The 63,636-nt window shown below is 38.5% G+C and overlaps 2 protein-coding genes across 5 annotated transcripts; one reads left to right on the top strand and one right to left on the bottom strand.

Annotated features, from left to right (window-relative positions):
* Nucleotides 1-6,853: 6,853 nt before the first annotated feature.
* s100a10a (S100 calcium binding protein A10a) lies at nt 6,854-10,201 on the bottom strand. Of its 2 annotated transcripts, XM_015607411.3 has the most exons (4): nt 10,044-10,152; nt 9,669-9,718; nt 8,157-8,315; nt 6,854-7,177 (listed from the first exon to the last, which is right to left on the bottom strand). In XM_015607411.3, the coding sequence occupies exons 3-4, from the start codon at nt 8,295-8,297 to the stop codon at nt 7,013-7,015; spliced, it is 306 nt and encodes a 101-aa protein (XP_015462897.1). In that variant the 5' UTR covers nt 8,298-8,315; nt 9,669-9,718; nt 10,044-10,152; the 3' UTR covers nt 6,854-7,012. The 2 variants fall into 2 exon arrangements, with proteins under 2 accessions (XP_015462897.1, XP_007230620.1); XM_007230558.4 differs by lacking the exon at nt 9,669-9,718 and having other exon boundaries at nt 10,044-10,201.
* A 13,805-nt stretch (nt 10,202-24,006) lies between these two features.
* Nucleotides 24,007-51,676, top strand: trim46b (tripartite motif containing 46b). Of its 3 annotated transcripts, none has more exons than XM_022683025.2 (12): nt 24,007-24,325; nt 39,460-39,706; nt 40,390-40,540; nt 40,695-40,893; nt 41,181-41,327; nt 42,201-42,296; nt 42,496-42,749; nt 43,644-43,765; nt 44,590-44,928; nt 47,155-47,384; nt 48,676-48,743; nt 48,949-51,676. In XM_022683025.2, the coding sequence occupies exons 1-12, from the start codon at nt 24,302-24,304 to the stop codon at nt 49,385-49,387; spliced, it is 2,316 nt and encodes a 771-aa protein (XP_022538746.2). In that variant the 5' UTR covers nt 24,007-24,301; the 3' UTR covers nt 49,388-51,676. The 3 variants fall into 3 exon arrangements, with proteins under 3 accessions (XP_022538746.2, XP_022538747.2, XP_007230618.3); XM_007230556.4 differs by lacking the exon at nt 24,007-24,325 and adding an exon at nt 25,572-25,788; XM_022683026.2 differs by lacking the exons at nt 48,676-48,743; nt 48,949-51,676 and having other exon boundaries at nt 46,500-47,206.
* Nucleotides 51,677-63,636: the final 11,960 nt, after the last annotated feature.

Below are 63,636 nucleotides of genomic sequence, written 5' to 3'. Positions count from 1 at the left end.
ATTATATTTTTAAAGCAACAGTCCTAAAGTTTTTTTTCTGTTATATTAAAAACAGTAGTGTTCCTGAGTGGGTAGTGACAGCATATTGTAACAAAATGGGAAATAAATGTGCTTCTCTGGCCATAACAGCTTTTATTTACAAGAGCTACTGCAAATATGAAGAATCAGAACAGCAAAATACACAGTGATACAAAGTGCACAGTGATATTTTGGTGTTAAATGTTTGGACACAACATAAATTCAATGTTTTTTTCATTATTTAAAACAATTCTGTATTCTAGAGTAATACTAAAGTCATCTAAACTATGACAAAAACATTAAATTATTTAGTAAACAAAAAAACGTTAAACAAACCAGAATATGTTTTATATTTTAGATTCTTTAAAGTATCGCATCTTGCTTGGGTGACAGCTGTGTACTGCTTGGCATAATTTTCTCAGACAGCTTTATAAGGTAGAGTCACCTGGAATGGCTTTCAGTTAACAGCTGTGCTGAACGTGTCAAGAGTTAATTACTTAATTACTTAATTTCTTGCCTCTTAATGTGTTTGAGAGCATCAGTTGTGCTGTGAAGAGATAGAGTTTGTATACAGTACCTTAAGTGAAGTTGCAAATGGCATCATAAACATCTGGCTCTCATCAGTATCACACCAGGAAAGGAAGAACAAGAGTTACCTACTCTGCACAGTATAAAGTCATTACAGTTACCAGCCTCAGAAGCCGCAAGGTAAGAGCACCTAATTGTTTCACAAAGTATTTTGATTAGTTTTAAGTTACTACATGATTTCTTATGTGTTCCTTCATAGTCTGGATGATTTCAGTATTCATTTACAATGTAGCGAAAAAAGATACTATATATGGGAGTATATGCACTGACAAAAGTCATGGGATTTCCGTGTTAGTAAATTGATCATAAACTGTTACCTCAGTGGAAAACTGCACTGCCCAGCATGCTAATAGCAAGATGATGTGTATTGTCAGAGTTCAAGTAATAAATACATCATAGAATGTATTACGACCCACAGTGGACAGCATAGTGGGTGGTAATGATTGTAATCAGTGGCATTAGGGTAGAATTATCTGTTCAAGGTTCAAACTACTTCTGCACTCTGAATTCAGGCCCCACACATATATCCTACAGGTCAGTGCTGCATTCTTTAGCTTTGGTTTAGCTTTTAATTTAAGCCAAGCAAAAGCACAAATGATCAGTTATTTAAAAATGACCAACTAATTAGAGTGGAATCAGGTGTGCTGTGAGTTTAGAACAAAAAAACTGCAGCCACACCAGCCATTTGTAGTTAAAATTGAGTGTTTATCAAAATTGTGGTTAGATTTTTATATATAAAATTAATTACAATTCTTAAGATACTTTAATGTATATTCAATGTGTAATGTGTAATATGCTAAAGCTATGTGAGAAATGTGACTATTAAATTTACTGCACACCAATATATGAGAATATGGTATTTTGAATGCCTGGCTTTACAACATGCAGGTGAGAAATTCATGCTGATATTTGCAGTTTGTGAGGCTGATCAGACATCATGAGAGTAAAGAGTTGTAATCTTAATCACCAGGTGATCCAAGTAATCTCCAAATGACTAGTTTATGTGGTATCTAAAGCTGTATGAACTCACTACTATCTATAAAAAACATACAAAATTGTACAAAGAAGTACAGATATTTGAGATTATCAACTGAACGCTCTTTTTGAAGCAAGTGTGTGATTTAATCATGTAACTTGCTCAATGTTTATTTGTAGCTATCAGCTTTGTACGCATCACAGGTTTGTAATGAACCACTTTTGGGGCAAGGGGAATTTGTGTTGGCCTCCATCATATTTGTTGATCAAATGGTTGTTTTAACACAGCAGGGGTATGGTGATCCTATTGGTTACAGACACTCCAGAATAGTTGCAGCCATTTCTGCTGTTTAATATATAGTAGCTCTTGAGTAAAACAGGTTCTTAATAGTACTGAAAATAGGTTGGTTGACGTGTAATAGGTTGACTGTATAGCTATTTGTCTTTGCTATATAGAACATGTTAAAATAGTCTATATTGAGCTATTTACAATATGCTTTTCAATAAGGCAAGAAACATAATCTATACAGGGGTCAAAACATACATGCAAATAAAAACAGCTTGGCAGACAGATTTTTCTACTTCTAGGTAACCATAAAGATCCTGCAGCTAGCATTTCAAGCATGTGTCGCAGATCATACTCAAATACCATAGAGCAAAACATTCAAGTCTGTTGTAGTATTTTGTAATTAATCCAGAATTTAACTGGCTGCCAATCTGTCCGTAAATGGGCTTAATATGGTCAGACTGTGTGGTTTTAATAAGAACTTTGGCAGAAGAGGCACTTTATTGTTCAAATAAAATTAGAGCAAGAGCTATGTATGCACATTACTCGGCCATGGCCAGGTTTTTTTTTTTTTGTCCTTTGATAGCGCATCCACAATCTGTAACCACTTTCAGGCAAGTCATGAAGAACATCATGCAGCTCCTCTTCAGGTCTACTAATAGCATTGAAACAGAAATATCAGTCCAAAAATGTATGAGCTCTGTTGCTTCATTCTTTCGCCACTGAAGCCCTTATATCACCACTGCTGTTAATTTTACCATCCACTCACAGCCTTTTTTGCTTTACTGACAGAATTTTTTCCTTCACTTTGCTGTAAAGCCCAAGAATTCCGCCCAAAAATCTGACCAGTCGCATTGCTGTGAACCAGATATGTATTGGATTTTAACACCACACATTGAAGTGGCACAGATTTTTGTTTACACAGCAACACAAATGACATTCGCATTTGGGCCACATATAACAATCCAGATGTGAATCAGTGACACATTTGAAAACTTTTGCCCACAAACAACCAACGTGGACAACATAGAGCCAGTCTATTGGAAATGACTGCCATCCCACATTTCTTTATATGAATATTAGTTTGCAGAGTTACTTTATCATTCTGTAAAGAGCGTTAATAATAGTTTCCAGACACAACTGACCTGGCACACCATTCAACAGTAATTAAAAAGGATATTTACTTAAATGTATATTTATTACAAATAAAAATGTAAAAAGTTTTTTTCTTAACACTGCCAAAACCCGATGTGTATTTGTATTTTTTATTCAAATTTTATTCTGTAGAGTTTATTTTGATTAAAGTTGCTCTCACAATTAATTAGTAATTTTTCACAGACATGTTCATTATGCTAATTAAGCCCATTACAAAATGTAAAAAATAAAAATGAACAAAAACTTTAATAGAATTTAAATAAACAATTAAATAAAAATGTACAGATAATGTAAAAAAAAAAAAACACAAATCTGGTCAAATTATGAGGTAGATATTTTTCCTTCATCAATAACATTTAAATTCTACTCCAATTTTACTCCTACTAAAGACGTATGACGATTTTAAAATTTGATAATACAATGTTTTTTATTATTATTATTATTGCAGTGATTATGCAATACAACTTAGACTAGAGTCAGAGAAAAATGATGTTGCAGCAGAAGCTTTTTTTTGAGTAAGAAACAGCTATTTCAGTGTTCAGATTCTCAGTGGACTCCAGTGGAAAACCATCTGTTTAACTCCCACTGTAAAGGCTATAGGTTCCTGTACTGAACTATAACGCCACCCTGTGGACACACTGAAAACACCCTGCCTCAGCCAATACAACTAACACTCCTCCCTTAACAATGACTTTCTTACACTGGGAGGAGTCTTTACTACTCTCGTATATTTTACTACTAAGAAAACAGTAGGAAAGTCTAAATGACCACTAAAGCTAATACCATTAAAATAGGGTGGCATAATACACAATGTTTTTATTTTGTAGAGCTAAAATCTGCAAACTTTAAACTTTAAGAGTTTAAAGCCTTTTCTTTTTTGGGGGGATATTGACTACACTGCCTCCAGGACAGCTTGTTTGTTAATGATCTACTTAACTGTAGGATAGTCAGTCAGGTCAGTGAGATAACATGAATGAATAGTAACATTCTCTCACACTGACTCAAACTCCTAATCAATTACCAACACAGTGAATACATTTCAAGGCAGAGAGTTTATGAAGTAACTATTATAAAGAGATAATGACTGTATAATTAGTAGAAATGATTGATGAAAACACTGTAATACATTTTGTTCACTATATATAATATATTACATAGTAAACGTACTAGGAAAAGACCAAACAACAAACTACCTACCTGTGTTGCTTTGAGAGGACGTCTGCGGTGGGCATTGCATTATGATGTACATTGAAAATTCAAGCATACATTGTTTGTACTCTACAGTTTGTGATGCATTTTTTGTTTTTAATAATGAAATATATATGGAATAAAATATATACTGTTGAGATTATAAACAGTGTTACAAAATTATTGAAACACTAATTATTGTACTATTTTTGTGGACACTCTGGTTCCATTTTTTGTTCCTTTCATTAGAAATAAAGCGAAACATGCATGCCATGTTATCAAGTTTGCAACCAGAGTAAATAGTAAAAGTGCAGCCGGTTTATTTTATTATTAAATTATTTACATTTCCATCAAATTACAGTACTGAAGCTTTGTCAGCTCTGTTTGCTATTATTATTATTATTATTATTATAAATAATGTTATTAAAACAGTATTTGGACTCTTTCCAGACCAAAAAATGCATTTGCTGAGAGCACTTTCTGAGAAGCCCTAACTGCACTAGGAATAGCTTCCTGGCTAAGAACTAATTTGATAATAATGGCCATTTTACATCAGAATTACCGGAAAATGCAAAGAATGCTGTGCATAGTGTCTGTTAATGCAATCAATAGCAGAACATCAAATTATTAATAAGAGTATGAGTCTAGCTGGTCATTCTGAAAAAAAAAACACCCTATGCTGGCCAAGGGTATTTTTCTGGTCATGAGCTGGATTTGTTTAGCAGGGCAGTGTGTTCCAGCCTTGTCTAACTGTCTAATTTCTAGAAGAAAATAAATGATGATCCAATATTACATAAAGAAGAAAACTAACTATTGGAATTAGACACTGGAGATGAACAAAGGAAGGAAAAATGGAATAAAAAAAAATGGTCTGATTTGTCGTTGAAATGTTGGGAATGGGTGGAGTTACCCATCATGTAACCCAGATGTTACATTCTTTTCTACAGTCATTGGTTAATAGTGTGAAAAAGCAGAAAGCCAGGTCAAGTTAACTGAATACACAATGTTTTTACCCATAACTCACACTTCTATGTGGTGCATCTTTATAAACTTCAGTTTGCCTCAGTTTGAGTTTTTGTCTTGTTTACTTTGGTGTCCTCTTTTTCCTCCATAATTTGTTTAAAGAAAATTAAAACCCTTGTGATCAAAACATGTCTCCAGACATTAGAGTCAACCCTGACAAATATAGCAGGGACAAATTACTGAGAATTGAACTTAGGAACCATTTTTTCTTGACAAGCAGGCCCTTAAGTATTCCTCGAACACAGAATTGCCCATAGTTTTACATTGATGCATGATTATCAAATCATATTTTTAAATCCTACAGCCATCCAGGCTCAGAAAAAATAAATAATTGATAGATATCATGTTCATATATTCCATGAAAAGTAGTCAGAAACAGTTTTGAGACTGAGGTAAGAGTAAAATGGGAAACTCTGTGGTTTTAAGGATTCCTCTGAACTCTGAAGACTCCCTCTGGTGTCCGCCCCAAAACAACCCGGGTCACTGAGCAACCTTGTGTTTGCATGGCAACCAGTAACAGGGGCTGACCACAGTCAGGGTCACACCCACTTAAACAAAGCGGGCAGGGAAAGGAGGAAATATGACAAAGCTGGAAAAAACGGGGGGATACAACGCTGTCGTCTGCTAGCACCACCACTAGCTCTGAAATAAACAGTGAATAATCAGTGTTTTTCCAGTGCGTCGGGATGTAGGCAGTAACTGTACTATTTCTACAGCACTGGCCTGAAGTATGCAGGGCCGTGTGATTCTGATAGACATTCTGTACATTCTGCACTGGAGTGTCAGCATGCAGGTTTAATTGCAGCACAGTGTCAAGAGTCAAAACACAGTATGTGTGTTCAGCCTACCCATGATGGGCTCAAAACTGATTAGAGCCATTTTCATCAGTAAAACATTTCAAAACACTTCCCATGTTAATATGAAAATCAAGCTCTAGACCTGGTTTTCCTGGTTACTGGTTTCAGATGGACTATGCTGGTCTTTGATGGTCAAGCCAGCAGGATGAAAACTGGTCACCTAGATGAAAACATGCCTTATACAACTTATAAGTTGAATTAGTGTATGTGGCATTTGATTTTGATTATGCTTGGTTCTGCTGGTTGACTAATATAGGACCACATCAAGTCTAGTCAACCAGTAGGACCAAGCATGTCCAAGCCAGACATTCTGGTCAACTGGCTTGGTCATGATGGTCAGCTTGGAGAAAGGGGAAAATACCTATATATATATAGTATTGTATTTGCAGTATGGCAATGATAATATAGTAATATGGTATGACAGTAATGGTTTTAACAATGTTTTGAAAGTTAAACTTTTATTTTACTCTTGTATATCTGTGTATACTCTTCAAGTCTAGATTAGGGCTAGTTTAGTGGTTTCCAGTACCAGTTGTTGGGGTCTTCAACCAATACTGTGTTTGAAAACCCCACCCAACAGAAAATGAAAACACTACATTCTTGCGTAAAGCTATAAACCAAACTATGCAGAGCAAAGAGCAGGATGTCATAAATAGGCATGTCTTACCCAGTTCCCTACTGGACTTTTACCCCAAAGCTTGTGCATTGAGTCACAACTTCAAACGGGGCTGAGAATGTGTCATTCACACTCACACATACACACTTTTTCTTTCTCTTATTCTATTTTATTAACATAAAAACACACATACAAATTTCAGCTCCAGTTTCAAAGCAATTCATACAATTTTTCATTTTAACAGACAACATGATTATCATGTCATTTGAATATAAAAGAGTAAAACATTCCACGTTGTGCCACTGCTCATTTTCGGGTTCCTAGCTTCTTCAGGTGCAACTGATAACACTGCTCACAGGCGATGGACAGCCCCACCACTAAAGACACAAACTCCTCGAAGCTCACTTCTCCGTCTCGGTTTGTGTCCAGGTCCTTCATGATCTTGTCCACTGTAAATGGGTCCTTCTGAGACTGCAGGAAGAGAGACAGGGAAGAATCAAGTTTAGTTTATTCAGACTAATATCATACCAAAAAGAGCATGACAATCTTATAGAACCTGAAGGAAGCTCCACTACAGTATTTTTAGGTCATCTAATAGTAAAGCATATAGCAACTGGATACCAGTGCAAACTCACACAGATTCTCCATTCTTCCTCTGCTCTGTACTGGACCTGCTCTGAATCCCTCCTCTCATTATTATCAAGACTTGTTTTCTGTTTATTTGAAATTTAATTATCTTTACATTTACACGTATTTGAAATGCTTCTTAGCGAAGTATTGCACAAGTTTTTGCTGCAGAGTCTACACTTTCCTATGTGCAGGTTTCGTTCACTGTTTATCTATTTTTCTATATTAGTCTGGTGGATAGACTTCGGTAGACTATCTAATTTTCTAGGCAAAATTTTATTTGGATCATATACCACCTATCCTTCCCTCATCCCCCCTCCGAAAACTTGACCAAATGACCAACAATTTGGCCTAGCCCTGGACTATGCACTTCTCTTTAAATGGAGACTCTCAATGGGAAGGATACTGTCCAAAACGGGTTTTAATAAAAAAAATGTAAAATAAGACTTTGTTTACTGTTTGATGTAAAAGCCCCTGCATATAGAAGTCATGCTCATTTCATGGAATTGCATGGAACAGTGTGTACATTGATCAAGAAGTGTTACTTCTTGAGGACTGCTTGGGAACACCAGCAAATTGTGAGGTGTTATCTTGTGGGTGAAGTTGAACATTGGCTACTGTGCTCGAGGAGATGTGAATTATTGGCAATTTGTCATGCAAGGCAATGTGACCAGCGGACAGGATTTGTCCATGCAAATTTTCCACATTTAGTGTAGGAGACCATATTGAATGTTTTTTATTCTGTTTAGGTAGCAGTCTCCTTAGTGTTATGAGAAAGAAAGAGAGAGAGAGAGAGAGAGAGAGAGAGTCACTTGTTCCATACCTTGAGGAAGTTGGAAAGTTCATTCTCCATCAGTTCTCTGAGCTCGCGGCGGCTCAGAGTGTTGGTGTTTCCCTCTCGGGCAGCATATCGGTGGAACACCAGGATCAGAGACTCCATAGCCTTTTCCAGTTCTGACGGCATGGCTTCTGTAGTTCAACACTGTGTGTGTATAAGAAAGAGAGAGAGAATGAAAGAGAGCCCAAAACTTACTTCAACTCAAAGTTACTAAGAAGTAAATGACATCATCCACATTAAGAAAAATATGCTTGTTCATCACTGCTCTTGTGGTTACAACTGCCCTCTCCTTCAGCGAGTGTGTGTCACTCTCCACATGAAAAAAGCTCTTTTTCCCCTGCTGGAATGACTGTGTGCACACTTGATGAGTAATGCCCATAAGAATAAACATGGAAAACACATTCAGGCAAGCAAGAACACACACACAGACACACATTCCCAGTCACATTGGCAATTACACCCAATTAAATGGCTTAAACAGTAGAGAGATTAAGCTGGGTAAGTGGAAAATGAAAAGGAACCGTCCTGATGATTTTTATGCTAGAGAGTGCTCCCCAAGCTAATTATAAATGACTGGAAAAATGTAGTGTTGACTTGGAAAGGAGAAAAAAATAGGAAAAAAAAAAGAAGTGGGAGAGAGGATGGAGACGGCACCACAGTGAACGTATCATATTTTTTAGGTGGTTCTTGGAACAGGCCCAAGATTGGCCACTCCTTAGCAATATCTGGAGGAGAAGCCAGAAGAGCAAGGATGTGCTTTAACAGTCAAACTGATTTGTTTCAAACGAAAAAACATAGACAAAATTTGTGCTAGTTTTAATTATTAATGTATAGGCTTAATAATTAGTATCATGACTGTGTAAATGGAAAATTACTTATTTAATGTGTTTGCACCCCCCCAAGAAAATAAAATTACACCGACACACACACACACACACATACACACACACACACACACACACACACACACAGACACTGTTGAGTTCATACCATCACTGTCCAGTAAAAAACAAGTTTCTCCATTTTTGCAGATTTTTAGTTTACTAAATAATTTGAACAGAAAAACTGTCCCTTACACTGTGCCAAAATGTCTTGATGAATAGAAATACTTCAATATGTGAAATAAACATTAACTTCTATTGAAAGTTTAGAAGTTTTTTTTCCTCTCTCCTGTAAAGTTGCTGTTTTGGAGATACTTGTTTTTTATTGGACAGCAACGATATACATCACTGAATCTGGTGAATTTAAAAGGATAAAAATGAAAGCAGGCTGGTCCTTGTTTTCTTTTTAAATTTGATACTGCATTGTGACTGCATTTGATTGCACTAAATATGCATTAAATTAACATTATACATATATAGAGACAACTTTCATCCAGACTTTGTTAGCCATAAAGAGACATAAAGAGCACAGAACGTCAACACTATAACAATGAATGTTAAATTAACAAATTAAAGTGCTGTGCAAAGGTATCAAATTATTAAAGTAAAAATTCACCTCAGGATTTTTACTTGCCACCTCTAATGAACAGCAGACTCAAACCAGCACTGTAAGAGTGAATGAACTATGTTAATGTTCAGTTAATGAATTACTGGAGGATTAAATTCAGAGATGTAGATTCTGTAGCTAATACTTTTACAAAACCTACAGTTTAGTCAATAGTAAACAGTGTTAAGTCGTGTTTAGACTAACATGCCTCACTGAAGGACAGACAGTCTGTAGTGTCTGTTTAATCCCTGTGATATAACTGTATATCTAACTGTCCTCACAGAGTAACAGAGTGCTCTGATACTGTATTTAAACTATATTTACTCTATATCCTGCAGTTAAAACTGTCAGTAAGAGATATAAAGCAGAGAGGTCAGGTCTTACCGGGCAGGAGGAGTGAGAGGAGAGGAGCTGGGCTGAAGCTGGAAGGAGCAGAGCTGAGAGCTGTGAGCTGAGAGCAGCGATGATGGTAGCAGAGTGCAGAGCTTCAGACTTCGCTCGAGACTTTCTACCTAGACCACGCCCTTCCGCCCAGCGGCGCGAGGGGCAGAGGGTGATGAGTTATCACAGTTGAGCAATGTGATGATTAGCCTGCCATGGTATCCAGGGCAACGCTGAGTCCAGGGAGTGTGTGTGTGTGTGTGTGTGTGTGCTATTACTAATCAGTAAGGGAAAGATTCCTCCCAGTGGAAACAGTCCAGCACAGAGTGGAGATCCTGCTAATGCTAACCATACACTACACGGCTTTAAAAACACTATGAAAAGACTTTAATAGACTTAAGTCTGACACCCTCTCAAAATTAAAGACTAGTCACAGACTTTTTAACATATCAAACATCACAACTTACCCTCTAACCAGCACAGTGACATTATTCTGATATCAAAGTTCAGCAATTAATTCATTTAGAAAAAAAAGTAAGCATTCAGGCTAACACGCTCCAATCTTTACTACTGAGTTTGGCTGTTCGTTAGCATTAAGTCGCTAGCTGCATTCTGGTGTTCTGAGGTCAGTAACTAAAGACTGGAGTGAGCGATAGACATAATCCACAAATCATATCAATCACCAGAACCTACTAATCTAACCAGCACAGTGCCTTCCATCTGTTATCAAACAACAGCCATTAATTTAGCTGGGACAACAGCATTGGCAGTTAACTGTTAGCAATCATCATTAATCTGTTATTATTCTGGTAGCAAATTATAATATAACATGCTAAAATAGTAAAGAACAATCCATGTTTTATTGTGCGTGGACTTTACAAAGTAAACCTTTGATCAAAATATGATCACATATCAAAATTCCGTTCATATTTTTAGCTCATTGTTAAGCATTTTTAGCAGGGATGGTATATTTTATTATTACAGAGCAACATTAACAAATTTTAAAAAATAAAGTTGTAACATTGGAAGATTGAAGTTGTAATAATCCATAAAAGTCGTTATATAACAAGAATAAAGTCAAAATAACTTTATTATGACTTTATTCTTGTAATGCATGTAATAACTTTGACATACATATCATGCTTTACAGTTTATACAATCTTAATATTTTTTATATTAATAGACAGTCATCCAGCATCAGTAAAATGTTTATTTCCTTTGCTCATGACTGGAATTGACTGTATTTATGTTCCTTTGATCACAATAACCAAACAAAAGGCAGCGAAACAGCTCCGTGAAGCAGTGTACACACTGCCGACATTGGAAGTGTCTCGTGACGGAGAAGCTGAAGGCTAGGCTACCAGTAAAGATGCCACCACGTCAAAATCTGAACACTGTATTAGCTAACTGTAACATTAGCATCAATATGCAGCAGGGATATATGTAGTTCCCTGGTGGTAATCACAGCAGCCCTGTAACAGATCATGAGCAGATAATGCTCCTTTCTCAGAGCTTCATAAACAAGTAGTAAGAATGGCCATAATACTCCTGAAAAAATAAATAAATAAAAAAACGCTGTTAGCTATATTCCCACTGCAAACCAAATTAAAACGTACTAAAATAATAAAGAACATTTAATATTTTATTTTATTTAGACTTTAAAAAGTAAATCTTTGGACAAAATGCTAAATTAGATTTTCTGGCAGGTCATGGTGATCAAGGTTAGTCAGACTGCTTGTCTAGCTTGTTCTGGTCGATCATGTAGCTGATTAAACCATTCATCTCAAACCAAAACATACCCAATGCTGGTCAAGAGCTCGACTGGTTAACCATTTGATCCAATTTGGCTGGCCAAGCTGTTTTTCCAGCAGCGCCTGCTTAAACAGATCAGCTAAAACTACCTACTACATCGGATTTCCACCAACATAAAAAAAACTCTGTATAATTACATGGTTACGATAGAAACAAGTTATTCAGAGTGGTGTGGTGTTGAATTCTCCATTCTGGAGAACCTTACACAATTTCCTAGTGGAAGGGAATGGAAGGAATTTAAAAGGGAATTGTTACAACCATTTTTCAAAATGTCTAAATAATTTATTATTAGGGATGTAATTACATGCCCAGTTAGATTTGGATTAATTAATCTAGAGGAGTTTGAACTTTAATAAAATTTATGTATTTTCAGAGATAAATGACCACAGGATGAGCGAGTTTTCCTGCTGAAAAATTCAGCTCAAGATCAGCTTTTAAAGTAATTATTGATGGCCAGGGTGCTTAAAAAGCTGGTCATCCAGATGAAAACATACATTAGCTAGAGTTTTTACTGGTTCTTGGCCAGCATTATGTGTGTTAAATTTGATTCTAGCCATGCCTGGTGATGCTGATTATCCAGGCTGGTGATGGTGGTCATGCTTGGCCAGGTTGATTAAGCTTGTAATTCATCCAATTTCAAACAGCCAAACTCGGCTTAACCAATTTGAGCTAAACAGGTAAACTAGTGTTACAAACTTGAGCTAAAAAAGGTAACTCAGCTTAACCAATTTGACTAACTCGATCTGGCCAGGCTGTTTTTTGTTTTAGCAGGGGTGGTATCATCCATCATATCGTAGGATGGCGTCAAGGTTCAATCCGGTCCAAGAAAACAGTTAAGTAACTCTAACAAATCATTTTTATTCCAGGTTTTGGAAAGTGTTAAATATTAAGTGGAGTATTTCTGATGAATGTGCTCACTAGGGAATAAATAGTCTGTATCATTGGCCAAAGATCTTTGTGTTTAGTGTCACAGGATATATGCCTAGAAAATTACAGAGGTGTGCATCCTGACCATACCTATAAAACCACAGAATAGTTTCTGTAAAAGAGAAAATGATCCAGGACCCCATATAAGGAAATTTAGAAATGACAGATTTTAAATTGTATTTCGTTGATGGGTACAGTGGGAACAGTGGGAGTTATCATATGTACATTTGTATAATACATAGAACAACAGATGAATGTTGAAAAAATATTTAGTAATCTAATAGAAAGTGTATGATCTTTATGGTATAATTGTGGACGTGGACAGAAAGGTGTATTGTTGTACATTTTCATTGCTGGTTTTAAATACAATACAGCAGAAACAACAATCATAAAAAATAATATTGTACAGTATTTATAAAGTATTTTTATCCTTAAACAAAAGGTACTGTATTGGACACACTTTCTAGGGTACCATCCACCCCAGTGACAGTCGGCTAGTTATAAATGCTAGAAAAGTTACTAAAAATAGGCCTAAATTACTAGTCATCCTTAATTGAAAATAAATTTATTCCTAAGTCCAGTTATGCAGTTTTCACAAAGATTTGGACATTCATTAATGTTTATTTGGGTTTTGACATTCATCAATGTACAGTATTTGTAATTTTATTTAATGTATAAGGTATAGTGTAAAGAGTGAAAAAGTGACCTGTGAACAATTATGTGGTTTAAAAACATATCTTGAAACTGATATTAACTTTTTTCTAAGACTTTTCTTAAGAATTGGAAAAAAAGATTTTGGTGATGGAAAACCAGTCATACTATACTAAGATGATGATGTGCAGTACACCCTGCCAAGACAAATCTTGGCCATGATTCAATGCTGTTTTCATAACATGCATCACCAGCTTCACCTCATCACTAGAAAGTGCATCATACCTGTATTACACAAGCGGGTACTCACTCTACAATGGGAGGAGGGGACAGTTTTTGAATGAACACATTGACCCTCTACCATTTTAGCCTCCAAGGGTTAGCGATCAGCTTGCCATTCTTTTTTTCTTGTTAGCTGTGTAGCTTTTTGCTTTCTAGTACAATAAAGGCATTTAAGGTAATTTTTTTCATGTAGTGAAAAAGCTTTATCCATTATTAGTTTTAAGGCTGAAAAAAGAAACCTCTCTTATTTCTGCTGCCAAGTTTTGAACACCAGTATGTTTACAGACTCCTTCTGAAGGGTCATATTAATCAACTTCACTTCAGCGTCACTATCAGCTGTAAGATGGTGTTAAAGATTCCCCTGAGGGAAAATAATGCAGCCAAGTGACCAAATGGGCTTGTTACAACCAGCATCAAGAAAACTGGCTTTTGTTCAAAATGTTTCACTCCATTACGACCTGTCTAAAAACTGTGTGAACGTCACTGTGTAAACGTGGGACTGGCCTACAATGAATATTACATTTGTTTAAAATGTAATATTCCCAAACAGTAATGTTCCTTATTATTTAGACTATTATAATAGTTCTATTTTCATAATTTGGTGTCAACTTCAACAGACTATTTGATAATCTGGAGTTAGGGCGACTGGACATACACAGAACAGACAATTTATTCTCCTTCCCCGTTTATTTTGAATGCCAAGTTCAAGGTCAATAAAAAATGGTAAAGTAATAGTTCTTCTTCTTTAGGCTATTCACAGTGTAATAGTTCTTTTTTTATAATTTGGTGTCAACTTTAACAGACTGTTTGATAATCTGGAGTTAGGGCAACTGGACATACGCAGAACAATCAATTTATTCTCAATGTATATTCATTAAATGCCAAACTCGTATTGCTCTGCCCAATTCCGCATATCATAGATAGTTTGACTTTTTTAAGGTGGACAGGAAAATCTGATAATTCCTATTCTATTCGCATGACTGTGGTTACCACTGTCTACCATATGTAAAGTATGTACAATGACAATGCAAAAATGAATATTTAAATGATGTTATGTAATAACAAAAGTTTGGGAGAAGGACCATGCCCGAACTCTACGTTTTAACTCCACCCTGTATCAATCAACCGTCCTATAAATACCTCCCCTAACTAACTACCTCTCGTGACGAAACTTCGCAACGATCGAATTTGACGCACTCACCTGCCAGCATTTGCTCGCTCCCTATGGATCTCCAACTCACAGCCTCCGATGAGGACCTCTTCCCTCCCAGCCAGCCTGTCTCTGCTCCTGCTCCCTCTCGCCGGGCTCATCGCTTGAGGTCTGTCGTCTCCATTCCGGCTACTCCTGGTTCTACTCCTGGTTCTACCCATTCTTCCTCCCGAGCTGGTCGTCCTCACCAACGCACCCCCGGATCTCAGCGCTCCCGCCGCTCTTCTCCTCCTTCCCCTACTCCTCCTGGTCGGGCTCCCCGCTCTGGGCGCCCGGCTTCCTTAGCCGGCCCCGCACCCCCTTCCCCGGCCGAGCACCTCTCTTCTGGTAAATCCCAGCCTCCTCGCATGTCCGATTGGACTGTTGTTAAGTTACAGCGGGTTTTGAAGGACCGCGGCGTCCCTTTCCCCCGTTCTGCTCCTAAAGCGGAACTTTTTTCGCTCTATCTCTCCTCGTTGGGTGGAAAACAGCACGCAGGAGCCGCACCGGCGTCGCGGTCCGATGACGTCACCCGCTCAACTCACACACCCTCCACCTGCTTTGGCCTCAGCGCCTCCTCCTCTGGGCCCCGAACCCCTCCCCTTCTCCTCTGCCTCCTTCTCTCCTTCATTGCCGATCCCGGCTGTTTTCTCTCGTCTCTCTCCTTCCCCCCCGCTTCCTCCATTCGTCCAACCCCCTCCCTCAATCGTCCAACCCCCTCCCTCGATCGTCCAACCCCCTCCCTCGATCGTCCAACCCCCTCCCTCGATCGTCCAACCCCCTCCCTCGATCATCCAACCCCCCCTCCCTCAGCTGTCCAACCCCCTCCCTCAGTCGTCCAACCCCTTCCCTCAATCATCCTTCGACCCTCCCCTTTACTTCGCTTCTGCCGTTCCCCAACCGGTGTGTTCCAGCCAGCCTTTCCCATTCTCTCACTCTATGCCAGTCCAGCCTCTCCCCTCCACTTCTATCCCTGTTCCCCCCAGTCTGCAGCACTCGCCGCGCCCATCACCGGAGCTCCGTGCTCTTCATTCTCCTTGTCTACGGCACCGCCTGTTGCCCCCCCGGCCAACGCACGGATGTTGAACCCTCCCCTGGTCTCCTCCTCTCTGCAGAACCGCATTCTTCAAGGTGCGGATGTCGATCTTTCCTCCCTACTTCTCCCCTCCACTTCTTCTGCTCCCTGTGTCATCGACACCGGTGACATCTCGCTTACATTGCATCAACCAGGCCCCCGCGTCTCCAAAATCCTCTCTGCAGCCGAATTCGCCTTTGCCTTCTCCATCTTCAGGGATGTCATCTGTTCGGCTTTTCCATCACGTCGCCAGGAATTGGACGACTATCTGTCCTTGATTTTGGATATGGCTATCTGTTTTGGAGGCTCTGGTTTCTACGAATATCACCGCCTCTTCTCAGCCCGCGCCGCAGCTCGTCTTCAACAGTGGAACCTTGCTACATTCTGGGGCGCCCCAGACCTGGAACTTTATTGCCACGTTTTCGCGGGACGTAGCTCACTCTCCTGCTCCGCGTGTGGCGGCCCCTCTCACCCTGCTTCTGTTTGTTCCCAGGCAGCCTCCACCGCCCGGTTTGCGGTTTCTCTTCACCCCGGTCATCGTACCGGCTCTCGCCGCTGACCTGTCTGCTCACTCTGACACCTCCTTCGTTTGCAGCCTCCTGGACGGCTTTCTCTTTGGCTTTTACCCCGGTCTCGTCGCCTCGCCGAGCTCTTCTCTCACCTGTCCTAACCTCCTTTCCGCTCTGGCCGAGCCCAATGTCATGTCTTCCCTTCCCTTTGACTCACCTTCCTCGCCCCCCTCGCGGGGCCTTGACGCCGTGACCAGCACTTTCACTCGTCTCGGAGTCCCGATTTCGGAGGAGAAGACCGTGGGTCCCGCCACGTCTCTGGAGTTCCTCGGGATCATTCTCGACTCCGCTTCCTTCCAAGCTTCTCTTCCTCAGGAAAAGCTTAATCGCGTCACTTCTTTCATCTCCGACTTTCTCAGTTTTCCCACCCGTACTAAGCAGCAACTTCTTTCCCTGCTCGGCCACTTTAATTACGCTACCCAAATCATACCTCAGGGTCGTTCTTTCATCTCCCATCTCCTTCGCTTGTCTTCTTCTGTCCGATCCCTCCACCATTTCGTCACGCTCGACGAATACTGCACGTCGGAGCTCCGTTTCTGGCTCTCTCTCCTCCGCCACTGGAACGGGATCTCCTTTTCTATGCCGACGCAGTTTCCAGCCCTTCTGATGTTCAGCTGTTCACTGATGCTGCACCTTCCTCTGGTTTCGGTGGCTATTACGGCGGACGCTGGTTCGCCTCTGCCTGGCCGGAGCAATTCGTCCGCTCCGCTGCGCACCTGCGCGATTCTTCTACGCTCTGGGAGATTTATCCTATAGTCGTCGCTGCCCTCCTTTGGGGACATGAATGGTCAGCTAAATCAACAAAAGTCGACCAAAATCGCTAGAAATAATGCCTTTTATCCGTCGCCTCACTTGGCACTCCATTAAGCATCAGTTTATAATTAAAGCTGTCCACATCCCAGGTTTATCCAACTCTATTGCTGACTCTCTTTCTCGCTTTCAATTTCAGAAATTCAGATCCTTGGCTCCGCATGCAGACTGCAACCCAACACCGGTACCTCCATTTTCACTAACTACACTACACCTAACCCCTGTCTGAATGAACTAATCCTCCAAGCACAACAAACCATCCTTTCAGCCGTTTCCCCACAGACACTCTCTACTTACTGGTCAAGCTGGAAAGCATACAAAAATTTCCACTCCACACATAATATATCTTTCCCTTCTCATCATCCATCCGTAATAGCAGCTTATATTACTTTCATTCACACTCAACATTCAGCCCGTTCCTCATCACTCAGAGTCCATCTGGCAGCTATCAATTTTTTCACTAAACTAATTACCCTTCCTCTAATCACCCTCAAATTTCCCTTCTCCTGAAAGGAATCCAAAAATCAGAAACTCCATCCTCACAACAACGAGCTCCCATCTCACCAGAAATCCTCCATCGTTGCATTCAAACCCTCAGATCAGGCTTTTACCCTCCGACAACATCCTCCACGCTCCAATCGCTATTTCTCCTGGCATACTTCGGATTCCTCAGATGCTCAGAATTCACTTCACTTAAAATCTCCCAGAACTCCTTTTCATACCCCCTCATATCAGATCTCAGCATCCTGGACTCGGATACTCTCACCTTTAAAATCAAGCGAAGCAAAACTGACCAACTTGGCAAAACCACGATCCTCCATCTGTTTAAACTTGACTCACCCCTCAGCCCGTACGAACCACTCGTCCACCACCTAAATCTCCGGCTCTCTCAACAAGCATCACCTTCAGATCCTCTGTTCACTACGGAATCTGGTAGTATAATCACAAGGCACTGGTTCCACACACATTTCCGCCCCATCCTTTCAGTCAACGGTTACTCACCAGACCAATTCTCCGCGCCCCTCATTCCGCATCGGTGCAGCATCCAACGTCTCCAGACAAGGAATCCCCGAGCATGTCATCAAGCTTCTCGGACGGTGGTCTTCTCAGGCGTACCACTTATACATCCGTTCCAAACCAGACGATTTGAGACAGGCTCATCTCAAACTAGCTTCATTATAAGCTCCATATTTTGGGGATATAACTGCACGCTTCTTCAGCACGCAGTTCAGAACTCCAGCCCAAATTTCCCCGAGTTCCCTCCCCTTTTTCTTCCTCCTTTTCTACTTCTATCAGGCGTGGTCCGCACTTAGCAAAATGATGTTATGTAATAACAAAAGTTTGGGAGAAGGACCACGCCCGAACTCTACGTTCTAACTCCACCCCGTATCAATCAACCGTCCTATAAATACCTCCCCTAACTAACTACCTCTTGTGACGAAACTTCGCAACCCACCTCCTCCCCAACAACCCCCTTTTTTCTACTCTTCCACTTCTCATTAAATAAAAGGGGGGGATATAACTGCACGCTTCTTCAGCACGCAGTTCAGAACTCCAGCCCAAATTTCCCCGAGTTCCCTCCCCTTTTTCTTCCTCCTTTTCTACTTCTATCAGGCGTGGTCCGCACTTAGCAAAAGATGAGTTAGGGTGCTTTCACACCTGAAACTCCGGACCGTGGTCGGAACCAAAGTTCATGTGTTTGCTAGATTGTATATATTTGGTCCGCTTATTTTTGTTTTCACACTGCAGTTTAGAGAGTGCACCAAAAATTTTGTGCTATACTCCTACATCCTTTAATCATCACTAACGTATCGATTTGTTTTCCTTAACTTGACGCTGATTGGTTTTTAGAAGGACATGCGTCTGACGTTGGCGTGTTGACAATTCAGCGGGTGGTTCATTCGGTGGAAAGCCTTTCCGGGATAAGGATAAAATGAATGAACAGATTCATTTCGACTCCAAAGTAGTGCAGCTATTATGTTTTTATACCAGCAGCAGCAACTTCAGGCTCTCAGTACTCTAGGTTAGTTCAAATTCGCCGAGCGAACGTGCTTGTCCTGAAGTAACTGTATCCACGGCTCATTTATCCTGCTTTTCCGGTTATTTTGAGAGGGTACTGACTGCAGCCTGCAGGAAGGCGGAGTTGGACGTCCACGTCCAGTGCGTCCAGCCCCGCCCACTTTGTTAGCATCATGCCGCCCAGTCCTGCCAACTTTGTCAGCATCATGTCTTAGCTCCGCCTCTGAACGGAAGTAAACAATGTACAGAGCAGCTAGCGGACTTTAAATATAATGTGCCGCGTCGTCCGGCTTAAATACTGTGTATACACTACAAGCTTGCGAGACTGACGAGGCGTGGCGTGCTGTCAGTAGTAGTTGTTTATTTTCTTCTTCTGCTGCTGTTGTTGAGGAACGCCTGCTCAGCTTCCTGTAATTGGTCCGAAAGTTCGAACCATCCTGAAAAGCGCTTTCACACTGCAGGTGAACCGGACCATGGTTCAGAAGATCCGGACCGAGACCACCTCTCTTAGTCGGACCAAAATCTGGTCCTTTGGTCCGGACCGTGGTTCGCGGCCCCTTATCTGCTACTTTGGTTCGGACCAAACTGAAAAGTCCGAAAGTCCGGACCAAACGAGGCAGGTGTGAAAGCACCCTTATTGAGCAGCCTTCATGTCCTCCTCAGAGATTCCTACTCTAGAAACTGTAAGCACAGTGTGATTTTTCGTTCAAGTTGTTTTGGTTAGAAACATCATTAGCACCATGGTAAATCTTTATTTTTCTCTCATAAAAAAGTTGGGATGAAAGCATCTTTGTTGCTTTTCTCATTTTCACTATTAGCATATTATTTACTAGTGTGGTATAACTATCCCTGACAAACAGTTCACTACTGTAAACTGTGCATCACCCCTGTGCAGCATATGCAGTGTCTGGATAAAATACAGTCAGATTTACAGTTCATATTTCAAACAGCGCCAACACACTGTAAACAGGACACCGTTCCTCTGACAGAAAATCCCGCACACAGAGTCACAGTTATCATCACAGCGCTCACTCTTTCCCTGTAATAAGGCCTGTGGAGACCTTTGTGCAGATGTTTGTGGAGTACTGTAATTTAACACTGAGTCCACAGAAGCACGTTGTCCAAACAAAATTTAGGTCATATTTTAATGAATGGTTAAATTTTCTACACCATATTTCTTCCAGATGACGGTGTATGTCGTCCCTTTCTGCATATACTGTAGACCTTCTGCAAAACATCCTAAAATCAGTGGTGGATAAAATATCTTTACTTGTGTGAAAGTTAAAATGAATAATGTTTGAATGTATGAATACAATTTAGAATTGCAGATGTGAGGCAGGGCTAGATAACTATATTATAGTTTGGATAAAATGTTGTGAGAAATAATTGCGATAAACAAATTATTGTTATTTTAAGAGCATTTTATGACACTGATATAATAATAAAATAGCATAATTATGCATTTACACCAAGTAATGAACTTTTATTTTTTAAGAATATTAAAATTGAAATAAAACATTTTTTTAATTTTAAAAATTAAACCGCTGTTTTTCAAAGCCAACATTTTGGTCCAGCCATTCACAGGAAAGTCCACTTCTTACTAAGAAAAGCATAATAGGACATAATTGCTGTGTAAAAGTCTGTATATTGTACAACAGGTTGATAATAAAATTATAGTGAGTATTTATCATATTTATCTTATGCAAATAAAGTAAAATCAAACAAAATCTGGTTTATTGTTGACATACCGGCTCATTAACATTTGTAGATAGTCCTCGATAATTATAGCTATTGAGATTGTTCAAATATATTGTAATAATGTAAGTATTGTAATGTGAATTGGTTTGCCATGGTACAGCATGTGTATCTTCAAAGCAAACTCTTAAGATGGCAACAGTATATGAACAAGCATTGTCCATCTTATCCAGTCTAAACTTTTTGGTAATGTAATGTTTTTTTTTATTTATTATTGTTTATTTTATTTTGAATAGCATTGCACCTAACAGATAGGGGCTTTTATCTGTTTTTGCAAATTAAAATGTTACCAGCTAAAAAGCTAAATGTTAAAGCAGGAGCTTCGATCCTTTAAATCTAAAAATGTTCTTACTGAAACATGCAAGTCTGTACAGCTGCTTCCCTCTGCTGGACAAGAGAGGAACTGAAATAAAATGCAGGGGTGGATTCATATTTAACAGTTGAGCAGACAAGACATAAAATAGCTTAGCTATACTGTCTTTTTAACGAAAGAATAGTCAAAATAAATAAAAGTAAAACACTAGATGTTTTCCATTTTTCATACTTTACCGCCTTTTTTATTTGGGGTTATATTAAAAATATCTATTTGTTTTGTCAACAAAAATAACAAAATCTATCTTGTGTGAAATGCAGCATATTTAGCAGTTTACATTAGGACTGGGCAAAATGACTAAACCTCATACTCATATCCTGAGTTTCTTAAGAGAAATATGATACAATATAATAAAAGCCATAACAAAATATAATGTTAAAAAAACAATTTGTATTTATAACAGTAACGCCCAAAAAATAGCAAGCTGTATATTTCAATGGCAAATAACTTTATATTTAATTTATATATTAAAAAAAAACATACAATCAGACAATTTTACTTTTCCTGGTATTTCACTTATTCAACACATGATTCCCCATGTTGCATGAATTTATTTTTATGCTTTTTACTGCAACACTTTCTTAGTAAATGATAGAAACTGAGTGAAGTATACGGTTACACAGCATTTTAAGTCAATATAGCTCTTATTTAAGTCAGCACCGATATGTGCCAGCATTTTACAACTGTAGTCTGGGACGTCCGCCAGCACTGCATATGATTAGCTAAATATTGCCTGCTTGCACTAAATCACTAAAGGGGTGTTGGTATCTGGTGACACTGTAAAGACTGGTTAAATTCAAAACTGCATACTACTACTGCTATGTTAAAGTGCAGCTGCTGCATGGATATATGCAGCAATGATTCTCACAGTCACCTCAATCCAAGCGGTGCCTTAACTAATTAGATTATAGACTTTTTAATTCCTTTTTACATATTTTCCTCAGGTAGTCTCTGTATTTAGCCTTAAAATGTTTGCTATTTTGCTAGTTGTGTGCAATTTTTGCAGCATAAGCAAAAAAAAAGAAACAGGATTGTTCTGGATTGTGTGGATTGGTTTGATCATATTTTTTTTATTAAACAAGCCAGAGAATAATAAATCTTGGAATTAATTATGGTGATATTTTGGAGCCTCTTGCAGTGAGACTCTCGTTCCATGCATTAGCTTCTCGTTTCCACGCCTTAATAAGTTGTGTCCATGTGTTATTTTTTTAAACATGATGTCCCCTTAGGGGCTCCATGGACAACAGTGCTTGAGGTTTGTGTTTTTTTTATTTTGATGTACTGAATATGTCACTTGCATTTCCAATGCCAAACTGCTTAATAATGTGTTTTCCTTTTATGATTTTTTATTAAATTATTCTAAATGTTCAATATCCATTGCATCAAAAGAGATAGATATCACTAGCGTTTTTTATGTTAATACTTTCTGTCGCGTTTTTGTTATGACATTACTTGTGTTTATGAATGCATACGAATTCACAATAATGTCTTATTTTTCAGTAAAAAAAATTGTCTGGCACACTTTAAGAAAAAAAAATATTGTTTAAGTTTAAAATTGTACTTACATAGAGACCAATTGTATTATTCCGTTTCAAAGCTGTCTGTGAGTAAATATTCAGCGCACATGCGCAATAGCTGAGTCGCACCCCAAGTACGAGTGTTTGTTGTTGGCTTCTGTGAGAAGTTTGAATCAGATTCACTGAACCGATTCTTTTCAACCGTCAGTTTAAATGAGAATCAGCGTGTGTTCCCACGACTCGTTGATCTACAAGTCAGTTTGATCAGTTTGGCTCACATTATTCACATTAACATTCTTGCTTATTCGTCTGACTGTTTTTTTTCACTCTGAATCACTGTAAACGATTCAAATCTATTTAATCTATTAATCAAACAGTTAATATTAAATTAAATTAATATGCAACACTCTTATTTAACAATCTGGCACAGTGTTGCCCTCAAGCAACAAACCAAATTAGTGGTTGTTACTCCATACAATTATACTCCGCTCCCCATTTTTTACACCATGTATTTTTTTTACGTAATTTTTATTATAATGTAATATATATGTCCAACACAATAATACGTACAATGGGGTCATAAATAAACATATGTATGTGTGCAAGAATATAAAGAGCGTGTAAAGTGTTCCATCTGATTCAAATGATTAGTTGGTCAAAACAGAATAGTAAAAATAAAAACATGTATGTTTAATATATAATTTTTTCTCCTGAAAAAATATCATTCATGCCATAAAGGGTTAAAAATGAAAATTAATTAGTTTTTTTGTGAGTTTGCTACCCCTGTAAGGTTGAAACAATAGCCAGAACGACACCGGTATGATTTAAATCTAATTAGAAATAATGCTATAGTGGGTACATGACACACAGTATAGCTATGGAATAATGAGGTGGTGGTATTGGTGGCCACACATGAAATTCTGCTTAGAGCTCCATAAAGGCTTGGGTTATTTTATTCAGACACCGTGATTGTTGTGCGCCTTCAATCTTTAATTGTTTTTTTTTTTCAGCACGGATGCAAACATGAATCGCTCCCACCAGTAAGTCCAGCTGTGAATCGGTTCGTTTAAAAGAACCGGTTCAGAAGATCTATTCACTCTCGAGTCACCGGCGTGAGTGGATCATCCTGCTATACTGCTGCTGCTGCATTTGTCTGGGTTCACTACAGCAGCATTGATGTGGAGCACTAATACAGAGTACAGAGCGCTTCAGTCAGCTCCCGGCATGGCGCTATGAATCGTGCGGTCCTGTAGCCACAGAGAAGCGGACTGATTATCCAGCCATGGACGTCCTGGCTCGTTTAAGCGTAAGTGGACGGAACTTTTATTATTATAACTTAACTACATTTGGGTTAACTGGATTAATAATGTAGCTAGAAATGCACGGAACATTTACCTGTGTTTAATTTCATTTCTGTGTGCTGTTTGGGTTAAATATTTTAAATATTTAGCTATTTTAGTTTTTGTACATTTTTGATCACATGTTTGAATCTTTGTCTTAATATATTTTTTTTAATTTTAGTCACTAAAATGCATACTCAACACCAAATCACTCCTTATGATTTCTGACTGGGTGTAAACTACACAAGCCGGCAAAGCACCTCTTCTGAAAAAAGAAAAATCCAGCTCGAGATCAGCATTTTTTTTAGCTGGTAGCTGGTTTTGGGTGGTCTAGGTGGGCCTTTGATGGTCAAGGTGTTTTAAAAGCTGCCTCCTGGCGAAAATATAGATATAGGTACCTTATTTTGGTACGATAGCTGCAAGCATGCGAATATTGCTTTTAATTTTGGTCACTGACCAGCTTTGTTATACTGGTTATACTGGATAATCATGTTTGTAGCTACACCAGCTAAACCATCAAACCAAACCGAAAACATGCCTGTTTTGCCCATTGGTCAAACTCTAAACTATCCAACCACATTATAACCAGCTGTTTTCTCAGCAGGGTATAGAGTCTGCTGTAAAAAACGCACTAATTTACACCAAGAATGCACCATGTCTGGTGCAAAAATTTAAGCAGTTTAGCTTGGTTTGATGGCTTGTGATCATCCATCTTCATCTAGATTATATTCTAGAGGTTTTCAATTTTGTAAAATAGAAAAAAACGTAATTTTTAAGTGGTTTTAAGAGCTGTATGTGGACAAACATACAAATAAACCCAACAGATGATATCAAAATTTATAAACATTATTGAGGTATTAATTTTTTTGTACAATCATTTGATCATTTGGGTTTATCATGCCAGGCCTAAACTTAAATAAAAAGCTACTATATGCAGGTAAAAATATGGTTAAGATTGATCAGCTTAAGCTAGTCATACTGTTATTTATTATCAGCAGGGACAGCTAGTGATGACATGTCCTCTCTCTGAATCAGCTTCAGTTCTTCACACCTGCTTCTCCTGTGTGTGGTTTTTGTCACTCGAAGCGCAGTGAAGCTGAAATCAAAGCTCAGCTCAGCTCGCTCTCAGACAGCTCGGTTGGGCAGCTCGCTACTCAAACGCCTTTAAGGGCAGGCCGGTGATGCTGGTTGCTTGGTAACGGGTGAAGGCACGCGGAGGCTGTGGTGTGGTGGGGAGGCGGGGGCTGAGGCGGGTGAAAAATGAAATAAATAAATAAATGAAAGCAGCAGCTCTCGGTGGCGCACTGGCGACGCAGACATCCTACTAACCCAGATTTAAACTGAGCGGAGAAAGGAAGAGCGGAGTGAGGAAGCGCTTCAGCCGCCTGAGGAGAGACCCGCCGCCGCTGCAGCCGCGAAACACGACACGGTAAATTAAGGCTAGGTAGTGCTGGTGTTCGGTAACGGTCCGGTTCTCAGCCTCAGGTCCACTCCCCACACCGAGCCGCCTGAGTGACGGAGGGAAGCACCGCAGAGACCGCGGTCACCATTAAATAACTACTGACGCTAGTTTAAAGGGTAAACAGAAGGCAGCTCCATTAGCTAACTACCTCACTTGTATCCGTTTGAACTAACTAGCTAAGGTAAGCTAAGCTAGCTACCTCAGCGTTTCTCGGTAAAAGGTGCACCGGTGGGTCGCCATGACTCTCCCGCCCACCGGCACCACGGGCTCGCGCGCTGAGCGGGGAGGAGGAGGCAGCGGCTCTCCTGTAATGGCGCCTAGATACCAGGTGAAGGTAAGCGCTGGGCTGTGGAGGCGTGGAGCTGTCTACTACAGTCATAATAATAACAGCAGCTTGTACATAATAACAGGACTGCGATATGTTACGATATGTTCTGTGGTTTAGGATGAAGAAAAAGCCCTGTTTTCGGTTTCCTGGACGTGTCACTGCGCGAGGAGGCCTGGGTGACATTGGCGAATGACAGAGAGAAGACTTTAAAGTCGTGTGAAGTCATGCGCATTAAAATAGTCCCCGTTTTTTTTTAGTTTAGCTTAGCTTTTTGTCTGTGTGTGAGTTGGGCTGGGTTTACGTTTTTTTTCTGAATGAGAAGGACATGTAGGTAGCTAGAGGACAGGCAGGTAACCTGGTTAACTAACGTTACTTATATATTTAAATAGGTTAGCTCCCCTGAAGGCTGTAACTGGAATGTCTCTGTGGGTCACACTGTTTTAGCTAATCTAGCTCACTAGACAATATGTGGCAAGCTATTCTTATTCATTTATCATATAATTTTCTTATTATTTAGACGCCAGTCTTCTTATCAGTGGTGGTTCAGACTATTTTAACTGGGGTCCAGTATAGGGAGAAGAAAAAGTATGCATTCAACATCATTCAACCTTTTATTTATGCAGTTTTCACTCCCATTTCTTTCTATATTTGTCATGTCATACAAACACTTTAACAAGTTTTTTAATGTCTTTGCTATCAGAAAAAAAATATTTATCCATTATTTCTAGTTTCATATAAAGTTTATTTTATATATATATATATATATATATATATATATATATATATATATATATATATATATATATAATTATTATTATATAACGGTTATTTTCAAACAAAAATCACTCTTCAAAGCTTTTTGTATGCTTTACAATGTATATATAATTTATATATATATATATATATATATATATAATTTACATCAATTGTCTTCTTCCAACAAATCAGTTTAAGGCCTTTTCTGTCCTTAACTGAGCAGTAAATTCAGATTGCTTAGGGCGTTTTCACACCTGTAGCTTGTATACTTGTAGCGTTTTTCCCGTCAGTTTGGTTTGTTTTTACACATTAAAAAACCTAAACACACCAAGCAAACCACTCAAGTACACAGTCTTCTCTGATTGGTCAGAGCTGTCTGGCGTGGGTGAAAGAACGTAAAATACAGCTATAATGTTCTGCTTTCCAGACCAGCATGTGTATTTGTTAAGTGTAAAGCTACTTTAACACTAAACGCTGGGATGTAAACGGAGTCGCATGGACGTGAGCAGCGAGTTCTGCACATACCCCGTTCAATGTGAATGCCGCTTAGCATGAAGCAGCAGAGACAGTGTTCTGCAAACATGCAGAAACAAATCAGCACACTATTAGTATTTACATGTGTAAATACTATTCACATGTGTAAATACTAATAGTGTGCTGATTTGTTGCCGCATATTTGCAGAAATGTAGGGGCCATAGAAGGGTCCAAGCGTGTTGTAGGAGGAGCACTAGCCCCCGCTTATTCTCATCTAGAAGGCAGAGACTTTTCTCTGTCCTCTTTTTTTTTTCATCCAATCAATAATGGTAAAATAATGGCTAAGTGGTTCTCACTTTAATCTGATTTACTGTTTAAGAGACTGGGGTAAGATGGGGCATTTTTGTTAAGTACACAAGTAAATGAAGATACAGGAACATAGAGCTGATTTAAAAGAGAAATCTGTTGTTACATGGACTTGGGTTGTAGTCAGGGATGTGCACAGGAATCTTGAAGGGCAGTTGCTCTAACCTGAAGAAAAGGCAACCCCCCCCCCCCTCTCTCTCTCTTGTATTTGTCTCTTTTCCGTAAGCATTTTGAATTTTCTCATGTAAATAATTCGAATAGTGCTTTATGTCCGTCATTCATCTTGCTCAAATGAAATGTTATCAGCTGCATGTAACTTAGTTTGGTTAGCCTCCCACAAAACAACCTGAGCCATGTAAAACGTTGACTGCAAGCTAGCTGGCTGTCAGGGTTTTTTTGCTACCTAAACGTGGCACAGTAGGTGGCTGTCAGATTATTTAGGATCACTAAACGTCCTAAACTCGACGACATCAGATTTTAGAGAAGTTGATTGTGATCATGTCTTGTAATACTGTGAAGGCTACATTTCAAGCTCACCTTCAGGGCAGTCGCTCTACTCCCACTGCACCTTCAAACTCCTCTTGGGTCTCTGCTAGTCGGCTGAAGCGCCGCCCGGTCGTGTGCTGCGTTTTTTTTTCTAGTGAAGCTTGCTGCGTGTCCCCCGCTACGCACGCCCCCCTCCCTATCTCTCGAGGTGTCTGGATCTGAATGATTGACTCTGAAAACTTTGTTTTACGAAACTTCAATCAAAATCTTGTTGAAATATGAAATCATATTTGCCTATATTATTTTTTCCCCTCCCTCGGAAGGGCAATATCAGCCAAGGATGGCAAAAGGGCAGTTGCCCAAGCACATTGGTCCATAGCTCTGCATGTCACTGGTTGTAGTGAAACATGATAACAAGTACACATTTTTGTTGAATAGCTTATCTCCGGTCACGCCCCAGCATTCCAAAATATAGCTTTTAGTCAATGCTTTGCCCATGCAAAGAAAAACTGCAAACAGCAAAAACTGAGCAATAGCATGGGATGGATAGGGCAAAACATTTAATCAGTGAAAATGCATAAATATTACAAAGATTTTTTCAGCAACAGCTGTAATTCATGTATTTCCACAAAATTAATTTTGCAATCTGTCCCCCCTATCCTACCTATTTGTTCATGCTCAGTCGTATTATTATGACTTAATTTCAAAATATCGGCATTGTGTGTATAAACATTGTTCTTTTACATTAATTACCTTTTTTGAGTTTGTTAATGGTGTAAAAAATAGTGATTTCTTTGCATGGGTAATGCTATGCCACTATTGCTAGCATTGTAAGCCTGTTGGGAGCATCGGCAAAAAACGCTGTATTTCAGAATGCTGGTGGCAAACAGAGGTCGGCTATTTGACAGAAGTTTGTACTCCTTATCATGTTTCACTACACGCCAAGTCCATTTCATGCCAGAGTTCTCCTTTAAAGCTATATTGTATATCACCACTATCGCTTTTCTGCAACTGTCACTAGACTCTGCAGGCAGTCAAAAAAGACTATTGTGAGATTAATCAAATATTAGCAAATACCTTATATAACATACATGAGTATAGATTTATATTTAGCATATGTGTATTCAGTAGCTGCATGAGACTACCGTGACTGAATGTTGTCAAGGTCATCTTCACTGAGGACAAAACCCGGCAGCCTGGATCAGACGGCTCTATCCAGGACACTATTCAGATACCTAGTGATCATGTATCCTGTTGCACACGCAACAGGGATTGAACCCATTTAACATGGGGCAGGGCTCGTTTGAACCTGTAAGGATAGTGGTAATGGGCAATTTGATACGTTTATTATGACATATGCCTACATTATTTTACACATCACGCTGAAATGGTGTAGTTGGTTCAGTTTGGGTTGTGTGCTGTGTTTAAATGTTAATTGTTAAGTAAATATGTACAATATGATAAAATTATCAATGGTAAGTGGTTTATTTTAGCAATACAGGATAACAGGAATAACTGAAGCACAAAACACAGTCATATTTGCAATATCAAACATGCAACATGTATCCAGACCCAATATTTATACTGAGAGAATTCTATATTTAAAAAAAATCATATAACAAAATGAAGTATAATTTACACAAACAAGACAGCAAGAAGTTAAAATATAATACTCTTTTGTCCACATGCTCTGTAAAAAAACACAATGAGGAGAGATATGTGGGTATCATTGTACATCTCAGAGCTTTCCATTGTGTAATGTTGTTTAGGTGTGTGGTGTTTACTAAGTTGTCCCCAGTTTAATTTGATTGATTTCTAGAAGTATATAGTGTATCTTTACAATGTTTAAAGGTGGCATAGACTACATGTATTCAGTATGATGTGTAATAGAAGCTTTGTGACTTGCCTAGATGTGATTTTACATCCTTAAAGGGCATCCTTTTATGATGGGCTCATGAAAATGTTTATAAATTCTGTTCTGATTGGCTTGGTTTGCAGTACCTCTATGAATATGTCCCCAGTGGAGAATGTTTGAGATGGACACACTTCTTCTAGGCATTGCTGTTGAAGCTTTTTCATCTGCTTAAGGTGAACTTACTGATAAGTATTCAGAATGTTTTGAAGAGCTGCTGCCTGTATTTTGTTGTGACCAACACCGCGTTCTTGTTTACCTTTTTTCAAGACGCCGACAGTGCAGAACCACTAGGCATTGAACATCCTTGGACATAGGCCCAATTACCCTCTGATTTGTGGGTGTTTACGCCTAGGGGTAGGGTGTTCTAATTTCTGTGTGGATAGAGTGGTAGAGCGAAGTGTAAGGACTACATAGTCCTTCAAACTGATTTCAAGAGACACACTCCAATTGAAAAAGCTCCATATCACTTAGTAATTATCATGAAGAATAATAAATAATTGAGACCCCCCACTTTCCTTTTATAAAGAAATACAATGTCTTAAATTGAACTAAATGCTAGCAGTAAGATTGACTTCTACCGCTTCTATCACTACAGCCTGGTAAACAAGCAGTTTTTATTCATTTTTAATTATTTATTAACGACATATCAGGTTCTGAATAGATTGTCTTATTTCTTAACCATTGGGTTCAATTGTTTTCCCAGCACCAGAGCAGTTTTCTGCAGCCACTTAGCAGTGCAAAAAGCGTCTTGTTACTACGCCTATAACCACATGCTGCCACTTACTGCAGACAAAGTTCAACCTGGGCAGCAAGCAGAAAATGTATGACCTGAACTTTGCGATCAGGGAAAAATTTGATCCAAACAACAAAAAACACAGGCGAGTGACTAATATAAACCCCTGAGCTGTACAACATATCGCTACACTTATATAAAGATAATAGGTGAAAGAACAGAATCAGAGCTGTTTTCTGACACTGAGAGACAGACACAGGTCTACAGAAGCAGTAGCTACACCACATAACTACATTGGTTGCATACTGCCTATTTTTGACAACACAACAACAATTGACCAGCGTCCAGCAGGATAAAAAAACTGCATACTGTTGGCGATGTAAAAATGTGTTTATAGGGGGGATTTTACAGGGTGACACTCGGAAACAATGGGTAGGATTCAAATTAGCAATGGTATTGGGCCAAAAATATTCAGTAGTTCTGCATAGTTCTTTGTTTTGTGATTTTTGGCTCAATCTTTATTTTGTTTTGCAGTAAAAGACATAAAAATACATTTTGAAAGATATCTTTAAAAAATATGAGGAATCATTACACCAGTCAAAGAACAATCCAAGTATTCACATGGTTCTTTGAGTTGTCATGGTTCTATATAGAGTAGCTGTTTTGCTCTGTGTAACAGAATTAAACCTCTGGCCAGTTAAACGCTCTGTCATCTCCTCAGCCACCATAAATGCAACCCTCATGAGTTCTACAATAATGTGCTGAACAGATGCAATGCCCTGTCATGTTGAGAAGAGTAAGTCTGACTGGTAACACACACCACAGAGTGAAGGAAGAAGGCAGTAAGTCTTGCTTTGTCATCTCTTTGTGATTATTCATGTTGCAGAAGGAAAATGACTGGCTTGTGTTGGACATAAAATTTCTTATTCAGCATTTCCTTTGTGGCTCTTGTTGCTGTGCCAGTGCCACTCGCCTGGAAATCAGAGGTGAAAGTGCAGGTCTGCTTCTATTAGGTGCAGTCATTGTTCTTTCCTTCATTACTCATACTGAGTCTCCAATGGGAATGTGGAAGTATAGAAATATGTGGAATTCTGTTGTTTGCCAGAAGAAGCTAAAATGTTTTCCATCTGTGTTGAGGTCAGTAGATGACATCTCTGAGATGATTCACTTTCAGTTTTCACACACAGTTTTCACAGTATGTATCTCTTTCTGTATTACTGGCAAATTTTACTTTTTATAGATTGCGCTTGATTTATAGAAACAGACATTAGTTTGTTCCCAACCACTAGAAAGTTCTCTAATTGCAGGACATTTGTGGCTCAAACCTGAGCCATATCTGGCATTTTTTAGTGAGTGTCCCCACACCAATTGAAATGATAGCCAAGAATGCAAGGATGCATGAATGTAGATACTGGTATCGGTATTGGGCCCCAGACCATGATAAGTACTCATACTCACCAACTGCTAGTGCTGGACAATTATGGCCTTAAAATGTTAGATTATTTAACCAAAAAATCAGATTTTCGATTTCAAACTACAGATGACAAAAAATGGTTTAAAACTAGGTTTACCTGTAAAAAAAAAAAAAAAAGGCAATATTAATATATATATTGCACCCTCGACCACATACCAAGGTAAGACAGATAAACACTTCAGAAATAAGGAGTGTTTTCGGTTATTTTTGATCAAAAAGAAAAAATGTCTGTGTAAAATCGCAAATACTCCATTTTGAAAAACACATTACAACTGTAATTACAATTTACCTAATTGTTCGTGAAAATCGTCTAGCACTACCTAGTGCACGTTGCTGTGCTAACCAACAGACAACTTCAAGTCCAAATTAAATATATTCAGTCCCTGGTCCACCGCACGAAAGGTGGCATGAGTGAACGAGTAACAGAGTGAGAGAGAGCGAGAGAGACCTCATCTGCAAACCTTGAACACCTTAAAGAGTTCATATATCAAGTGCAAAATATCCATAGGCAGTAAAAAAAATGCCGGTTAAAAAGTTAAATTGCTTACTTCCTGTTTGTTTACTCAAAGTCTCATCGGATCGGCTAATGTGGTCCTGATGTCACATGATGAAGCTTGGGAAATGAACATTCGCCCATAGAGTAAAAGTAATGTCTATTTTTTTATCTAAGCATAGTTTATTAATTTATTTCAAAGAAGCTTTGGAAAAATATTTATATAATGTGACTCAAAACTCAAAATTAATAAATAAACTGTTGCATTGTACTACTTTATATTAACAACTACAATATTAAATAATGCTCCTGATTGCTTTATTCTAAGTAAGTATTAGTATTGTTGAGTTAAAAAATACATGTACTTGTGCTCATATTCAGTTGAAACAAATGGTATTAATACTACCCTAATTTTATACCTTTGATTTACAATTGCTGAAGGAAACTGCTGCAGTGCAGTGACACAAACATGGTGGTGGTATCATGATGCTGTGATTCTGCGATGCTCAATATATTACATGCCTATTATCTACAATACTTCACAGCATCTGTTTTACTGAGGATCAGTTACTCCAGGAATTCGAGAGGACAATAAACACTTCAGAGGAGAAAAATTAAGCTTGAGAGCGATATTCTGTTCAGCGCGCACACAATTCCGGCTTTTTTTGCTCATAAGCTTCACATTTTCGCTCGCGATAAGTTCATTTACACACGCAAAATGTTAAAACACGCTGGTTAATTTTGTTCACCTGGTATTTTTGCGCCCCCGACTTTTGACATTGATGTGACACCATAATAACTCCTTATATCCATTGTTTCAAAGGAAAGGTGTTCAGTAAAATCTTGTTAGGCTGAACTGTAGGATTTTACAGTGCTGTTCCTTGATGTTAATGAGGATGATTTTTGCAGTTCCTGTGTATAAGTTTGGCTTCCTGCCCCGTAGCCTCTTGCTGAGCATTCAGTCACACCTTTAGGATGATCAATGGGCTTTAGCTGGTATCTATTCATATTTAATCAAGACATCCTCCTTGCCCATGAGAGGGACAGTGAGAGAGCTATTTATAAAGCACCTCTCACTCGCAGTGATCTGACAGTGAGCAAAGGAAAGACTTGGTACGATGCAGGACATTTCTCTCTCCATTGACTGGTCTCCAGACTATAGTTAAGACCATAACATATTGTGGCATCCATAAAATAAAGATATGGTGTAATAGTTATTCTAATGTGGTTAAACTACGTTTCAAACAAGTGCATTTTAATTTGTGTATTATCGTAATCTGAATTAATATTAGCATACATGTAGGGGGAGCTGCAGGATGTGCCTCATCAGTTGCATACTTCACACTAATACTATAAGGTAGGGGTTGGAAAGACATCTTACGATACAGTATTATCACAATACATTAGAACATGATAACAGTCATATTACGATAATGGGAATCTGCAATACCAGATTAATTGCAAGACAATTCTGTATAATACATCACAGCATCTGTGTTACTTAAGAGTAAAACACTCCTAATCAAACAAATAGCAGGAATCATGGAATTATTGGTGTCTGTTTCACAAAATGTAACAACCAATATTCTACATCACAGGCTTACCCTATTTATTTGTTTAGCGCCACCTTGTGGCGCAAAGAAGTAGTAAATTTAGTTTGTCAAATTGGGGTCTTTTGGGCAGTTTGGAGCGCCTGTTTTTAATAAAAATCTACAAAAAATATTGATATTTTATGCTACGGTCGAAATATACGATATACCGATATAAGGATTTATCATTCCATAGAGTACCAGTGAACTCACCTTAAATTCTGTGGTTTTTAAATATTTTTAAATGTTATGCAATTGTAGATTACTAAATGGCTAAAGTCATCCAAACTGTAAATAAAAAAACATGGAATTATTATAAGTGTTAAACAAACCAGAATATATTTAATATTTTAGATTCCTTAAAGTAGAACCTTTTGCTTAGGAGACAGCTTTGCACATATTGGCTGGATCTTCTCAGTCAGCTTTATAAGGTAGAGTCACTTGGAATGGCTTTCAGTTAACAGCTGTGCTGCACTTTTCAAGAGTTATTTACTTAAATTTATTGTCTCTTAATGTGTTTGAGAGCATCAATTGTAAAGTTGTGAAGAGGAAGAGTTGGTATACAGTGGATAGCTCTATTTGATTACTGTTCTAATCCATATTAAAGCATGAAATGAGTGGCTCTTATCAGGATCGCCCCAGGAAAGGAAGGTTATGAGTTGCACAGGATAAATTCTTCAGTGTTACCAGTCTCAAAAAACACTTAACAGCACCCCAGTTAAAAGCCCCCCCCTGATAAGATGCCACCTAAATGCTTCACATTGTATTTTTATGAGTGATTTCCGTGCCAGCTTAAACAAAATAATTTTAGTTTTTTTGAATTCAGTTCACAAACTATAATGCTGACATTCCAGGTTGCATACTGAATGATTGGGAAGATGAGAAAAGACATAGTAGAGAATATAAAAATAATTTATATCTAGGAATGACCCATATCATACATTATTCAGAATGCAATATGTAAAAGGCCATGGCTGTACATTTTTTATAATGCTTGAGTTATGTGTCCTCTTTTTCTCTAGCCCAGTTTATAACCCCGTTTATACCTGGTCACTTTTTGTGGCTTGTATCTGCAGTGGATTCTGATATGATTTTAGTCGCATGCATTTACAAACACTTTGTAGCCAAACGAGTTACCAGTTAGTTAGACTGAATACTTGTCGTGTGGGACGGAATATGCAATTTTGCTAATTGCGCAGCAAGTGTTACTGGTGTTTTGGTCATACTTGGAGGAGTTTTGCTTGTTGAATATGTGTTGTAGAAAAGGATGTGTTTTCACAGCTAGAACATCTGACTCAAATATGTCTCTGATTACCATCGGAAATAGTTTGATTGATGGGATTTGCATCTGTTTTAAATGTGTATTGGATGTCTCTTAATCTTTACACATTTTTATGTGGTTCTCCTGAGTTTTCACTTTCACCTTAAATTCCACATTAAATTTAACAGGACTACCAGGAGTTCCAAAACAAGTCATAGTTTTAGTCAAGCTAACATTAGCGACAAGTTCAGTTTTTTTTTTTCACTCAGTATTACTAGAGCCTGCTAGAGTAGTTAAACAAGATCCGTCTCATTCTTAGTAAATTTTATCTCACGTGTGTTTGAAGAATTTTCCGTTACACCTTAAATGCAGCAGCAGTTAAAGTCTTTTCAAGGCCTTTTCTGACTCTAAAGATGCGTGGTATGTTTAAGAATCACAGCCAAATGTATATTTACATTTCATAGACTGTTGTGTTATTAGATAATTGTAATAATAACATTAATGTAATAATAACGTTAATTCTTCATGTAAACACTAATACTGTCTAATAATGGCAGGTTATGTCTTCTTTATACAATTACAACATTAGTACAAAGACAGTTTGGTGCTTTTTACTTTTTAATCCAATTAATAAATTATTAATCGATTATAACAAATCACTTGTTGCAGCCGAACGACTATACACGTGTTAATAATGTATATGTTAATTATTTTATGTTTTAAAGGAGACTGAAAGTAAATACAGGCAGTTTCTTTGTTTACAAAAAAAAATTGTTTTACATGTTAAAGCCTGCCCTCAGATTGAGATCTCTTTTATCTTCCCCGAGTGCTCTGCAGCTTTTGCTAAAAGTAAGCTAACTGTTCCCAGAAAAATCTATTTATTATAATAATCCCCAAATGCTGACAGATGAAAATACATGAACGTTATAGATGAAGCTGTTGAAATCGGTTTGCATAACATTTCCAAACATCATTCTTCTTTAAGCTGTAAACCCTGGTGGAAAATGTGTTGAGGTTTGGGCTGAGTCAGGATTTAGGCAGCTTACTACAACAGAACTTGGTGATTCAGGGTTACTTCAGCAGAATTCGTTAGGAGACCATCTGTCCCACAGCTTATGCTAAGTCCAGCTTTTATCAGCTGAAGAAGTTAAGGGGAATTCCAGGCCCACACAGATTTCATAACTGGAAGTTGTTCTTTATATTGCTTTGAGTTTTCATAATGAACAGGCAAATAAAGGTTTCTAAATGACGTGCCATTTTGGAGACACAAGGCTTTTTTATCTGACAGTGATAATAGGTGGATAGGTGGATCTGGACCCGTCACCAATAAAATATTGAGAATGACTTTATTTTGTTTTATATTAAAGTTTAATTTTAAATGGCGTAACTCGTCTAACCTTTTACAGTATGGGTATAGCCAGGTTTTTTTTTAATCATGTAAAATATAAAAATAAAAACATGTGTTAATTTATCCAGTTCTGTTTGAAAACTGCCAATAAAAATAGTTTAATACATTGAATTGTACGGAATTCTTCCAGATTGTGAAATAATACATAAAGAATCATGTTGTAACTTAAAAGTGTTAAAAAAACAAAATACTCTGTGAAACATTAAGGTACTCTTATCTGTTGTGCTGTTAACTTGTAGTTTCTGATGCTTGTAACTTGTAATGAATTATCCTGTGCAACAGAGGTAACTTTTGATCTTCCTTATTTAAGGCTGTTCGAATGAGAGCCAGTTTTATCATAATGTTTTTCATGGTCTTTGCGACTGCAATTAATTAATTTCAAACGTATTGAAATATTTCAAATTGACTGACCTTCATTTATTTAAGTATTTTTTTCTTTCCTTTTATACTTCTGCTCGGAATATCTGTATACCAACTCTACCTCTTTAAAACTTTACAACTGATGCTCTCAAACACATTAAGAGAGCTAGAAACTCAAGTATTTAACTCTTAACAAGTTCAGAACAGCTGTTAACCGAAAGCCATTGCAGGGGACACCTTATAGCAACACCGTAGTAACCACCATGGATACCATAGAAACACCTTAGCAACCACTTAGCCACATTATACCGTGACCTGGGATCCCTTAGTGATCAATGTGAACCATGATAGCTACGAAACTGTCCTGTGTTTCTTGTGGAAATGCACTTCCACCAATTGCCCAAAGTTGTCAACAGTTAACAAAACGTGCAATCAGAATGCCGCTGAAGGTCCATATGCTACTGCTTTGGTCTTAGATGCACACAGCTGTGTGCCTGCAAATGTGATGATTATGTTTGGTTGTTTCACCTTTAATTTAGACATTCAGCTACGCATCCACTCCACAGTTAGTCATTCTATATGCATCAGACTTCATTTCAAACATGGTGACCCCGGACTCAATTCAGGCCTGTGGTGATTTTGCGATCCCACCCTCTCTCGCTCTCTCGAACTCGCATTTGTCTCTCTCCATTTTCATATCTTAATAAAAGTTATAAGGCCAAAAAATGCTTCAAAATCTTAACACCAAGCACTAATAATTATAATTCGGTGCCAAAACAAACCATTTAATTGCCTTATATTTTTATAACATACCACAATTTAAAATGTCTAAATGCAGAATTGAATTTCCCATAATCAGAAACTTGTAATTGGACACCAAGCTCATTAAAATGATCCAGTCACACTTAGAGAAAATAAAGGTGGCCATCTAAGCTTTTTTGTGTGGCTAATGTGATTTCTGGAAAAAGTAGTGTAGAAGATGACTTTTTGCCAAATTTTATGATCTTATCACAAAGTGAACGATTCTTTCACTAATATGCAGCAGTATTAGTATTAATCTACAATACAGACCCTTTCCACTTAATTTAAGATGTGTCCAAACTTTTGATTGGTACTGCACATAAAATGCATGTATAGATACAATAAAAATTCAGTACACACTATGAGACACAGAGTCCTAATTTGAGTTAGACATTATGATGTACCAGACCTAGGCTTAAAGACATTTTCTCCATCTAGACCTTATAGAATTAAAATAAATACTTATGCTGTAATTATAGACTTCACATCAAGTTTTGGGCTGGTATAGAAAACTGTTTTAGGCTTTTTAAATGTAAAGCTTATTAACTATTAAAATATGATTACACTGGCATACCAGAAAGTTATAGGACAGTACTACTTTCTAGCAACTAGTATAAGTCCCATATAAGCTTAAGAACACTTCAATGCCCCATCCATCTGGCACCTACTCTCAGGCCTCGCTCATAAGATAGCATCTAAAAACTTATACAGGTGTGGGCATTCCCAAGCCATCTTCTATGGTAACACTTCATGATCAATTTAAATAAAGCTGTCCCATAACTTTTCAAATCTAATTCACAATAGGTCAAAACATTTCAGTGACAGACTGTCAATAAACTTGTATTATGTAAATTAACAGAACCATTTAAACCTTGTTCTGTACAGAATGCCTGAACTATGCACGCAGTGCTGCACAGCGACTCAGCTAAAGAGTCACAGTCTTTCTCCTGGTCACTGGAGGGAGGAATTTGTGCTGACTGTGCGATACGTGAGATGCTACTCTAAGCAACTCTGTATCCACAGCATTGATTTCCATTGGTTTCCTCTGACCTTTTTCATTTGACCACGTTGCCTCAGAGTAGTATCCCCAAGAGACATCTCAAACCAAGCTTATAACATGGGGCTAAGAGAGTCATCAAACTCCATCAGGAGGAAACTAATTACTTTAGTGTGTTGTCTTTCTCTCTCCACAGTCTAATATGAAGAGCATGGAGCGGGAGCTTCAGTGTCCGGTGTGTAAGGACATAGTGAAGCAGCCTGTGGTGCTGCCCTGTCTGCACAGCGTATGTCTGCTATGTGCCTCGGAGGTGCTGGTGCAGAGCGGCTACCCCCAGCCCGAGCTGCCGCCGGAGCCCAACTCACCTGCCTCAACCCCCAACACCCGCTCTCCACGCCAGGCCCGCAGGCCCATGCCCAAAGCTGACCGCGCACTCCGGCCAGGTATATCGGTGTTGGCTGCTATAGATGTTTTACGTTCTATGCACAGGAAATAAAATTAGTCTTCTGTCAAATTAGAGATTAGCATCAATTGTCATGGTTTGGACAAAACTGAACAAAATAAAAACATTTGACTGAAGGCCAAATACTTTTCACATTTGCATAAATGAATTAGCATAACTGTTTTTTGTCTTCTTTTTCAAAGAACTGCAAAGACATTTACTAAACTATTAACATGTTTAACATCCAAGCAGACAAACCAACAAAGCATAATCCAGTGTTTGCACTGCATGTACAGCTCTGGAAAAAAATAAAAGACCACTTAAAAATGATGGGTTTCTTTGATTGTACCTAATTACAAACCTCTGGAATATAAAATTTGATTTCAAATCGCCGGCCGCAAAATATTGTTCGCTGGCCGCGAGTTTGAAGCGCATGATTTAAATTGCTCACTACAGACTACTGTCTCCTTCTGAGGATGAGCCTGCGGACCCCTAGAGGGTGCTTCACAGCCCCCTGGTGGTCCGCGGCCCCCTGGTTGAGAAACCCTGTCCTAGAGGAAACACTGCAATAGGAATAAATGTGTGGAATAAATTATTTAGGCTTTTCACTTATTTGCTTGCCAGATATTTGGTGCATCCCTAGTGCAAATGAATATGATTTTTTTTTATATATATATATAACAGGATTTGGGACATACCCCGGTCGCAGGCGGAAAGAGGGCCATACCCAGCTTATGCTCTTCCCCTGCGTTCCCTGTGGCAGAGATGTGGAACTGGGTGAGAGAGGGCTGGTGGACTGCATGAGGAACCTTACTCTGGAGCGCATTGTGGAGCGGTAATGCAGGATTTCCTCAGTTTACTGTCTGTAATTCCCCATGCTTTTAACATGACTCGTGCTGTGTGGCTCAAAGGCAAGCAGCGAAAATGTCTGTTTCAACATCTTTTTTCTTTTACTCACTCACCTTTCTCTCTTATCCTCTGCTCTGCAGGTACAGGCACACAGTGAATCTGGGCAGTGTGGCAGTGATGTGTCAATTTTGTAAGCCCCCGCAGACTCTGGAGGCCACTAAGGGATGTGCAGACTGCAGGGCAAGCTTCTGCAATGAGTGCTTTAAGCTCTACCACCCCTGGGGCACCCCACGCGCCCAACATGAGCACGTTCTGCCCACCCTCAACTTCAGGCCCAAGGTGAGCATGTATGGGGCTTCTCTGGGTAACCAGTAGGAGATGTGCAGTGAATATTTTACTGCATATATTATTATTTCAATGCCTTATATCAACGCTTGTAAACAGTGTTTTAAGAAAGATCTAAATATTTAATCAGCAACCAGCCAGTCCCAATCCATTTTTTCTATCCTTTAGGCCACAACTTCACTGACAAATAACAAACTTCTATATACAGACAGCGCTGCTCACCTGATTAATTTCAGCAGTTGTTGGTGAACTAATGAAACAAACTCTTTCTCTGTTTCCAGGTGTTGACATGTCCGGAACATGATCAGGAAAAGCTACAGTTCTACTGTAAGTCATGCCAAAGGCTCCTCTGCTCCCTCTGTAAGCTCCGTCGAGTTCACGGAGGTCACAAGATTGTGCCGGTCACCCAAGCGTATCAGACACTCAAGGTATGACTTTCAGACTGTGCCTCTGGTTTGTAACTTAGATGTGGTTTTGCAAAAGGTGCAATGTGTTTTTTCAGAAAATGACATATATCATCTGACAATAACAAGTTTATTGTTTGTAATCATCAGGTGAAAATGCAGTTTACATCTGCTATCATTATATGCAATTGACCATATAGACATAATAGTGCTGTTATGTTGTTTAAAATATCTAAAATACAACTCTGAAAAAAATGTAACCACTTCAAAATTGAGTGAAATTGAAATAGAAAAAAATTAATGTGTTTCTTTGATTTTACCAAGTTGAAAACCTCTGGAATATAATCAAGAGGAAGATGGATGATCACAAGCCATCAAATTTATCAAAAAGCAGTGTGTAAGACTGGTGGAGGAGAACATGCCAAGATGCATGAAGAAAACTGTGATTAAAAAACAGGGTTATTCCACCAAATATTAATTTCTGAACTCTTGTACTTTATGAACATTATTTGATGCCTAAAAGCTCTGCATCTTTTCAGTTATTTCAGCCATTTCTAATTTTCTGCAAATAAATTCCCTAAATGACAAATATATATATTAAGAATTTGGGAGAAATGTTGTCTGTAGTTTATAGAATAAAACAACAATGTTCATTTTACTAAAACATCACATGTCTATAAATAGCAAAATCAGAGAAACTGATTAAGATACTGAAGGGGTCTTTTAACTTTTTCCAGAGCTGTATATTAATTTGCAGACCCAGATGAAGCAAATGTTCTGTAGAGTGCATCATTGTTATTATTTTTGATCACATCCAATGTGCTTTAGTACAGGACCATGGTTCATTTAAGTACAGGTTGCACAATGTGTGTGTGTGTGTGTGTTTGTGTACAATAGGACAAGATCACCAAGGAGCTCGGCTACATCCTGTCTAACCAGGGCACAGTGCTAACTCAAATCACACAGCTGGAGAACGCCATCACCCAGACTGAGGTATTACCCTTCTCACTTTACTAACAACAGCATTTCAAGTTCAGTGTTTTACACCCTAACTGTATTTATATGCATCAATGTTTAAACAGCTACTGTTCTTCTTCTTACTTGTTTTACTAAATTCCATGATGTATTGAAAAGGTTAAAACACTCAACTCAACTCAACTGTGTGTGTGTGTGTGTGTGTGTGTGTTTGAAGGTGAACAGTGTAGCAGCCCGTGAGCAGCTCTCTCAGTGTGTTCGGGAGCTGATGGCACTTCTCTCCGAACGGCAAGCCATGCTGGCCCAGGGCTTGGAGAGTTCACGCCAGAAACGCAGTGAGGCCTTAGCCAATCAGGTGGCTGAGAGGCGGAGCTTGTTGGAGCATGCAGGCCTAATGGCTTTTACCCAGGAGCTGCTGAAAGAGACAGATTCAGCCTGCTTTGTACATGCAGCCAGGCAGACACACAATAGGTAGGATGCACTTACACTCGTAATTGCTCACATCTATTCATTAACCATAGTCATGCTCACATCGAACCAAACTTTTGCTGCTTCACGGCCCCCAGGAATATTTAAATTATTTTAAAACCAATAAACGTTGTTTTCTGTTTCTGTGCACTAGTGCTATGTACTCTCTACTATGTTTTGGATATACTTGCTTTTCTTGGTTACCTCGGTTAGAGATTCAGTGTAGGGCTGCACAACATATCATTGAAACATCATCATCACGATGTGCGCATGCGCAACAGTCACATCGCAGGATGTGCGATGCCACGTAAGGCAATTAATTAAAACACGTCATGTTGCAATGTTTTGTTTCTTGACACAAAAAGTAGATACACAGTGTTGTCTCTGTGTCTATGTGAGTGACAGGCATGGCCTCCACATGGCTGGGCACGTGCTTGTAAACACACAGCCTGTCGAAAGCTGTGCACCTCAGCCCACACAGTTTTGGGCAGATATTTCCAGTTACAGCCAAAATCACGTTTATTTTGCTGTTTTCCTAAGGTTTTAAATGATCGGCTGACTCTAAACCTCTGACTCAGCTCTCGGTTGGTCTCGTTCTCTGACGGGAGTGGGGATGGGGCTGGTGATGTCAAGAGTCCTGCATTGTTTAATATTGCGATATATATATATAGTCTAAAAAAAACATTGCAATGCCAATTTTTTTAATATCGTGCAGCCATCATTTAGTGGCTGCTTTACTTGTAGATGGTCCAGCTTCAGCGGCTTCAGAGCCACAGGTTGCCTGCTCTGCTGTAGATGACATCACTTGCTGTCTTTTTTCATTTAAAGTTTAACTGCTGGCATCCATCCACAGTTTTTTATATATTCTCTCTATTTTTCTCTTTCTTTCTCGTATAGGTTGGCCCAATCCATCGAGTCCCTGCAGAGTTTTTCTCTCTCCGCTGATCCATCATTCCGGCACTTCCAGCTGGATGTTTCCAGAGAGCTTAAACTCCTCACTGACTTAAACTTCATTCAGGGTGAGAAACTGAGAGCATGCACACTCAAACACATTTCATATCAGTATCTCCAGTTCAGCATGTGAATGATACAATTACTAATGGGGGTGGTCAGGTTTTTCTTGAGGATATGAATAGAAACCAGTACAATGTGGGCAGGGGCTTACAATCTTACAATCCTTAAGACTTACAATCCTTACAATCCTTAGTCTTGCTGTAATATATTCTAAAAATCTATAAAATTCTAAAATAAAATCTATTACAGCAATTAATGAAGCTCATACCACACAATATCCTTTATAGTGAGAGGTCATAAACTATATAAATTCAACAGCTAGTCGAACCCTCAGAAACACACAAAATGCTATTCATTGCTAACATACACAATTTAGGCTTGTATCTGTTAGATGTCAGTAGTTTTCTTGCCCTAAAAATTTAAAAGATGTTAAGACCATCTGTCCACCAACTGAAGCTCCTCAGAGGATGGATGATGCAACAGGATAGCGACCCAAAACATAGAAGTAAATCAACAAGCAAACGGCTTCAATAGAAGAAAATAAACCTTCTGGAGGGTCATGACCTCAACTCTGCACTGTGAATGTTAACATGTTGTGTTTAATAAAACCATTCAAACATATAATTTTTTGTGTGGTATTAGTTTAAGCAGATTGTTTGTCTATTGTTGTGACTTAGATGAAGATCAGAAAACATTTAATTTAATTTAATGACTAATTTATGCAGAAATCCAAGTAATCCCAAAGGGTTCATATAAGTTTACTCCTGCAACTGTATACATGAAGTGTGATTTACCAAAAAAAATAACCTAAACCTCTTTAACCCGTTAGCCCCTCTAGCTCCTGTGATTGATACTCAGCGCACCTTGGCCTACGATCAGCTCTTCCTGTGCTGGCGGCTTCCTCCGGACTCCTCCCCCGCCTGGCACTTCTCTGTGGAGTACCGTCGCCGCGGTGTGGTACCAGGGGGCGGAGCAAGAGGTGGCATGCGCGGGGGATTGTCCGGTGCCCGCTGGGGTTGGCAGCGTTTGGAAGAGGTGAGCGGGACCAGTGCAGTTATCGACAGGCTGGAGATGGACAGCGTGTACGTGCTGAGAGTGAGGGGCTGTAACAAAGCCGGCTTTGGAGAGTACAGTGAAGAAGTCTACCTCCACACCCCACCGGCTCCAGGTAACTGATTTGCACTGACACAGTTGTGTTTTCTTACATTATACATTTGTTTCATTCAAATACTCTTGATGTTGCAATACTTTTTGGCCATGTAATGTATAGGGCTGGGTATCGAAATTCCACACCAATAAAGCATCGAGTGAAATGTCTTGGTACTTCCGAATACCAAAAGTTCTAAAAAGAATCGTTGCTTATTTTCGATACTTTGCATGAAATTCACAAATGCACAGCGAGATATTTTTTTTTTAAAAAGCGACGGTGCCCTGGCACACAGAGAAGAGGACAGGTAAACATGCCAAAGTCTTCTATTGATTATTTCACACTTTATTTTATTAAACTTTACTACACATTGTCGCTTTGCTGATGTTTTTCAGGTGTTCTCTGTCTCACTTGCTTAATTCTTACATACACTTGCTTGATTCTTACATTCTCTGACATACAGGGAAATGCCAGTATCTAAAAAGTGAATCATGACTTTATTTATTTATTTTAAGTGATTGATACCAGTAATATAATTTCATTTTGCCAATCTAATGCTATGTTTTTTATTATTTGAATAAGTCAATAAAAAATGCATTAAATATATATTTTCCATTAATATATTGAGCAACTAATGTTTTTTCTTTAAAAAGCTCAGGCTAGTACAATACAAGACTTTTCCAAACGCGTTTTTAAATAATGCAAAATGTCATGTTTATTATTGTTATCATTAAATTTATAGAAAGCACTGTAAATGAATCTCTGGCAGGGGCACAGCACAAGTAATGCTGTTGTTTTTGTTCTTAATAAAGCATCACAAACAAGATCCATAAACAATGAAGTCTTTCGTGGTGACACTATGAGACTGAGATTACTCATGTTGGCTGTTAATTAAATATGTTGTGTGAGAATCATTATTATTGGCTTTAGGACGATAATTCTCACCTCTGAACAGCAAAAGAGCCAGAGTTTAGTGCAGTTAGCAGCTAATGCTAATACTGCTCCAGTCTCGAGTCTCTGTGCTGGAGAACTAAACTGAAACTGCTTTATAACTCTGTACTTCAGCAGAGTAGCTTTACTGCTCCTTACGACCTGACTGGAAAAAATCATACATACAGCACACCAGATTATAAAATGCACGGCAATGTTTGGAAAAATTAAAGGATTTTAAGTGCGCCTTTAGTGCGAAAAACACGGTTTTGGAAAACTATTGTTTAGGTATTTGTATTGAATTCAAAGTATCATATCGGTATCAAACAATTTAAGCAATACCAAGCCCTAGTAGTGCAAGTGCAGCTTTGAACAGGTTTTTGTAAACAGCCTCCACAATGTGTTCATCCTTTGAAGCTCAGGTTTGAGCACCACACTGATATAGATAAACTGTCCCACATGGAAAACGTGGACATGAATCAGTGCAACAATAACATGGCTATTATCATTCACATGTGTGCAGCATGGCTGTGGGCCGTGCAGTGTTCTAAAATCACAGTTCATCCATGAAGTAATGCTCAATAACTCATCTCTTTTCTCTCTCTTTTCTTCTTTTTTTGCCCATCCACATCCCTCTGTACACCTTTTTGTTCTCTCCTCAGTTTTCATCTTTCCATCCTCTTGTTTTAGACTTGCATTCCTTGTTCTGCTTTCTCCTCATCCTTCCTTTGAGCTCTTTTTTTGTGTTTTATCATTTTCTGTTCATGTTTTGGCATACGTTTTTTTCTATATGCCACTTAAAACATGCATTTCTGTATCCAACATATTGTATTTTTTGCCCAGGCACTGGGTGTTGTCTTTGTTCTAATATTTGTCTCACCCATGTAGTAACTTGAGACACTATTAGTGTACTACAAAATGCAGCACTACTCAATCAGTTCTCTCTAAAATTATGTCCTTTTCCTCTGTTTCCTTTTCACCTAAAACATAACCTAAAACAGAGCTTGCCTCCTTCTTTCCTTGCGTACTTAAAAATGTTCTTCCCTGTGTGGCTTTACGTTTTACCTTGCTTTTCTCTGATTGTTTGTTTCTTTACTCTTAATTTCTTCTAAGCCTTCTTCTGTATCCTAATGCTTTGTCCTCCCCTTGTATGCCTCTATTCTCTGCCTAAACTCTCCCTCCCTTCCTTTCCTCCCCTTCTTCTTCCTTCAACTCCTGTATCTCTCTAATCCCCTTCTTACCTTCTTTACTCTCTTTTTCAACCTTGTCTGCTGTTGTTCGTTATCCCTCCTCCCTGCTCCTCCTCTCCGTCATTAGTACTGAATTTCTATCTGGACTCGCGCTGGGGTCTGCACGCTGACAGGCTGGTGGTGAGTAAAGAGCAGCGCTGCGCCCGCAGTGTGCCAGGTCTCTCTCTCCTGCAGGCTGCTGACCGCGCCCTCACTTCCTGTCACCTAACTGCTGACCTGCTGGTGGGTGACGTAGCTGTCACACAGGGGCGCCACTACTGGGCGTGCTCAGTGGAGCCCGGGTCCTACCTTGTCAAGGCAAGTAACACTCAGATGCACACATTGGTAATACTGTAAATGTAAATTTGATTTTTTCTTTCTTAATTTAAATTAGTATTACCTGTAAGTAACGATGTTGTTAACCTTGAAAAGTCACAGTATTTATGAATATTTTAGATTTTTGAAAAGGGTGAACTAAAGATACTTACAGACGAGTACATAACCAGTGGATTAGCTGTTTCTCCACAAGAGGGCAGACATATCAATTATCTTTGGTGTGTGCCATTTGAAAGTAGGCATGAAGTACACCAATCTGACAAATGCAAACATGTTCATAGCCACAAAATAAGTGCATAAGGGTGGACAGGATTAATTCGCAAAAACACTCTTCACACATATTTTAGAGGTACATCAGCTTGGTTACTCATACATAGCAGAAGTATAGTAGGAAATAAATTTTACTTTTTGTGCATTACCTTTTGTATATTTGCCAAACTTGCACATCTTTAGCGTTAGGAAACTTTGATTGAGGAATTAATATAAGAACATTGAGTAAAAGTGCCCTCTCAAAGGTTTTCCTTGCAGCCTTCAATCTTGCAGAGTAAAGATTATTTCTTTAAGCACTTCTGTGAATTTGTCAGACAGTAGGTTCAAATGCACACACATACAATATAAATAATTTCTCTTAAATTAGGAAAAAGTAACTTTCGATTGGACTTCTTTTTAAAAGACGTGAGAACTTGTAGGTTCACTGAAATCATGTTCAATTTATTTTAGATCTTGTGGGAAAGATGCAAAAAACACTTTTGGGACAGGCTGATGATTAAAAATAAATTAATTAATTAATACAACAAAACAGTAAAAAGACACACCTTCCCATTAAATGTTTTGATTTTTTTTCTTTACATTATACATGAATACTGAAGACATCAAGACTATGAAGGAACACATAGTAAATTATGTTGTAACTTAAAAGTGTGAAAGGAGAACTCCGGTGTAAAATTGGCTTTTGGTTTAGTAAAACATGATGTCCTGTAGCTTTTCAAGATTCAGTAATTTTGTGCTTTTTGCCCAGCACTCTTTAAAACGGTGCTTCAGTGTATCTATTTTGCCCCAGATAAATTGCTTTTTTCACCGCTATCCAGGCTCAAAGTAACCGCACACCTCCTTGTTAGAATGCAGAGAGCCCTGACATTTAAAACGAGGCGTAACGAACTTTAAAACTGCACAAGAAGCTTATTAAAAAACACTGTTTACAACATGTAATGTAGTTTAATGTATGTACGCACCATCTTTTTCAGTATTCTCTCTCCCTTTTTGCAACATTCAGGTTGGAGTTGGCCTGGAGTCAAAACTTCAGGAATGGTTCCATCTGCCTCAAGATATGGCCAGCCCACGGTGAGTGAACAAAGGGTGATGAAAGAATGAGTAGGACAAGAGAGGAGTAGGGTTATTGAGCAAAGAAACAGAAAATGAGAGTTTAATAAGCAAGAACTTGTGTTAACCTCAATGTTATGTCATGGATGTGACCCCAAGCATGCCTAATCCACCTTTCTTGAATCTGTTGGCTCTCTGCCATCTAACCGTTCACCTCTCTCTGCAGGTATGATCCAGACAGTGGCCATGACAGTGGAGCGGAGGATTCCTCAGACTCTCCACCCTCCTTCACTTTCCTCACCATGGGCATGGGCAAAATCTACCTGCCCTCCTCTGCCAACTCCCACCATGGAACAGCCAACTATCGAGATGGCGGCATCGCCAATGGCAACGGCCCCTCCTCGCCAACCGGCGTTACCTATCCTCTTCCTCCCAGACTGGGGGTGTGTCTCGATGTTGAGAAGGGGCGTGTCACCTTTTATGATGCACACTCTCTCCGCCCACTCTGGGAGGGGCCTGTGGACTGCTCCGCCCCTGTCTGTCCAGCTTTCTGCTTCATTGGAGGAGGGGCTCTGCAGCTGCAGGAGCTGGTGGCAAACCGCAATGCAGACCAGACCCCCGTCAGAAGAGTTACCATCCAATCACGAGTCACTAAACTAAACTGAACTAAACAGAGGTAACTGTATTAGATCGCTAAGCTAATCCAGAAAAAAAAAAACATATAGCCTGAGGTGTACAGTCCTGTTATCTCAGTGAATTTGGTTTTTATATTTGATTTTTTTAAAGAACACTTGTTTTTTATCGCACCAAGTATGCACCTCAGATTAACTTTGTTAGTATTATTATTATTATTATTAATTGTTTTGGTTTTACACTATTTATGTATATTGATAGGGCTTTATTGCTTTTAAGTGACTGAATTTCTGTAAACAAGTCACAAAACCGAAAAAAAAAAATCAAGTGATGTGGCTTAATATAGAAAGATGATTATATGCAAGACCATATAGTATCCCCACCTCAAGTGGAATATGTTGCCATTATTCTCATTTTGTTTTGTTGTTGTTCACCTCCAGGTTTTTGATACTGGTTTCTCTCACTGGGGCAAATTCTGCTTCTGCCTTTCCCATCATTATAAAAGTTGTAATCCTGACTGTTAGATTTACCTTCATGATACTAGTAAGAACCAAAGTATAATGTGAATTCTGTTCTGGTTATTTCAGTCCCATTACAAATTGCTTTTTAGTACTCTGATCTTCAAACATCCTCACGAATGTGAGATAGACATGCTGATTTATTTATACTGAGTACCAGTGAAAACATTGGACACACCTTAAATTAAGAGTTTTTTCATTATTTTAAAACATTTCTGCATTCTAGATTAATACTAAAGTCATCCAAACTATGAAGAAATCATATGGAATTATTTAATAAACAAAAAAGTGTTAAACAAACCAGAATATGATTTATATTTTAGATTCTTCAAACCTGCTGCACATGCTCACCTGGAATGGCATTTAGTTAACTTTTAGTTGTGGAACTACTAAAAAGACAATTGCCAAGCCGTCACTGACTGATCACTGACGAGTCGCAGATGCCCGGCAGATATTTGGCATGCTAAATATCTGACCCAGTCAGTGACTGGGAGTTATGAGCAGCGGCTGATTTACCAGAGCTGTTTATGGAGAGTCTGACCACTTTCTCTCTCCCTGTTATGTCACTGTTAAACATTAGAGGGAGCCTGTAGGCTAGTCCTCTATTAATGGGGGTGAAGGGAGATAAAAGCTAAAAACGTAAAGTAAAAATATTAAAGAATTACTTGTTCTGAGTATTCCTTTTCTACAGTAAGTACAGTAATATATTTTACTAACAAAAAAAGCAAAGGAAGCATGCCTGTATATTTACATTTTTCTACAGTGAACAAGTTTTACACAGTAAAGACACGGCATCTCTGCTACTGTGAGCTGATTGTTTGATAATCTGATGCTGAAGTTACAGACAGAGCCCTAAGTTTAAGAGATTTATAATTGGAGTGTAAAACCTTACAACATTATGCTTCAAGTACTGAAATATTGGATATAGATCTGTGTTGAGGACATAAGTACATATTTTAGTATAAAATTAGTCTGCAATTTACCACTTTAAAAAAATTGTAACCCAGTGTTATTGATCAGTCGTGAAGTGTGAAAGTCTCAACAACTGAAGGATGATTACAGCACACAGTCATGTATTGTGAACACCACAATGACTGATGATTTAAAATTGTGTAATGTGAATCTGTCATTTTGTGTTCCTTCATAGTCTGGATGATTTAGTATTAATTTACAATGTCGGACAAGCAAAAAAATTAAAACAGTGAGATAAAAGAAGGTGTGTCCAAACATTTTGACTGGTACTGCATATATTCCATGCCAGCTTTCTCATACGGGTGGGTACATATATATGTATATATACGTGTGGAATTTGGGATTTATGTAAATACTAAGTGGACATTAGGAACTGTATTTCTGTAGCAGTTCACTGAGACACACCAGCTTACCTTAATTTGCATTGCCATGTAGAATGCCTTCATTGTTTGCAATCGAAAGAATAGAGCGATTTGCAGGATGAAAACATTAATCTAACACTTGAACCTAATATTATTAATGACGTAAAAAAGCAATGGAATGGAATGAGAGTGTGCTAACCCCTCCTACACAGGTGATTAAGGAAAGGGACACTATGTGTGTGTGTGTTTGTGTGTGTGTGTGTACACTCGCTCTCTTATGCAAAATCCTAGTAAAGCTTGTAGAGGGTGTTTTTAAGGGGCTGGCTGTGGGCTTGATTTTTGGTTGTGGCGATAAGCTGTGCTTCCTTCGAATGGCTAACGTTTTTGAAATGAAGATAATGTAGACATCACCTGCTGGCAGAATATTTATTCAATCTCAACAAAGACGAAAATTGCAACGTGAATAAAAAGCAAGTGTGGAATTAAAAATCTAAATTTGTGTTTGAATATTTTCACAAAAGGGCTGTACTTCAGTGCTGTGGACAGTAGGGGGCAGCAGTGTACCAAACTAACAAAGTCAGACCTACAGTGTTTGGAAAGATTTGAACTTTCTGAAGATTTGAAATCACCAAACCCTGCTGTTCCTGGAGCAGATTCTCCTGCCAAGGTTAGTTCTTAACCTGATCTGGTACTCTCTACTTTAGTGTTACTTTAGTGTTTAGTGTGACTTTTTAATAAATGTAAATGACAATCACTAAAAATATATGGGCTCTTCTAGGGGTGGGCGATATGGCACTACAATAATATAAAATATTTCAGGGTATTTTTGTGGTTATTTTATTTTTGGCAATATAAAAATACTAAAGAATATTTTGTTAATTTTAAGAATGTACTTAGCTGCAACAAAAAAAATGTTAAGGTTCTGTGTAGTAAACATATAACCATTTCAAACTAGGGCTGGGTGATACTGTAAAAAATGTTCTTCTTATTAGGGGTGGGCGATATGGCTCTAAAATTAAATCACGATATTTCTTGGTATTTTCACGATAACAATACTTTTGGCAATATGACAAAACACTTCAAAAATTATTTAGAAATGTAATATTGCATGCAATATGATATGGCTAACTAAGATATATAAAAAAATAATTGTATCAGATTTGTAACAGAAGTAAATGAAACAGAATGTCATGACACTAATAATGTACTCTGAATATCTCCATATGTCCAGGATTAAAGCAAAATAAATTATACATGACAGATATAATCTGTCTCTAGTAGATCTATAATGAGTAATTAGAACAGTGTGAATTTTTCTTTTGCTAAAAACGGCAAAAAGTATTACCCTGATGCGATAATTAGGGGTGGGGGATATGGCACGATATTTCAGGGTATAATATCGTTCACGATATTCACAATTTTTGCCGATATTATCATGAACAATACAATATGGCAAACCCCTACTTCATATATGTGAGCAGGTTTCTAACAGCAAATGTTTATCTACTAAGATATAACCTTCTGGCAGCCTCTATATGTAAAGATATGCAATCTCCATGATCCCATTTATCGCATTCCAACAGGAATTAAATTAATCAAATTCATTAGATGAACTTCCCTGCTTCCCTGTTTTAAACATTAATTAAAAACTAAACAATTCTGTAAACTGTAAACCAAAGCAATTTATGAGATTCCAAAAAACTGTAAAAGCTTTTAAACCTTAAGAAGCCCATTGTGATACGTATGTCACAGACCCTTCAAAAGGTGTTTACATTTCCTTAAAGCATTCTGTACTTCTCTTTTACTCTTAAAGCCCTTAAGTGACACATACTGAACATCCTGAGAGCATTACTGCAAGACAGTGTGTGAATGATTGTGTTTGATCATCTGGCCTTATTCACAGAATGTAGATGTGCTGGGTTTGTGCTTAAGATGATACTTGCTCCTTTTTAAAAAGGTCTGGTCGAAAAAAATGTACCAATCGAAATGTTTTAATGGATGTTTACTGGTTCATATAATTAGTTTTGACACAATTCTAGGACAAAATGTTAAAATTCAGGCTGTCCATTAAACTGTATTATTGCCATTTCAAAACTATTTCATGCCACTGATGATAATATAACAGCATAAAATGCTATCATTATGTCTTTTTAGAGAGAAATGCATGTGTTAATTATTAAGATTAAGATCAACACACCGGCCCATTCACCTTAATTGGCTCCCCTTGCTAAATGGGTAATACTGAGGTCAGCTAAAATGATTGAGGTCATATCCATATATTTAAGGTTAGTTGATAACATAATTATTCTGACAAGTAGTGGTGTAACGGGACACAGATAATTAGTAATCTGATCCCGCCTTTTTTTATTCTGATTTGCCTTTTTTTTATGATCATCCGTCCCACCTGTAAAGACAAGCCTTCACGGCAGCATGTGACTGTGATGGTTACAACGCTTGAAATGTGTTATGTATTAATACATTTTGGATACATAAATGGGTATTTTATCTTAATATAATTTATACTCTGTCAGTATGAATCAGTATATGGGCCTAATTTGTCAGATGTGCCATAAGGAGAGATTACATAAGATCATAAAATATGAATATTGTTCAAAGCATGACCAATTATTTATGAATCAGCTACACATGAGAAGATCTGGGTTAAAGATCCTCTATAAAAAAAATCTATCATCATGTTATTGGTGAGTCGTGAAGCTTATTAATAATAACTACACCTATCTTGTAGTTTTATTTATTATGGCTCTTTTTGCTTTAGCTATACACAGTAGTGTGAAAAAGGGAGAGAAAAAATGGCTCTGTGTAAAAAAAGTGTTTGCCCCCTAAAATCTAATAACTGATTGTTCCACACTTAGGAGCAACAACTGCAATCAAACTCTTCTTAACAGAATTGAAGGCCACATTGAAGGAGTTTCCCAGCATGAACAGGCTTTTTGAGGACATGCCACAGCATCTCAATAGGATTCAGGTCAGGACTTTGACAAGGCCACTATAAAGTTTTTACTTTGTTTTTATTCAGCCAGTCAGGGGTGGACTTGCTGGTGTGTTTTGGATCATTGTCTTGCTGCAGAACCCAAGTTCGTTTTAGCTTGAGGTCACGAACAGAAGACTGGGCATTCTCCTTCAGGACTTTTTGGTAGACAGCGGAATCCGTGGTTCCATTTATGACAGCAAGTCTTCCAGGTCCTGAAGCAGCAAAACAGCCCCAGATCATCACACTACCACCACCATGTTTTACAGTAGGTATGATGTTCTTTTTCTAAAATGCAGGGTTACTATATATGTAACGAGACACACACCGCTGTAAATGTACATCCATATGCTCACACTGGTCAATATATTAGGAACACTAGACTTATACTGGGTAAAGCCTCTATTTGCACTCAGAACAAGTTCAAGGTTTTGTGGTTTGGATTGCACATCATGTTGGATCCACTGTGAATCTCTAGCTCTACCACATCCCACTTCCAGTGAAAGTCAATATACTAGATTTTATTACATTCATTATATAACTCTGACAACCGAAACTATCTGTCATATAACCTCAAACTGTGAGCTCAATATCCACAAAACAGCTGAACATCCTTTTCTGTGTATACCAAAGCATGTCTGCAGAACATGGACTACAGTGCATCCTGTTTTAGCTTCACACTACAATGCCGTTACTGTGTTGATCACACTGCTGTACTGAGAACAGTCTACCAGCCAGATAATGTCTGTCCAGTTGTGGCTCTGTGGAAGATCCTTTTCTCTGCAGAATAGCAGTATAGTTATGCGAGAGATGAACTACATTGATGTCAATGCTGGTTCTGGACATTGCCTAACTTACATAGCAAGGCTTCTGTTTTCTACAGTAAATTTAGTAAACGTAGCTCTGTGTTGTAGTGCTTGACTACGATAGTAATTCCTTGCTTATGTGGTTCTGTCTGCTTTCTGTTGAATGACGGTTCTTAATGAAGTGCCTCTTGAGGGACCGGAGATCATGGAGAGCACTGTAAAGGGAGAAATATGCAAATTCCTTCCAATATTTTTTTGAGGAACATTGTTTTTGAACATTTCAGTCTTTTTTCTCACACATTTGTTGCCAAGCTGGAGATCTTCTGCCCAACTTTGCTTCACAAAGGCTCTTTTATGTATATATATATTTATTTGTATTATTTACAGAATAAGTAATATAAACAGAATAAGTGTTATTATAAGAGATAAAATAATTATTTCAAACTTTCTTGTACTTGTACTTTAACCCTCTAAAACATCTAAAACATCTCATTCAAATGATTAATTTGCTATCAAAACCAAAATTTAAATTTATATTTGATCTATCAATAGGGACTCCACAGGTTGCAAAATGGTATTTTTCGTCCTAAAAAATATAATTCATGCCATATAGGGTTAAGTGATTTAATCAACTGAAAGTTTATTATTGTATTGGCAGATAAGTTTGCATAATCCAAAAAAAAGCTTAAAACCAGTAAAAAATCTCTCATACATTTAGTAGAATAAACTGTTTAAACAAATAAATATGTTAGAAATAATAAAATGGAAATATATATATAAAAAAATGCAAAGACAAGACATTTCTTATATTTAAACAAAATCAATTTACAGAAAGAGTTTTTTGGGTAGCGCAAAAAAAAAATTGGTCATAACTGAGACATTTACAAACAAGACACATTATTCGTTACGACTTTTTATGGGTATATTTCTATTTTGGACCCAATCATGATTACAATTATCTGTTTGAAATCACATCTTTTTTTTTTTTTGCACTATTTATTGCAACATTTTTTCAACCTTTTCTGATTTGAGTTTATATCTACTCTGTAATCTACTATGATGTGATACCTCAGCATATAAAGTATACAAAACAATGTTTGATAAAGTATTTTGTTCCAGTTTTATTTAAGAATCGTTAAATCCAGTTTTGCAGTAGCACAAAGCCTGTCTTTACATTTACTCACTCACTCAGACATGCATGGAATTTCAATTTCAGGAGTTTCACAGTAATTTCACCTCAATCTTTCTGAGATCAAGACGGCTCTGTGCAGATACTCGTTCCTGTTCCTACTGCGTCAGAAAAGAGCCAGAAGTAAAAACCCCACATGTGTCTTTAATTGCTGCCATCTTGAGTGGTTAGGTATGTTTGGGTTCAAGTGGACCTTTAAAAAAAATACAAACTCAACGTGAGGGAGAGCCTGCAGGTTTTTCCCTGCATGAACAGAGTATTTTATACATGCAAATGTCTCTGAAATTCTCAGATGACCGTGAATGTTCTACCAAAAGAGCTTGTCTCTCGGCTGTCATTGAAATCGCAGATCAGAAAGGGTGACGAACCGAACAAGAAGCACAATGTTTCACCCCCAGAATAAGAAAAAAGAATCCCTCTTTCTCTTTCATCTCTCAACTTTCCATTTCCTGCACTTTTGTGCTTTTTTTCACTCGAGTGTAGTTGCGTCTTTCATCCTATATCCATCTTTTCTCTGACGGATTCTTCTCCATCTGTCTGCCTTGCACAATTTCTCATCCCGTGCTCGCTTCTGCTCCTCTGCTTTTTTCTTTTGATCTGCTCTCCGGCACTCTCATCCTCTAAACTCTCCACTTTCTCTCCTCTCGTCTGTTCTCAGCTCCCTCCCCCGCCCGACATCAAGTAAAGTAAATAAAAATAATAAAACACTGAAAAAAAAAATCTGCAGCAGATTGGGTTTAGGCAGACTGAAGGTATGTAGCCACAACACCACATGTACCACCCGCTCTAATCCTACCAGGAAGCCTTACGCACAGTCAGGGGGGAGAATTTTTAAATACCTCAGAAGATTTGCCTCTGCTTAACCCTCTGCAGTCATCATTTAGTAAGACCAGCCCTTTTCCTGGGGCCACATAATGTCGGCTATAGACTCGATCTGGTGAATGGCCCTGCCCGGGTGATCCACTCTTTTATAGGCTTAAGGCCTCGCCAGCTGTTGTAGGGTCTGCACTGTCCGCTGCCATCTGTGTCAAGCTTTTGTTCCACTGCACTGTACAGAGGCCTGCTTTTCTTTTTTGGAAAGACACTCTATTCTAATTTACCATTTTATAGCCGATTTGGGTGATAACGTTTTATTGCTATTGACATTTCCCTTAAAGTCCTCACAGTGTTTCATGAAATTCAGTATTGTTTATAGTGTTGCTGACATTCTAAGGGTGCAGTAGTATTTCAAGGAAGCGCAATGTCTCATATATATATATATATACACAGTTGCATGAAACAGTGTGAATGTGAATCCATTGAGATTACTTGGATTTCTGCATAAATTGGTCTTAAATCTGCAAAAAGCCTAATACCATACAAAAAATTATATGTTTGTATGGATTTATTAAACACGGTATGTTAATATTTCTAGTGCAGGGTGGAATAACGTATATGTATATATTCAAATCCTCTTTATTCTTGTCTAATTTTCTAATATTTCTCATCTTGAGATGATTAAATTGTTATTACCGTATAAGAGATGAAATAATCATTTGAAACCTTCAGTGATTTTTAGTAATTTACTGAAAGTGTATTGTTGTATTTGCAGATAATCCAAAAGATAATGCTTAAAAGAAGTTAAATATTTTCTAAGAAATCGTTTAGTAGATTTAACTGCTTAAGAAAATACATTTATGTAAGAAAAGGTGTGAATAATTATATAATAATGCAAAAAAAAATAATTCATCACTGAGACATTTACAAATAAAACAGATTTTGTATCCATAACTTGCCACTTATTTATGCATTCATTCCTTAAAGCAGCAGTGCTTAGAGTTCTTTCTTTTAAAATTATTTAAATGGAGTAGTATTTTCTAGTTTGAAAGGGATACAATATTCTAATGTCCTGAAATCATGCAGACTTACAATGTCTAATATATTCATATACATTTATATTAGGGCTGTCATTGGTAAATGGTTAACGCACATTATTCATTTGGAATCAGTAATGCGTTATTAGTTTGTTAATGCTAATTAATTACGCCACCAAATTTGACCCCAACTTCTGCCATAATCTGCCCCGCCCCTGTGCTGCTGGTCAACCTGTCGCTTGTGTTGTCCTGCTGTGTTGCTTAGTGGACTGCCCGCTGCTGTTACTGGTCGCACCTGGCATGCACCTCGCCTGCTTCTCTATGAGCCTCTAGCGCCACCAAGACGCCACGAAGGGCGGCAGTGAGCAGAGGAAGCTTCTGATGCCCGCAGTAGCACCGGGGCTGTGCAAGCATTATATATATTTACACACAAAGCTCTGAAAAAATATAATCAAGAGAAAGATAGATGATCACAGGCCATTAAACAAAGCTGAATTGCTTACATTTTTGCACTGGGAGTGGCATAAAGTTATCCAAAAGCAGTGTGTAAGACTGGTGGAGGAGAACATGCCAAAATTCATAAAAACTGTGGTTAAAAATCAGGGATAGTCCACCAAATATAAATTTCTACCATTTCTCATTTTCTGCAAATAAATGCTCTAAATGACTAAATTTGGAGTTTGGGAGAAATTTACGTAGTTTATACACAAACAAACAAAATGAACAAAACAATATATTTAAATTACAACATTTATTTACATTAACCTGTATTAAAAGTACTCTTCCACTTGCTCAGTGCTATTACACATTCTCACCACAGAGGTCTCCAAACCCTCAGATCCCCAAAACAGACTACAGACTGTTACTTTAACCCATTTACTGTATTATGGTCATTAGTGGCCTGCATAATGCTGCAACTATATGTTTTTCTTTTTTCCTATTATTGATTGTTATTCTGACCGTTATACAGGTACTCTGTTAATGTAATTTAGCACAATTCCTTTTTTCCATCTCTTTTTAAGACATCTCTGACCTCAAAAAACATCACGTCAGTCAGACGAGACCCTGACCTGTCTCAGCCTTAAACCCTATAGCAGAAGATCTAGCCATGGGTGTGCTGTGAATCAATCAGTTTAAATGTTGGGGTAAGAGGATTGAGGGATGCTGGGAGGGGGGCGACGGCTAACGACCACTCTCCCCTCCCCCACAGAACAAATGAACACTGACAGTAATACTGTCCCATATGGACACTGGCTTTATTGGTCAGTGGACAGTAGCAGAATCCATGTTCAACCGTTTAAACTCTCAAGGTTACCAGCCCCCCAAAAAGCTCATCCCGCTCATCCTGTCTGTCTGCGCTTTAATCCACAGATAAATTGAAGCTTTATAGGGTCACTGCACAGACTGCTTTCCTGCTCAGACATATGAGAAGATCCTCAGAATAGCAGAATTTTAAAGCTGTGTTTTTGTTAAAGCATCAAATTTTATCTAAATTTTCAAAGAATATACAATTCTTTCCATTGTATACTCAATATGTTCAATATGTGCAAGTGTAATTAGCAAAAAAAAAATTCAATTTCAATTTCAATCATGGTTCGATACAAAAGCAGCATCCACAAACATTTAAGGCTCTTAAGCCCTATCCGGACAGGATTAAATATAAAATATTTCACACTTCTACTCAGTGATAAAACTCTTGCATCAAGACTGCAGTTGAAAAAACAGGAGGACCAGTGAGTTGACATCGAGTTCAGTAGCTCCTCCATTTCCACTCACTGTTGTGTTTAAGCGGATCTCCGTGGAAACGCGCGTCCAAAGTGTAATTACGGTGCCTAGAAGTGGACAAAAAGCTATTTTATTAAACGTGAGGCGAAAAAACTCAGACATGTGGATCCGGATGGTACTAACTTTACCTTAGGACCACGGAGTTCAGTGAAAAACAGCCTGTAATTTTCTCAGAGGACATCTGAGAAAAAACACATACATAGTCTTTCCAAACGGGAAAAAAATAAAACGAAATCACAAAGCCATAAAAGAGAAAATTACCCCAGGACCCCCTAAGAAAATAATCCTGTCCGGATGGGGCTTAAGACATAAAGATGGGCAGAGAATCTCTACTTTGCAACAAATGGCTGAAAAAATTACTGAAATGTTTAAAATCATCGAGTTTCTCACAGAGAGATTGGAAAAGATTTGCATATTTCTCCCTCTACAGTGCATAACATCATTTAAATAAGTAAAGGAATCAGTAGGAATGTCAGCGTGTAAAGGTCAAGGCTGCAACACCTGTGATCTCCGATCCCTCAAGCCAGACGTACACTGTGTGTGATTTGTTTAATGGGTTAATGCGTTGTGGAGAGTTCACACTGCACCTTTGAATCATTTGTCGAGTTCGAACAAAGCCTGTGATTCATACGCTCCCACTGTACAGTCCACTGCACGTCAAACACAGCCCACAGGCACAGCTTATTCTGCATGCAATCACTCGCTTCAGCTGGACATGTCTCCCTGCAAAATGTTGAAGAGTGCATAGCTTTGCTATTTCAATTCAATTTTATTTATATAGCGCTTTTTACAACAAATGTTGTCACAAAGCAGCTTTACAGAGAAAAACAGGTCCACGCCTCTTATGAGCAGCACCACAGAGATGCCAATTTTATGGTGACACAGTGGCAAGAAAAAACTCTCTTTAAGAGGAAGAAACCAAGGAAGGAACCAAGATCCTACTCGGGTTAACAGGAACAGGGCATTTCCATACATGTAAAAGAGATAGATAGAGAAAAGAGAAAGGAAAGAACGAGAAAAAAAAGCAAATTAAGTTTTCAGTAAATTCAGTAATTCAGTTCAGAATGTGAAACTCATATACTCATATATTATATACATGTATTAAACACAGAGTGATCTATTTTAAGCGTTTATTTATTTTATTGTTGATGATTATGGCTTACAACCAATGAAAACCCAAAAATCAGTGTCTCAAAAAATTTGAATATAATACAAGACTAATTGGTATTTTTGGCAGTGTGGGCAGCGTGCCAAGTCCTGCTGGAAAATGAAATCCGCATCTTAATAGAAGTTGTCAACAGAGGAAACACTGCACTGACTTTGGACTTGATATAATACAGTGGACCAACACCAGCAGATGAACGGCGAAAGAACAAGCGCTTTGCACAGTTAGCGGCTAATGCTAATACTGCTCCAGCCTAAAAGGTGCACTGCAAATCTTTAGGAAACTTTTAGTATTTTAAGTGCGACTTATAGTGTGAAAAATACAGTAAATGAGAAGTGTTATGTGTTGTACTGTACTGCCTTGAGGGCAACACCTTTTTATGTACATCTAAGTATTTTTCATCAAGACAATGCAAAATCAAATGCTGCACACATTACAAAGGCCAGGCTGTGGAAGAAGAACTGGACTGACCTGCAGTCCTGATGTGTCCCCAGTAGAGCTTGTGGACCATAAGCTTAGATGTACATAAAAAGGTGTTGCCCTCAAGGCAGTACAGTTCTGCTGGACCTCTCGGCCGCATTTGACACAGTCAACCATGACTTCCTCCTAACTATACTCTCAAACATGGGGATCGCAGACAATGTGCTGTCATGGTTCAGATCGTACCTCACTGGGCGCTCGTTCAAGGTGTCGTGGCAAGGACAGCTGTCCTCAGCCCGCTCCTTATCCACTGGGGTTCCCCAAGGTTCGGTACTGGGACCCCTTCTCTTCTCCATATACACCACCTCTCTTGGTCAGGTTGTCCGCTCACACGGATTTTCCTACCATTGCTTTGCTGATGACACCCAGCTATACCTGTCATTCTCACCTGAAGATAACTCAATCTCTGCACGGATATCGCAGTGTCTCTCTGACATATCCTCATGGATGAAGGAGCATCACCTTCAATTAAATCTCTCAAAGACTGAACTTCTGGTTATACCAGCAAAACCATCTTTTCAACACAACTTCTCTATAAGTATCGACTCTCTCACCGACAAAGGTTGCTAGGAACCTGGGTGTTCTGGTTGATGACCAGCTCTCCTTCACGCACCATGTGGCCTCAGTTGCTCGGTCCTGCCGCTTTGCGCTCTATAACATCCGAAAAATTAGACCGTTCCTGACGCAACAGGCCACCCAACTCCTGGTGCAAGCGGTCGTCATCTCACGCCTCGACTACTGCAATGCCCTGCTAACTGGCCTCCCGGCCTGTGTAGTAAAACCACTCCAGATGATCCAGAACGCAGCAGCACGTCTGGTCTTCAACCAGCCAAAACGGGCACATGTCACCCGCTGCTCATTGAGATCCACTGGCTACCAGTTGATGCTCGCATCAAATTCAAAGCTCTTACAATCGCCTACAAGGTGATGACAGAACAGCTCCTTCCTACCTGCACTCGCTCCTGAAGGCTTACGCTACCTCCCGGCCGCTGCGCTCCTCCAATGAACGTCGCCTCGCTTTGCCAAACATTCACACAAAGCAATCCAGACTGTTCTCATACAGAGTTCCCCAATGGTGGAACAAACTACCTTCAACTACCAGATCAGGAGAATCTCTCGCTATCTTTAAGAAACTCCTGAAGACAGAGCTCTTCAAAGAGCACTTACTCTCTTAACACCTCTAACACACTAACTACTTCTAACCTCATTTCCTTCTTCCTCTCCTTCACTCCTCTATCCTATTATTCCCCTTTGACCTCCTTTTATCCCTATCCAAAGATGTTTTACCTTTAAACTTATTTTACATTGTACTTGACTATTGTAAGTCGCTTTGGACAAAAGCGTCTGCCAAATGTAATGTAATGTAATGTAATGTAATAATGAAAATTAATAATATAACAACAAGCTTGTTCTGTTACACACCTTAAGACATATTTGCATAAACAATGGGGCAATAAACATACTTCCATTAATGTACTTTCATTGTTTTGTATGTTTTGTGTCAAAAAAAGTGTAAAAAAAAATTATAAATGCTTCACTGTCCAACTTTTTTTACAAATGAAATGAAAGTTGAGCAGACAAAACATAAAATATCTCGAGTTAACACTGTCTGCAATTAAATTACCATAAAGTGAATGTAAGTAACACGATTTTTATATGCATTTGCTATAGTGTCTCAACTTTTCTGTTTTGGGGTTGTATCCCAGCATGCACAGAATTAGACAAAAGTTGACCAAATAGTACAATTTTTGTAACATACTATAACAGTCATATGCAAAAATTAGGCACCCATGTGTAAATATGATCCCATATTTACTATTATTTCCTCTACAGTAAATTAACATAAATAAAACAGTTTTCTGCATATTAAATAAACATCCTAGAAACTTAAAAATAAAAGAAATGCTACATTTAAATGCTAATTTTGTGTTGTTTTTTCTATTATGTTACATTCAATTAATAAACAGTAACTGTGTATTAACACATACATGCATGGGTTATCTGTAGGCTGGATCTGTCCTTCAGCAACACATGGAATTTGGCAGGGGAAGGTTATAATAAAGAGCCAGTTGGTTGGAGCTTGTGGTTTCTACAGTGTGGAATGATATTAGGAAGCGACAGTGCAGGAGAACTGGAGGTCAGGATGAAGTAGGAAACTCCCA

This window comes from Astyanax mexicanus, chromosome 3 (assembly GCF_023375975.1).
Source record: "Astyanax mexicanus isolate ESR-SI-001 chromosome 3, AstMex3_surface, whole genome shotgun sequence".
Lineage (NCBI taxonomy): Eukaryota > Metazoa > Chordata > Actinopteri > Characiformes > Acestrorhamphidae > Astyanax > Astyanax mexicanus.
This window is presented reverse-complemented; position numbering and strand designations above follow the sequence as displayed.

Bases quoted from the DNA above. Each gene is read 5' to 3' on its own strand.
- s100a10a (XM_007230558.4), bottom strand. From the start codon at position 8,297: ATGCCGTCAGAACTGGAAAAGGCTATGGAGTCTCTGATCCTGGTGTTC. The intron at 7,178-8,156 runs GTATGGAACAAG...CTCTTCCTGCAG, and splicing joins AACTTTCCAACTTCCTCAAG to TCTCAGAAGGACCCATTTAC.
- trim46b (XM_022683025.2), top strand. From the start codon at position 24,302: ATGGACGTCCTGGCTCGTTTAAGC. The intron at 40,541-40,694 runs GTAATGCAGGAT...TCTGCTCTGCAG, and splicing joins CTGGAGCGCATTGTGGAGCG to GTACAGGCACACAGTGAATC. The intron at 43,766-44,589 runs GTGAGAAACTGA...TTAACCCGTTAG, and splicing joins TGACTTAAACTTCATTCAGG to CCCCTCTAGCTCCTGTGATT.